The sequence below is a fragment of the Theropithecus gelada genome, chromosome 14 (genome assembly GCF_003255815.1).
Source record: "Theropithecus gelada isolate Dixy chromosome 14, Tgel_1.0, whole genome shotgun sequence".
In the NCBI taxonomy this organism is placed as follows: domain Eukaryota; kingdom Metazoa; phylum Chordata; class Mammalia; order Primates; family Cercopithecidae; genus Theropithecus; species Theropithecus gelada.
In genome coordinates, this window is record NC_037682.1 from 89583113 (window position 1) to 89655201 (window position 72089).

The window sequence follows — 72089 nt, forward strand, 5'->3', positions numbered from 1 at the left end:
AATACTCTTCTTTATCTTATTTTATCTTTGTTGGTTTAAAGTTGGTTTTGTCTGAAATTAGGATTGCAGCCCCTGCTTTTTTCTGATTTCCATTTGCTTGGTAGATTTTCCTCCATCCCTTTATTTGTAGCCCATGAGTGTTATTTCCTGTGACATAGGTCTCTTGAAGACAGCATACTATTAGGTCTTGCTCTTTTAATTCAGCTTGTCACTCTGTGCCTGTTAAGTCAGGCATTTTACTCAGTTACATTATAGGTTAGTATTGATATGTGTAGATTTGACTCTGTCATTGTGTTGCTAGCTGGTTATTGTGCTGGCTTGTGTGGTTGCTTGTAGCATCAGTGGTATATGTATTTATGTGTGTTTTAGCATCAGCTGGTAGCGGTCTTTCCTTTTTATATTTAGTGCTCCTTTAAAAATCTCTTGTAAGGCAGGCCTGGTGGTAACAAACTCCCTCAACATTTGCTTATTTGAAAAGGATCTTATTTGTCCTTCACTTAATTTGGCTTGATATTAAATTCTTGGATGAAGATTTTTATTTTTTTAATGTTTAATGTAGACCCTCATTCTCTTCTTGCTTGTAGGATTTCACATCTAAGTATGCTGTTAGCCTGGTAGCTTTCCCTTTGTAGGTTACCTACCCTTTCTTTCTAGCTTCCCTTAACATTCTTTCTTTTATTTTGACCTTGAAAAATCTGATGATTATGTGTGTTGGGGATATTCTTCTTGTGTAGAATCTTGCAGGGGTTCTCTGTATTTCCTGAGTTTTACTCTTGGCCTCTCTAGCAAGGTCGGGGAAGTTTTCATAGATGACATCCTGAAATATGTTTTCCAATTTGTTTGCTTTCTCCCCTTCTCTTTCACAGATGCAAATGGTTTGTAAAGTTGGTCTCTTTACATAATCACAAGTTTCTTGAAGGATTTGTTCATTCCTCTTTATTTATTTATTTATTTTTAATTTTTGTCTGACTCTTATTTCAGAGATGCAGTCTTCATGTTCTGAGATACCTTTCTTAGCTTGGTCTATTCTGCTGTTAATACTTGTGAATGTATTGTGAAATTTTTGTATTGTGTTTTTTAGCTCTGTCAGATCCATTAGGTTCCTTTTTATACTGGCTATTTCATCTTTTACCTTCTGTATTATTTTACTGTGATTCTTAGTTTTCTTGAATTAGGTTTTGCCGATCTCCTGGATCTCAATGATCTTCATTCCTGTTCATATTCGAAATTCTTTTTCTGTCATTTCAGCCAGGTCAGCCTGGTTAAGAACTCTTTTTGGAGAACTACAGCAATAGTTTTGAGAACTCAAATTCTAGCCATTTGAGTTACTGCAGTTCTTGCATTGGCTGTTTCTTATCTCTGCATGTGAGTGTTAATTTAACTGCAGTACAGATTAAGTACAATCAATAGACTTCTTTTCTGGATATTTTCACAGGGCCAAGGCTTTGTTCAGTGCCTTTATTTGGAGCTGATTTCTTGACTTGAATTTCACAGGAGAGTATTTTAGTGAAGTATTTTTGGTGTGGGAGCTTTAGGGTGTGATCCAGTAGGTGGCACTCAGGTGTACTGGTGAGTTGGTAAACTCTTGCTCAGTTGCATGGCTCCCCTATATTTTCTCATAGTTTCAGTCATGTTTTCTCTCAATGCAATGGAAGTGTGGGCTCCTCTCTTCCTTGAGTGCTGGCTATAGATCACGGCTTGGTGCTTCTTGGCTGCCCACTCCCCAACTTGGTGGAGAAAGGGACCTTAGTAGTCATTGTGGCCAAAGATCTTTTGCTTGTCTCCTGGAGTTTCCACCTCAGAGAGGTAAACGTCCATAATCACTCAGTCCAATCAGTCCTAAATGGGAAGTCTGTGCTGTGGGCCCAAGCCAGGAATTCCCTGTCTGGTGATGAGTTGTGGTTTGCGGGGACAGTGAGTGGGACCTATGGGAGAGTGACTGGCCTCTTCTCCTTGGGTCAACCGCAGCTTGTAAAGCGCGTGGATAAGGCACTTCCAGTCTTCGCTGCTTCATTAATTCAAAGATAACAAGGGCAGTTCCACTACAGAAGCAATGACACAGAGGCTTTCAGTTGCACCTGGCTTCTCTGTCCAGAGCTGATACTAGCTCAATAGCCCTAGAAAGGGATGGCTTGAGGCCTAGGCCTAGAGGATCTGCCCAGTTAGGAGACATGAGAATGGTCACCCATGGAACAGTCTGGCAACTTTTCTGTAGAGCTACTGTGGTATGCTGGCGGTCCACTTCATTTTCTAGTCACTGTGGATTTTCTAGTATCTGGAGGAATCAACAGCGAAGCCTGCAAAACAGCAAAGATGGTGGTCTTCCACTTCCCAACAGTAAAGGCTGCAAAACAGCAAAGATGGTGGTCTTCCACTTCCCAGCAGTGAAGGCTGCAAAACAGCAAAGATGGAACTCCACTCCAGGGAGGTATGGACATGTTGCCAGGCCAAATGCCACTATAGGTGGTTGCTGGGGATCCTGGTTGGGAGGTCCCACGCAGTGAGGGGGAAAAATATTGGGGACCCATTTAAAAGAGCAGTCTTGCCATAGCAGCTGTGCTGTGCTGGGGGTCTACCTCAGCCCTGGCAGCCCACCTCTCCAATTGGAAGCTCTGTCCTAGGGAGGTGTAAGGCTGCTATGGGTGGCTGGCTGGAGTTCCAAGCCAGTTTTATCCTATGAGGTGTCGTGGAAGCAGGGCCTGCAGGCTGTTGCTGCTCACCCCCCTGGATTCAGCCCTTTTTCTAGGGATTTGTACAGGAATCTAACCTCCTGCTTTGCCAGAGTTGTAGCCGCTTTTGCAGGGAAGCCCTGAAAGTCCAGGTATCTAAGTTTCCCAGGTCTCTGCATATGCCTGAATGGTTACTCTGCTGAGATCCCATGTAGCTCTGTGTGTCAGACTGAAGGCCCTGGTGGAGTGAGTTCATGAGGGGATCTCCTGCACAAATTAGTGTTTCAGGGAAATAAAACCCCAAATAGAAGATGGCTCATTTTCAGGCATGTCATTATTGTTCGAGGATTTAGGTCAGAAGTCAACAAATTACAGTTGAAGAGCCAATTCTAACTCTGACATATTAATGTTAAAATGAAGTTTTATTGAAACATGACCATGCTTATCCATTTCCATATTATCTGTGATTACTTTATCATTACAATTATGAGAAGCCATATGACTGGCAAGCCAGTTTACCTGGCCCTTTACTAAAAACACTTGTTGATACCTTTTATAGCAGAAAACATGTTCCTATTTTTATTATTTATACTTTAATGAATATATACATAATATTAGGTGGGAAACAAACTTTTGAATTTAAAATATCATGTAATTTTTATACATCTTATGCTTATTGCTAATTCTATCTCACTATTGTCCTCAAATCTCTCAGGGTATGCATTTTTACCTCTCTATTCTTTCATCAGTGTACCTATATATAATAATTGGATACATCTTAGGATATGTTGATGCTTCACGCAATGCTGATGAACGATTCATTTCTTAAGGAGGAAGTCAAAGTTAATACATCTCATTGTAAAATGTATGTCACTCTAATATACTCAATTTTGGTCACTTAGCCAAGGTAAACTTGGTGTTGCTTTATATTATTTACAGGGTTCAAATTCAGTAAGAAATCTCATGTGATCCATGAGTAAGCATCAATGAAATGATCTTACTATTATTTTTATCTTTTCTATAGAAATTAGCTTGATAATAGAAACATTCTAGGTATATACACAGATAAAACAAAGTGCTGCAGGAATAACTCAGAAGCACACTTTTCTTACATTTCACTCTTTGGTACTGCTCTAGGATTTAGATATGACTGTGATCAGAACAATTATGTGTCAAGGTTGTGTACTTTTACTATCTTACAAAACATTCTGTAGACTTTATACACACATGTACTCTTTATAATAAAAAGCCAAACCAGAATTAATGCCAATATCAAATTGCAACTAGCAACCATAAGAGAAAAGTTAAAGTGTAACTTTAACAGTTATAATGACAAAAATCAAAAAAGAAAATTTGCAATATAACTTTTGCAATCTAGATACTTTCTTTCTTCGTATAAGAACCTCTAGAACTTTGCAATGAAGTTTCAAAAAAAAAAAGGCTTATTTTTTATTCATCCAGGACAAGGCATTCGAGAACAAAAACTAATTAGAAATGCTACACCGACACAATTTCTTCTCTATTCCTATTCATTTAGTGTTAACTGGAAATGAATAATTTCAATGCTAATAAACTATAATGATTTATTACTATCAACTCTATCTTAATGTTGCTTTCAAAATTACTGATGATAAAATTTGCCCAAAATGACCTGTAATAGGAACCAATTATAATTGCCAGTTCATTATAGTATGCATAACAGAGCATACCACATTTTTCACTGAAACACAAAAGACAGAAAAATCTATTGTCTTTACTATTATTCATGAAAATGCCCACTATGTAAATGATATCAGTCTACGGCCAAAATATATTGACTGTGCCCAATCTTATCTGATCTCAGAAACTAAGCAGGATTGGGCCTGGTAGTTTTGAATGAGACCACTTGTGAAGACTGGGTGCTGTAGGCTTTCTTTCTTTTCTTTTTTTTTTTTTTTAAATAATAAAAGTAGCAATAGATGCCATTGTATAGTATAGATTTAATGTGTCTTTACAGACAACTCAGATCTTTTCTTTCCTGTATAAATGGCATGACCTCTTATCTATCCATTGTTCCTTTTTAATATATTAGGACCAAATCAGTATTGGTTCATTTTCATGCTGCTATGAAGAAATATTTGAGACTGGGCAATCTATAAAGGAAAGAAATTTAATTGATTCACGGTTCTGAAAGGCTGGGGAGGCTTCAGGAAACTTACAATCATGGCGGAAGTGGAAGCAAACACATTCTTTTTCACACAGCAGCAGGAGAGAAAAGTGCAGTGTGAAGGCAGTGAAAGCCCCTCATAAAATCATCATATCTTATGAGAAGTTACTACCACAAGAACAGCATGGGGAACTGCCCCCATGATCTAATCACCTCCCACGAGGTCCCTAATCACCTCCTACGAGGTCCCTCCCTCAACACATAGGGATTGCAATTTGGATTACAATTCAAGATGAGATTTGGATGGGGACATAGAACCAGACCATATCAAAATCCAAATGATTGGTGAAGTGGAAGTATGACTATCAATTAATAGTTGTATAGGCCAGGCATGGTGGCTCACGCCTGTACTCCCAGCACTTTGGGAGGCTGAGGTGGGCAGATCACCTGAGGTTAGGAGTTTGAGACCAGTCTTACCAATATGGAGAAACCCTCTCTCTACTAAAAATACAAAAACAAAAAAATTAGCTGGGCGCAATGGTGCATGCCTGTAATCCCAGCGAGTCAGGAGGGTGAGGTAGGAGAATTGCTTGAACTCGGGAGGCGAAGGTTGCAGTGAGCTGAGACAGCGCCATTTCACCACAGCCTGGGCAAAAAGAGTGAAACTCCATCTCAAAAAAAAATAATAATAAATCAATCAATAAATAAAATTGTATAAATGTTTCCTCCAGATGGTTATTCTGAGATTAATATGAGGTTATCATGCAGCTGTAATTTGTAACTAAGTGAAAAGGAGTAAGCTATATCCACATTTAAAAATTATCTAATTAAAAATTCCCTTCACATTTAATTACAAGAAGGAAAAAGAATGGAAGACTCATTATTATTGCTAAAACTTATTTGATTAGTTATTTGTTTACCAAAAACATAAGACACGTTCCACACATAATTTCTACTTCCATTTATGAAATCCATCTAATCAACCCTACTTGTGACTGAATGCATGCATTCTCTAAACAGTTTTTTATATTCTAGTTTTTATTAAAAATTTACTTTATTGAAGTATGATTGCCATACAAATAACTGTATACCCATCACCTCTAAAACCTCCCTCCTGTGCTGTTTATTTTTATTACTAAGTGTGTGATAAGAACACTTAATATATGCCAGGGGTGGTAGCTCATGCCTGTAATGGCAGCAGTTTAGGAGCCTGAGGTGGGAGGATGGATTGATGCTGGAGTTTGAGACCAGTTTGGACAACAAAGTGAGGATTCATCTCCATAAAAGTATTAAAACATTAGCTGGGTGTGTTGGTGTTCCCAGCTACCTGGAAGGCTGAGGTGGGAGGATCACTTAAGCCTGGGAGGTCAAGGTTGCAGTGAGTCATGATTTTGCCACTACTACATTCCAGCTTGCGTGACAGAGCCAAACCCTGTCTCTAGAGAACGAGAGAGAGAGAGAGAGAGAGAGAAACAATGTAAGATGTATCCCCTTAGCAAATGTTTAAATACACAGTATAGTTCACTATAGACATTATGCTCTACAGGAGATTGCTAGAATTCATTCATCTTGTATAATTGACAATTTGTAACTGTTAACTAATACCTCCCCCTTTCTTCTTCCTCCTGAGCCCTGGCAACTGCCATTTTATTCTCTGCTTCTAAGAGTTTGACTATTTTAGACTTATTATATGTTATATATTGATATGGTTCGGCTGTGTCTCCACCCAAAGTTTCATCTTGAATTGTAATCTCCATAATCCCCACGTGTCAAAGGAGAGACCAGGTGGAGGTAATTGAATCATGGAGGAGGTTTCCTCCATGCTGTTCTGGTAATAGTGATTAAGTTCTCATAAGCTCTGATGGATTTATAAGTGTTTGATCATTGCTCCTGCATCATTCTCTTTCCTGCCACCTTGTTAAGAAAGTGCCTTGTTTCCCCTTTGCTTTTCACTATGATTGTAAGTTTCCTGAGGCCTCCCTAGCCATGTGAAATTGTGAGTCAATTAAACCTCTTACCTTTGCAAATTACCCAGTCTAGGGCAGTTCTTTATAGCAGTATGAAATTGGACTAATAGAATCATGTAATATTTTTTCCTTCTATATCTCACTTCTTTTACTTAGCATAATAGCTTCAAGTTTCCTCTATGGTATCACAAATGATGGAGTTTCATAATTTTTAAGGCTAAATATTATATATATATAAAATATGTATATTTATATATGTACCAAATTTTTAAATTCATGGACAGAAACTTAGTTTGTTACAATATCTTGGCTACTATGAATAATGCTTCAGTGGACATAGGAATGCAAGTTTATCTTCAAGATTCTGACTTCAATTCCTTTGAATAAATATCCGAAGATATTTAGCAGTATTTTTAGCATTTCTAAAGCACTTGGTAGTTCTATTATTAATTTTGAGAGAAATGTTTATTTTTTTATAATGGCTGTACAATTTACATTCTCAGTAACAGTATACTAGGGTTATCTTTTCTATACATCCTTTCTGACACATCTTTTATCTTTGAAAACAGCCATCCTAATAGGTAGTAAGGAGATATCTTACTATGATTTCGATTTGCATTTAACTTATGATTAGTGATGTTGGGTACCTTTTTATATAGTTTTTGGCCATTTATGTGACTTCTTGTGAGAAATGTCTATTAAGCTTTTTTGTCCACTCATGAGTACTAACAATTTTTTACTAGACTTCTCACTATTTTCTATCTATGAGAAGATCATGTTATGTGTAAGTAGTAATTGATCAAAGAGATCTTTGCATAATCTTGGCACCCCTGTCAAAGATCAGTTGTCATGAGTTTATTTCTGTGCTCTCTATTCTGTTCCATTGGCCTGTATGTCTGTTTTATCCAGCACCATATGGTTTTGACTACTATAGCTTTGTAATATGTTTTGAAATCAAGTAATGTGATGCCTCCATCTTTGTTCTGCTTGCTTAAAATTGCTTTGCTTATCAGGGGTCTTTAGTAGTATCATATCAATTTAATTTTTTTCAATTTTTGTAGAAAATTCCATTGGGATTTTGATAGGGGTTGCATTAAATCTTTAGATTGCTTTTGGTAGTCTGGACATTTGAACAATATTAATTATTTTGATCCATGAACATGAGAAGTCTTTACATTTATTTTGTTTGATTTAATTTTTTCATCAGTGTTTTATAGTTTTCAGTATACAGTATTTTTAAGCCTTTATTTACGTTTATTCCTAAGTGTGTTATTCTTTTTGATGCTATTGCAAATGAGATTGTTTTATTAATTCCTGTCTCAATAACTCATTGTTAATGTATAGAAATGCAACTAATTTTGTGTGTTGATTTTGTATCCTGCAATTCTTATCTAATCCTTTTATTAGTTCTAACAGTGTTTCGAAGCGAAAGTGTGTTTACAGTTTTCTACATATAAGATTGTGCCAATCCTAGCACTTTAGGAGGCCAAGGAGGGCCAATTGCCTGAGCCCAGGAGTTCAAGACCAGCCTGGGCAACACAGTGAAACCTCGTTGCTACTAAAATACTATATATATATATGTGTGTGTGTGTGTGTGTGTGTGTGTGTGTGTGTGTAAGCCAGGCATGGTGGCATGCGCCTATTGTCCCAGCAACTCGGGAGGCTGGGGGAGGAGAGTCACTTGAACCAGGGAGGCAGAGGTTGCAGTGATCCGAGATCACACCACTGCACTCCAGTCTGGGTGACAGAGCAAGACTCCATCTCCAAAAATAAAAGAAAAGAAATTTTAAAAATATTGTGTCATTTGCAAACAGATAATTTTACTTATTCCTTTTTGACTGGGCTATCTTCCGGTTTTTCATCTTGCCCAATTGCTCTGACTAGGACTGAAAGAGCCAGGTTGAATAGTAGTAGCGAGAGTAAGCATCCTTCTCTTGCTCTGAATCTTACAGAAAAAGCTTTCAAGTTTTCACTAATTTATTCAGAGTTTTTTTATATCATGAAAGAATGTTGGATTTTGACAAAGGATTTTTCTACATGTATTAAGAAAATCATATTTGTATCCTTAATGATCTTAATGTATAGTATTACTTTGACTAATTTTTGTATGTTGTACCAGACTTTTTCAAAATTTAATGCATATGATTTATTTTAAGAAATCAAGGGTTTTTTGCCCAAATATAAGCTTAACAAGTGCAAATCTAAGAGCCCTTGAAATAAGGAAATTCGCATAAAGGCAGACAGTAAGACAGATAGAAATAAAAGAAGAAATATATTAGCATTAGAGATATATTACCAGATAATTGTCCTTTTGCTTTTTTTTTTTAATAAAGTGACATTTTATAATTGTATACATTTATGAGGTATACAGGGATGTTATGATTAAGGAATACAATGTAGAATAAAATCAAGCTATTTAACATATCTACCACCTCAAATTCTCAATGTTTGTGTGGTGGGAACATTTGCAATTTGCTCTCTTAGCAATTTTGAAATTTATAATACTCTATTATTAACTATATTTATAATACTGTGCAATAGAACTAAAAAAAAAAAAAGAAAAACATATTTTTCCTTTCTAACTGAGATTTTTCACCCTTTATACATAATCTCCCAATTTTCCTCATCCTGCAGACTCCATAACCACCATTCTAACTTCTGCTTCTATGGATTCAATTATTTAGATTCCACATATAATAGAGAATAGGCAGTATTTTAATAAATAATGTTTTATCAAATGTGCATAAACATTTAAGAAGCATAGGAACAAAATATTTTTAAAAATAAATTTATATTAATTAATATTTTTAATAATTCCAATCTTTTAAATTTAAAGTAAAATTATGAATATAGTCTCAAGAAAAATCTAAAAATGTTTAATGACATCGTTGCAATACACAACTTCAAGAACTAAATCTTGCCTATATTCTGAAATTATTTGTGCTATTGTAGTTGATACTAGTGTATAGTACAATGTAGATAATATCATGTAAGAAAAATATGTTAGGTATATAAGAGTAATTTTTAAAATCCTTTCATTATTTCTACTCCATCTAGAACTGGCATACAAAATAAAAGAAAAACATATTTCATTTTTAATCTATGTGGATATCCTATTGATATAGCAATATCGTTTGTAAAGATCATTGCTTTTCCTGCTACAAGATCATGTTTAATGATCATGTAAGTGTGTTTGATTCTAAACTATTTTTTTCTATTAAACTATTTCTCTATTCTTCCACCAAAGAAACACTGAAAGTTCCTGCTTTAATAAAGCATATGTTACAGTGGGCAAAATAAATAAAATAAACTGAATATTTTAAGAGAATAGTAAGTATTATAAAGAAAATAATACAGGTCAAATGATAGAGAGCTGTAGGAATAGCTGTAGGAATTGGGTAGTCAGAAGGAGCTTTATTGAAAAGCCTGCATGAGAAAGTTGAATACAATAAGAGGCAGTCCATAAAAACTGTGATGTGAGGAAGTGAATAGCAAAATACCATGGTTGATGCAGGAATAAGACTGATTGGGTGGAGGCCAAAATCTGTAGAGCATTATTAGCTGGGTTAAATATGTTGGGTTCTATTTTTCATTTCAGGGGAAGATTTGGGAAAAATTTAAGTTTGGGTTGTGTAAAATTGTCTAAAACTTTTAAAGATTACTCTGCCACATAGAAAATTAACTGTAGTAGATCAATTGTAAAAACAGGGCAAGAAGTTTGGTGGTTATTCAGGTAGCCCAAATAATAATCACTTATGTAAATACTTAGATATTAGTACCAGAGGTGGTTAAATTCTGAAAACACTGAGAAATTAGAGATAAGGGGAGTCACTGAGAAAATGGTGGTATAAACAAATAAATGAAGGAAGACTTCTAGAATATAACCTATAGAATGTAAATGAATACTGATGCTATTAGCTGAAAATGAGAAGACAGGAAAAAGTGTATGATTAGCAGGATTGGTATGGATCTTGAGTTCAAGCCTCAATAATTCTTTGTTGGATTGTTTCTATTTATATGTCTTCTCTCCTAGTGTATAACACAGTCTTACAAGTTTGCCAATGTATAGTTTATATACATGTGGGTAAAATGTACAACTTGACAAGTTTTGAGATATATTAAGTGTACATCTTCGTCTATATATTTATATTTTCATGAAAACAGCACCAAAACTAGTATAAAAAATATACCCATTAGCTGCTCATTCTCATATCCACTTGTAATCTCTCACTCTTTTCCAGCCCTCCCTCATGTCCAAGAAACCAAGCGCTGCTCTGCTTTCTGTCAGAATAAGGTTTGTTCTCTTGGTTGACTGAATTTTTTCATTCAGAATAATTATTTTAGCATACATCCATATTGTATATAATCAACAAAAACAAATCAAATATATTTCTAATAGATAAAAGGCATTTCTTTGCAGGCATATATCACAACTTATTTATCTATTTACCTATTGATGGGAATTTGAGCTGCCTCCAACCAGTGGCTCCTACAAAGAAGGGTAGTATGGACACTTATGTACACATATTTGTAAAGACATACACTTTTATTTCTTGTGAGTAAATACTGAGAAATATAGGAGACTGACCCATATAGAAGTGTGTTTAATTTTTAAAAGGAATTTTCAAAGCGTGTTTTATTTTGTTTAGTTCTACCAGCAGTATATGAGACTGAATTACAGTACATTCTTACCAACATTTGGAATGGTCAGGATTTATAACTTTAGCCATCCTGATGTGTTTATAATGATATTAGTGATTTTAATTTTCATTTTCCAAGTGAGTTATAATATTTATTTTCCTGTGCTTGCTTGCCATTTTTTCCAGCTTCATTGAAATATAATTGACAAATAAAAATTGTATATATTTAAGATATATATGGGATGCTTATACATAACACACGCACACATTACCATGATAAAGCTATTAAACATATCCATCATCTCCCATAGTTACTTTTTCTGTGGTAAGAACACAAGATTAACTCCTTTAGAAAATGTCAAATGTATTACACAGTATTATTAACGATAGTCACCATGATGTACATTAAATCTCTCCAAACTTATTCATTCTGCAAAACTGAAAGGTTTTACCCTTTGATCAGCATCTTCCCAATTACTCCCATGCTCCAGTCCTTGAAAATCATTATTCTATAAGACTTCTAGAAAATAACCTACAGAATGTAAATGAATACTGGTCCCAGCCCTCCCTCTCTGCTTTTATAAATTTAACTTCTTTAGAATCTACACATAATCATACAGTTTTTGGCTTTATCCGTCTCATTTCATTTAGAATAATGCTCTCTACGTTATTTCAAATAGAAAGATTTCCTTCTTTTTTAAGTCTGAATAATACTCCATTTGTGTGTGTGTGCATCTGTGTACCACATTTTCTTCATCTGCTTATTCATGGATAGACATTTTGGTGTTTCCAAATCCTGACTATTGTGAATAATGCTGCAATGAACGTAATAGTGCAGATACCTCTTTGAGATTCTGATTTCAACTGTTTTGACTATATATCCAGAAGTGGGATTGCTTGATCATATAGGCAATCTAGTTTTAATTTTTTAGGAGCCTCCATATGTTATCCATAGTGGCTATACTAATATATATTCCAACCTGCAGTATACTAGGGTTTCCTTTTCTCCACATCCTCACCAAAATTTATCTTTTGTATTTATGATAATAGCTATTCTAACAGGTGTGAAGTGGTATCTCTATGGTTTTGATTTAGACTTCCCTGATGATTAGCAATGTTGGGCACCTTTTTATATACCTAATGGTCATTATATTGGCCGTTTTTTAAATGGCCTACTCTGGTCGTTTAAAATGTCTACTCTGGTCCTTTGTCTATTTTTAAATAAATGTCTACTCTGGTCCTTTGTCTATTTTTAAAATAATGTTATATGTGGAGGTTTTTTTCTGTACTGAGTTGTCTTTATTTTGGGTATTCTGGGTAATTAATATTTGGGGTATTATCCTATGTTTTAGTCAATGTTCTCTAGAAAGACAGAATTAATGGAAAAAAATATATATATATATATCTGAGGAGTTAATTAGGTATTAACTCATATGAGCACAAGGTCTCACAATAGGCTATCTGCCAGCCGAGGAGCAAGGAGAGCCAGTCCGGGTTCCAAGACTGAAGAACTTGGAGTCTGATGTTCAAGGGCAGAAAGCATCCAGTACAGGAGAAAGATGTAGGCTGGGAGGCTAGGCCAGTCTCTCTTTTCACATTTTTCTGCCTGTTTATATTCTAGCTACACTGGCAACTGATTAGATTGAGCCCACCCAGATTAAGGATGAGTCTGCCTTTCACAGTCACTGACACAAATGTTAATCTCTTTTGACAACACCCTCGCAGACACGCCCAGGATCAATACTTTGCATTTTTCCATCCAATCAAGCTGACACTCAGTATTAACCATCATAAATCTATCCTTTGTCAACTTGAATCCATACACATCTCCTGAGATCATACATAATCTTCAAATAAAGACAATAATAAGGTCGTAAACACACCTAACATAACTATCCTTTCTACAACCAGAAATGCACCGATCCCCAACACAATTACTATTACATAAAGTTAACAATACTTAAATGCTGATGTGAAGTCAATAAATCTTATATCACATGATATAGGAGAAAGGAAATAAAATGAAGATATTTTCTTAGTACAAGTGTATACATGCAAAAACATGTTTTTAACAAAAGAAGGCTGAAATAGTCATGATAGTTACAGTCCTCATTTCTGCAGCAGGTCATGTGGTCGTAGCTGTTATTGATAACTGACTGCCTTCTTCTACTACCCATTGTTTATTACCTTTGTCTTCAGCAAGCACCTTGGTAGGTCATGGTTTGTTTCCTTCTGGAGTGACCCAAACCTTCATTCCTGAAGCGTCTGGGCCATTTGTAGTCCTGCCTGGATTGGGCTGTTATAGTTTCATATTGACCTTAATAACAGGGCGTGGTAATAATAAGAGACGCCCTAACGGGTCTCCTCTATTCCATGCAAACTTTCCCTTATCCCTATTGTGGAGTAGTGGACTGATTTCATCTTGATAGTCAGGTCAATCCCTCCAGTCAACACCATAACTCCCTTCTTGGCTGTTGACTTAAAGGTAGGAGAAGCCCAAAGTGTCCAGGTGGCAATCTTTACTTCCAGTTTAATTGAATCATTGTTGTGTCTCTTGGTGGCAGCAATCTTCCCTCTGGAACTAAGACCTCTAGGCCAGCAGAACGTAATGCCACAGGAACAGAAAGCAAAATTTTGCTAGTGGATCACTAGGGGTGATGGTGAGTGGTGCCACTTCCTCTTCCACCCCTTGATTCCTGGACCCATGAATCCTGGCTATGGGAGAAAGAGTACCATATATTGGATGCTGATTCAGAGCATACACAGCCTTCTGGAGAACTTCGCCCCAACCCTGCAAAGTATTATCACTTAGTTGGCATTGTAATTGTAACTTCAAAAGGCCATACCACCGTTCTGTCAATGCAGCTGCTTCAGGATGATGGGAAACATGGTAAGACCAGTGATTTCCACGAGCATGAGCCCACTGCTGCACTTCTTTAGCTGTAAAGTGAGTGCCTTGGTCAGAGGCAATGCAGTGTGAAATACCATGACAATGGATAAGGCATTCCATGAGTCCACCGGTGGCAGTCTTGACAGAAGCATTGCATGCAGGATAGGAAAACCCATATCGAGAGTAATCGTCTATTCCAGTGAGGACAAACCTCTGCCCTTTCCGTGATGGAAGAGGTCCAATATAATCAACCCGTCACCAGGTAGTTGGTTGATCACCCCAAGGAATGATGCCATATTGAGGGCTCAGTGTTTGTCTCTGCTGCTGGGATTCAGCAGTGGCCATAGCTAGGTCAGCCTTGGTAAGTGGAAGTCCATGTTGCTGAGCCCATGCATAACTTCAATCCCTGCTACCATGGCCACTTTGTTCATGAGCATATTGACAATGACAGGGATGTCTGGGGAAAGAGGCTGAGTGGTGTCCACAGAATGGGTCATTCTATCCACTTGATTATTAAAATCCTCCTCTGCTGAGGTCACCTATTGGTGAGTCAAGTAGTGAGTGATATGTGATACAAATATCTTCAGCTTTTGACCATTCAGAGAGGTCCATCAACGTACCTCTTCCCCAAATTTCTTTATCACCAATTTTCTAATCATTCTTCTTTCAAGTCCCTGACCATTCAGCCAAACCACTGGCTACAGCCCATGAATCAGTATATAATCTCACATCTGGCCACTTTTCCTTCCATGGAAAATGCACAACCAGGTGCACTGCTTGAAGTTCTGCCCACTACGAAGATTTTCCTTCACTGCTGCCCTTTAGGGATGTCCTAGAAAGGGGTTGTAGTTCTGCTTTCAGTGGAACCTGCATATTGTCCAGAGTCATCTGTGAACCAGGCCCTAGTCTTCTCTTCCTCTGTCAATTGATCATGGGGAACTCCCCATGAGGCCATTAGTGCAGGCTGTAGAAGAGAAGGCAGGGTAGCAGGAATGAAGACCATGGGCATTTGAGACACTTCCTCATGTAATTTACTTGTGCATTCGGACCCGTTTGAGCCCGATCACATATATACTACTTCCATTTTATGTTGGTATGCTGATGTGCATGATCCACTTTATGGCTGGATGGGTCAGAAAGCATCCAGTTCATGATAGGCAGTTCAGGTCACACGGTGACTTGATGACCCATAGTTAACATTTAGTTTCCACCAAAGCCCAGTAACAGGCCAAGAGCTGTCTCTCAAAAAGAGAGTAGTTATCTGCAGAAGATGGCCAGGCCTTGCCCCCAAATCCTAGAGGCCTCCGCTGTGATTCACCTATGGGGGCCTGCCAAAGGCTCCAAACAGCAACCCTATCTGCCACTGACACAATGCATCACTGGATCTGCTGGGTCATATGGCCCAAGTGGCAGAGCAGTTTGCACAGCAGCCTGAACCTGATGCAGAGCCTTCTCTTGTTCTGGATTCTACTCAAACCTGGCAGCCTTTCAGGTCACTGGATAAATGGGGTGCAGTAACACACCCAAATGAGGAATGTGTTACCTCTAAAATCCAAACAGGTCCACTAGGTGTTGTGCCTCTTTCTTGGTTGTAAGAGGGGCCAAATGCAGCAACTTATCCTTCACATTAGAAGGAATATCTCAACAGGTCACACACCACTGGACCCCTAGAAATTTTATTGAGGTAGAAGGTCCCTGAATTTTAGTCAGATTTATTTCCCATCCTCTGGCACACAAATGTCTCACCAATAAGTCCAGTGTGTTCGCTACTTCTTGCTCACTGGATTTAATCAGCATAATGTAATAAATGTAATGGACCAGTGTCGTATCTTGTGGAAGCAAAAACCATCAAGGTTTTTTCAAATAAGATTATGACACAAAGCTGGAGAGTTGATAGTTAGGAGAGTAGAGGTATATTGGATATTGGATGAGTTAGGACAGTAGAGGTATATTGCTGGCCTTTCCAGCTGAAAGCAAATTGCTTCTGGTGGACCTTATGGACAGGAATGGAGAAAAAGGCACTTGCCAAGTCAATGGGTCCATATCAGGTACCAGGAGATGTGTTAATTGGCTCAAGCAATGAAACCACATCTGGTACAGCAGCTGCAACTGGAGTCACCACTTGGTTAATCTTGTGATAATCCACTGTCATTCTCTATGATCCATCTGCTTTCTGCACAGGCCAAATGAAAGAGTTGAATGAGGATGTGGTGGGGATCACAACTTCTGTGTCTTGCATGACCTGGATGGTGGCGCTAATCTCCACAATCCCTCCAGGGATGTGACATTGTTTTTGATTAACTATTTTTCTAGGTAGAAGCAGCTTTAATGGTTTCCATTTGTACTTTCCCACCGTAAGGGCCCTCACTCTACCAGTCAGGGAGTCAATGTGAAGCTTCTGCCAGCAGCTAAGTGTGTCTGCCAATTAGGCATTCTGGCACTGGGGAAATGACCACAGGATGAGCCCAGGGACCCACTGGATCCACTGTAAGTTGAACCTGAGCTGAAACTCCATTAATTACCTGACCCTCGTACACCCCTACCTTAACTGAAAGACCATAGTGACTTTTTGGGTTCTCTGGAATCAATGTCAGCTCAGAGCCAGTGTCCAGTGGTCCTCAAAATGTCTGACCATTTCCCTTTCCCCACGCACAGTTGTCCTGGTTAAAGCCTGGAGGTCTCCTTGGGAAAGGATGGGAGAAAGATTAACAGCATAAATTCTTGGTAATGTAGTGAGGGCTTTCCTCAAGGGGATCTGGCCTCCCCTTCATGCATGAGGTTCTGGGTCTGTAAACTGGCTCAAGTTTGGAAATTGATTGAGGGGCCGTGGTTCTCTGTTTTTAGAATTCACATTAGTCTTTTCTATATTCGACCTAGAAGTTTTCTGTTTATATAAATTAAGTAGGAATGCAGTAGTAGGCTTCCTATCAATTTCACTTGGAACACTGTGATTAATTAGCCAGTGTCAGAGCTCTACATGAGTCAGACTATTCTGATTGCTGCTTTGCCTCTGCTGTCCATTATGGTAGCTTCATCCACCTTGCCTTTGGTGGTTGAGTGGTGCCTCTTGGCCCTTGCCACCTTTGTGTTCAATTATACCCATTATATTTATTTTTATTTTATTTTGAGATGGAGTCTCACTCTGCTGCCCAAGTTGGAGTGCAGTGAGGTGATCTCGGCTCACTGAAAGCTCCGCCTCCTGGGTTCACACCATTCTCCTGACTCAGCCTCCTGAGTAGTTGGGAACACAAGCACCCGCCACCACGCCTGGCTAATTTTTGCATTTTTAGTAGAGACAGGGTTTCACCGTGTTAGCCAGGATGGTCTCAATCTCCTGACCCTGTGATCTGCCCGCCTCAGCCTCCCAAAGTGCTGGGATTACAGGTGTGTAATAACCACCACACGCCCGGTGTATACCCATTATATTTCAATTTTGTAGTTGAGTGACTATAGTTTCCTCTGTTAGATCTGACATACAGAGAAGAGCAATTACAGGACTCTTCAAAGATGCAGGTGCTGCCCTCAGAAAACTATCTTGCAAAGTTTTAGTGAAGAGTATATCTTCTGGACTCTCCCAGCTAATATGAGTAGGTCCAAAGTGCCTAATCCATTCCACCATTCCAATATCCCTAAGCCTTTGGATCCCTTCCTCTATGTTGAACCAAGGGAGATTAGGCATTTCTAGCTCACTCACAGTGGGACATCTTTAATCTATGTTTCAGTTAACCAAGCAAGTAAACTATTAGAACCTTTTTAATGCTCCGAGCAGCAATATTGAATTCAAAGTCCCTACTTACTGGGCTCCAATCAATAAATTCAGTCTTATCCAACTCTATGTTCCTTCCACCATTATCCCATACCTTTAATATCTATTCCCATGACTGTTCTCCAGATTTCTGTTTATATAAATCAGAAAACTCAAACAGTTATTTTCAAGTGTATCACACCTCTAGTCTAAATTACACTGAATTGGTTTTGCTATTAAATAACATGGTCTTGAGGAAACATCATTTCCTCTCTGGAATATAATCTTGTTTGTAAAATAAGTAAATAGAGTGAGGTTCCTTTTAAATCTGTTCTTCAATGATTTATATGTTATTTGCATACAGTTTCTTGATAAGCGGTGATATGGTGCATGTGATGCTGTGAGATAATACATACACTCTGTATCCTTTCTTTTTCCCTTGTTATTAAGGGGGATCAGAGTTTTATTCTTTTTTATCATAATTTTTTGAGATGAAGGATAAGGGTAAGATCTTGATTTTATTTGTCTAGGAATAAAGCATACAAACTGTGGATTCAGCCAATAAATGTGTCCCAATAAACTTCTGAACTAGGATATCATAGGATGAGATCCCCACATTTCAATTTCAGGCTTCTTAGGAGAAAGAAGTTACAGCTTAAGAATTGAAGAAAAGATTTTTAACAACAGAGTCACTCATGGGAAGTTATATAAATGAATTCAGATTTTGTTCATTCCTGGTTTAGTACATTTCTGTCATCTCAATCAAAATCAAGATAAAATGTTAACATCTGAGAATTGTATTTAAAGTCAGTATATCATATATGCATAAAATAATTGAAATAAAAATAAACGTAAAGAGATTGAATGATGTAGTTAAATAAAGTTTGTGCTATAACATTATTGAGACAGCCAAAGTATTTTTTGGAGCCATATTTAATACTTAGGAGAATGCTGGTGAAGAATAAAGTAGAGCTTGTCTTGATTACCAGAATTTTTTAGAAAAACATAAACTTATATGGAAAATTCCTAGAAGTCTATATTCAAAAACAAACAAACAAACAAACAAAAACCACTCTGACAACACAATCTGTTTTTTATATACAGCACAGGAGCTGATCAGAAATGGAAGATACACACACGGGAACATTTACCCTTAGAAGAAAATAATCATATACTAGTTGGGGAACAACATCTGCTCAGCTAGCTGCTGCTGATCAGTTGTGTCACCCAGGAGAGAAGAAAAACCTCAGGGAAAACAAGCATCAGGGACGTGATGCAAGTCAAATTAGAAAAGCAGTTCCTTTAGAATAACAAGGATTTGCAGCTTCCGAGTCTAAATAGTCTAGGGAAATGAAGGTGTTTTCCCTAAGGTGAAAACCCAAAATCTGGCTATATTTTACTGAGGACTAAGCCTCAAATATCTTATTGAAACTCTGCATTATGAACCAATGATGGCTAGGACCCAGATTTTTTTGGATATTCTTAGGAAAATGTTATGTTTCCTTCAACAGTCCTATTCCTCAAAATTAAAATTCACTATGCCAATTTGCATGCCTGAAGTTAACAGTTAATTCTAAAATTAAATCTATATCAGTAATTCTTTTATTTTCCTTTGGGGTTATTAGAATTAAACATGCCAAAATCATGCCATTGCTTTAATACGTTTGCTCCAAGGGATAAATGCACCTCTTTTTGCTTTCCAAAGACTCTAATTTAGTTGCCAATAAATAAGTAAATACATCCATAAAATTATTTAAAATTTTTATTATGACCAGTGTACACATACATATAAAACTGAATGAGTGATTTGAGTAACAACATAAAAATCACAATCTATTACTAACTGCATACTTTTCATAACGACAAAATTGTACTAAATTTCATATTCATTTGCATACTCTTCAAAAATGATTTTGCCACATGGCACAATATTTTCATTTTTCAGAATTTCATGCTTCACAGTTTTATATTTTTTTCAGTTTAGATGCAACTGACATCTTGATGAATTCAGCTATACAGCATAAGTCACTATTTTTTGGATAACTGAATGTTAAGCAACTATTTTGTTAATAAAATAATTTCAATGTGATCATACAGAAACAACCTTTATATTACCAATTTAAGAGGCTTATTTTGTTTAAATAACTAAATGCGTCTGTGTTAACTTGTTTACTTTCTTATTTCTTATTATTTCACTCCCTACATTTCTGATTACGTTCTTTGAAACCTATACCCAAAGTTTCAGGACTGAATATACATCTTTTAATTACATACATTATATATTTTACATATATATGTGTGTAGAAGAAACATGCTTAATTTTAGAACACTCTGAAATATATTGAATCCCATATCTAATTTATTGCTTCTTTTTAGTGGAAAAGTGTCTTTTAATCATTTAGGAGAAGCAACATTCTTAGAGTCAATCGCAAACACACACAAAAATAATCTTTTTTCCTTCAGAAAATTGAAGTGCATTCAAGTGATGGTTGTTATACTTTTTTATTTGCTAAAGGATGAGAAATTTCATAAAATTCCATGTGTGCTTATTAACTATTGTCTTTTAGCTTCAAACCCATCTTTCTATAAGTGATTTGTCCTGCTGGGGCTGGGACTAGGACATCACATTTTCCCTTGCCGGTTGGTCCTTGTTATATCCTGTCTGTGGTGGGTGGAGTGTGGGGGCGGTGTTAGGAAAGGATAGCGTTGGGCTTGAGGAAGGAAAACAGCTCTCTTTCTTTTTGTTTGCTGTCTGTTCCTGAAAGCTTTACAGAGGCAATAATTGGACACAAAGGCAGTGGGTATCCGTTTTAGTAACAACAATTTGCTTCAATTTCCAGTTATTTTCTTTTTTTTTAGATTCCCTAAACCAGCCTCATTGTGTCCCCTTAAGATACCACACCAGCCAAGCTGTAACCACTCCTCAGAAATCCATACTCAATTTCCAGTGGGTTTCTCCTCCAGCCTACTAAGGTATTTGTCCAGCCAGTGCGGACCCATTCTTCAGAGACTGGGTCTCAGCTCTGCCCCGAGATTTTTTGTTTCCTCAGTTCCAGGGATAGCAATTGCTTTATGAGATTACCATCTCTGTAATACCTCAGTGCTCTAGTTTTGCTTCTAATACATGTGTAGACAATTTCTTATGTATTAAAATACCTGATGTGATTTTTATTTTCTGGAGTAACCTTAACTGAAACACCATGACTAAAGTGCCCTAAGAATGACCTTCATGAATTAAGATATTTTTTCTTTCACAGTAAACATGGCTTCCGGTAAGTTTGCCTTTATTATACTGTAGCCATCAATAAAAACACTCCTGTGGTTGTTCCTGTTCAAATCCAAGTTTCTTTGTCCCTTTACATTATGAAACATATTAGATGAAAAACAATGAAGTTTTGTTTGTGGTTTTGGGACTGTATTATAGAAAGGATGATCTTCCCCCTTAATTCTTAAAACAGCACAATGCATAAAGATTATGAAATATTATAATCTTTATCTAAACACTGACTTAAGCTGACAAGGTTTCATTTTTGAATTCAGTATTTTAAACTAGATTTTAAAGTTTAGTTTCTTCAAGCCAAATAAAACAAAACACTAATTCTTATTCTCTCCACTCCTATGTATCTTGTGCATAAATCCGTGGAGTATTTTAGACAGAGAATGTGCTGCTTTACATTCTTCCCACTCAATACATGTTAAACTAAAAGGTCCAGAAAGGATATCATTGAGTGAAAAGAAAATATTGAAAAGGCCAGTAACATCAGAATTTTCTAATACTAGAATACAGTAAAGGGAGAAAAGAACATAAATAAATTCAAAAGATAAATTTAAAGGGGTGATACAAAACTTAAGTGCTATTGTCTAAAAAATATGAGTGCATGAGTAATACATCTCGGTGTATCCTAAGGATGTAGCAATATTGTCTGAAATAATAAAGAAGGGAATCCATGGAATCCATATATCTTTTGGAATGTACACAAACACAAACACATACGAATATACATCTGTTTAACATTGTCTGAATAAGGTGAATAATGGTATAGCCCATGACCCAACTCTTCCATTCTTAGGGTTTGTTTTATCTCACAAAATTTCATGCCCTAATATCCATGTAAAACAGGCGTGGAGCAGCATTTAGGATAGCCTCAAAATGAAAACAACCCACATATTCATCAGCAGTGAAAGCGATAAATTGTGACATATTAGTATAATTAAATACTATTCAAGAAGCCACAAAAGAGAATGTATAGTATGGTTTTATTTATGTACATTATCAAAACCTGATAAAACCAAACTACATTGTTTTACTCAAAAAAATGGAGTACCCATAATCTTTTCCAAGTCAGAGAATTATAATTGTTCTTTACCATGTTTATTTATGGGTGTTTTGTTTTGCTTTGTTTGGAGATGGAGTCTCACTCTGTCACCAAGGCTGGAGTGCAATGGCACAATCTCGGCTCACTGCAACCTCTGCCTCCCAGGTTCAAGTGATTCTCCCACCTCAGCTTCCCAAGTAGCTTGGACTACAGGTGTGTGCCACCACACATGGCTGATTTTTGTACTTTTTAATAGAGACATGGTTTCACTATGTTGGCCAGGTTGGTCTTGAACTCCTGACCTCAAGTGTTCTGCTGGCCTTGGCCTCCTAAAGTGCTGGAATTACAGGAATGAGCCACCATGCCTGACGTATGTATGTGTTATATACTATTTCATGTATACGTTATTTTTCAAAATACCAATTTATATAAAACTAATTTTATTTTGCAAACTTAATTGCAATATTCTAGAACATTTTTAATTTCAAGTTACTTTTTAAAGACTTCTTTTCATTTTGGTTTTCATTTTTATTTTTCAACTTCATTGAGGTAGAATTTATATGCAACGAAATGCACACATTTTAACTTTACAGTTTCATGAGTGATGGCAACTACATACAACATTGTAAACTTGTAATTACTACCTCCACCTAGAAGTAGATAGTTCCATCACACTAAATAGTGCTCTTCTGCCTTTTTGCAATGATGCCTACACACATGCATGCACACAGTCCCAGGTAACCGCTGATCTAGGTTCTGTTAGCAGAGGTTAATAAAAATGGAGTCCTGCAGGACTACAGTAAACATACTTTTATTCCTGGCTTCTTTTGTTCAGCATGTTTTTGAGATCCATCTATGCTTTTAAGTGTATCAGTAGTTTATATTGCTGAGTAATTGACTACTTTGTATAGGGCAAATGGATAAAACGTTTCTGATATATAGATTTTTGGGTTACTTTCAGCGTGAATTGCTAATATTTGTGCAAAATTTCTTATTTCTCTTGGATATTACTTAGGAGTGGAATTGCTGGGTCACATAGAAAGTATATTTTTTCGAAAAGGCATCACGCTATTTTCCAAAGTGATTTTATCATTTTACACTCTCATGAAAATGCCTGCAAGTTCTAACAATGATACATACTGGGCAATACTTAGTATTTTTTTTATATTATGGAGATGTAGGAGTGTAAGGATTCTTTGTATCTACTGCACAAAGGCCCTTTGTCATACATATGTGCAAATATTTTATCCCAATTTATGACAACTTTTTAAATTGTTTGAAAAGAGTTTTTAGAGTATAAGTTTTTAATTTTCATTAAGTCCACTCTATCAATTTTTTATGTTGTGCCCTAATGATTTTTTGCTAAAACATGTCAGGAAGATTTTCTCTTTATTAACATTTTGTCAGATTATATATATATATTTATATTTATATTTTTTCCATAGTATGAAGTCTCAAAGGCCACTGTAACCCCAGAATTGCGAAGGTCAATAGGTCCAAATAAAATGTCCTGGAACATCAATTGGAATGGAGATCACTATTCCTTATGAATACTATCTCAGAATTAGGAAGCCATGAGAATAAGTCATTTAAGGTTTTCAGTTTATAATTATTCATGTTATAATAATTACCATGTGTCAGGTAGTATTCTATGTGCTTTACAAATATTCCTTATAAAATCCTGAAAATCATTCTATAAGATAGTGATTTATTAATTTTACAAAGGGACAAAGTAAAGCCCACAAATCTTTCATAAAATCATTGACTCATACATAGTGCCAGAATCCTGGAAGGCCGATTCCAGAGCATATTCTCTGAACCACTATACATGTTTTACCTTACTGCTGGTTGAGTATTTTCCACAGTTTCTTTGTCAAGTCTATCTCTTCTTATTTAACTCAACATAGTTTAACATCCTACACCTTGGTGAGTCCTGAGTATGAATCCTATAAAATTAGGGCCCTGTTTATGGAAGACAATTTTTTTTTCTGATTGATTTTTGTTTGTTGACTTTTTCCATTTTCCATTTAAGTAGGAATTCATTGTCATGCAACTTACCCAGGAAAATCAAATAAAAATTAATGATATTCATCTAAACACAAAGGCTAAAATTTAGCAATAAGTCACAAAATAAAAGGAGAAAGAAAAAATCAATACAACATAACAAAAAAATGAACCACAATAACACAATATGTTCTGACAGTTTCTAATTGGTTTTTGTATAGGTAAAGAAAAGAAGGGGAATGTAATTAGTTCCATAAGGTTTTATATTTATGTGGAAGTATAAGAATTTTTTGTTTTATTCAATGTTCAAATGAAATGACAGATGCTCCATTGGACTGTTTTGAATTCACCGAATACAAATTATGTACAATGAAGTTTTTTCAGGAGTTGAGATTCTTCAAAAAGCAGATATATTAGACTAAAATATAGATTATTACTACTAATGTAAAACTGTCTTCAAACTTTGAACTGATGTTGCTTGAAAATGCAGGATTACATTTCTCTCTTTTCCATAACAGTTGTCACAGACTCTACAGGCCATTTAATTAATCATAATCAAAATGATATGATTTTCCTTGGTAATATATGAAATATCAGGTCATTTTAGAATTTTAGAATCCTTAGAAATTAAACGATTTGGTTACTTTCTTATAAGTTGTCTATTAAACACATTAATTTTCCAATTCCAAATCACTACACAATAGCATGACACGTGGGCAGATGAACTCAGGCAGTTTGAATAATAGTCACTCCGTTTAAACTTTACCATGTGTTGAGGTGGCTGAAACCTTATGGATAGATTGGCTTAGTCTATCTTTCAAAGAATGAACTTGATGTGAGGCAGATTCCCATGAAAAAGCCATTTGGCTTTACCTGGCCTCCACCCCACACCCACTGTCAACCTCTACTACTTCCCCAGCACGATATCTTGAAAGGTAACCTTTATCTAAGGGATTACATCCCTTAGAATATTATCTAAATTATAGAGAGATTTCTAGGATTTGATTAATAAATGATTAATTTTAATAAGATAGAGTTGCTGCTACCTAACTAAATTATTCGCTGGATTCTTCAACAAGAGTTCACACACTCAAACTATTTTTTCTTAACCAAATTTACAGAGTCTATGGTTATTTCATTGTCAGACACACACACACACACACACACACACACACACACACACATACATAGTGCCAGAATCCTGGAAGGCAGATTCCAGAGCATATTCTCTGAACCACTATACATGTTTTAACTTACTTAAACCACTTACATGTTGTAACACACACAGACACAATGCAACATATTTTTTTTTCACAATTTTTCAAGATTCCTGTAAGTGTCAGTGATTAAAGCTGCTGAAATAAAATATATGACTAGAAAGCACCTTTTTTTAAAAGTATTCTTCAAAATGTATTGGGTCTCCTTCTTAGTGAGACAACTGGTCATTCAGGGAGCATAGAATTTTACCTCAAGTATCCCTTCATTGTACTTAAAGCACTGTATAAAATTTAGATTTGTGTGTCATTATACTTTATTAATATATCAAATGAGAAAGAAATTATTAAAATCAGTTGATTATGGATACATATATAAAGGAAATTTGATATTTCAATTCATTTTGGAGGAAGACTTAAAACATGCACATTACCCTCCTGATAGGTCTAGAAATCTTAGATTTAAACTCAACTTTTTCTTGTTATATAGCTCACTACATGAAAACTAACATTGCTTATCATTTGAGCAGGTTTCCTATGTTCAATTCTCAAACACAAATTTTTATTATCTTCTAGTAGTCAGTAGTGACACACAGCCAGCTTAGTTTGGGGGAAAAAGGAACTGCATTGGCTGAAAGAATCCAGAGTGATTGAAAGCCAACTGTAGGAAGTACGGTTATTCAACACAGCTTCAGGAATAATTGAAAGCAGGTGCATACATCCAATAGAGTAGAAAGATCTGTTTTCTATCTCTCCTTTTCTCTCCAAATTGACTTTATCATTTTGTTCTTTTTATATGGACTGAGTTTCTCTACTAGGGAAAAAAGGTGGTTTCCTAAAGTTCAGAGCTTCTTCTCATGTTTATACATATATGAGAAACACTTTCTCCACTAAAAGGGGATAACCACTGGTATCAGTTTGCCAGTGCTGCAAGTCCTGGCAAAGAAACTCAGGCATAACATGAATTAGGTGCCCTGCCTGAAATTTCATTTGGGTTGAAGGAATAAATAATAACAGCAAAAATATATTTGATTCTCACAAAAAATTATTACTTATGAAGTATCAGACTCTAAATTTTACAGATATTTAATTGATTTAGAAATATTAAATAACTTCATCCAATCACAAACATCACCCTCAGTGGATTCGGGGTAACTCAAACAATAGTATTTGTGAAGGTATTTGAAGGGCAAGGAATGCGATGTCTATTGTCTCAGGAGAAGGGAAAGATTTTAGATAGATATTAATATAAATGTTCCTTAAGGTCTTTCCTAGAGCTCTGGAATATCTTGGAATTTTTACACACCTGGACAATGTATTAGGTGGGGCAAGAGAGGAGGCAAAAGGGGAAAACTCATTTTACACTTTAAAAAAAGAGGACACAAATTGAATTATTCAAATTGACCAACTATGCCATTTGCTTTATCATAGTAATTAAATACATATTTATCTATAATATAACACAGACCATAAAGAGATCACATTATTCAGTCTATGGATTAAAAAACTGAAATTTTCCTCCCAGGTGGAAAAAACAATCAAGGAAACTTAGAAGGCAATTTTCAGCCTGCACATGCGTGCACACACGCAAAATGAATTAAAAATGTACTCAGTTATATTAGCAAAGGCATGGGCATGTGGGAGAAGGAAGGGGTCATTAAAAATTGTAAGTTCTTGCTGTTCTCAGTTGCTTAATTAAGAAATTCAGGTAGTCAGACGAGTTATATAAAGAAGCTTAACTCTTCCGTCATATGAGAATGTGCTCTGAGACAAAAGCCAGTGCAACGTGACTGTTAGGGAAATGGCTGTCTCACAAGTTCAACACAGAAAAAGCATGGTAGACACAGTTCAAATTCTATTTTGTGCTTGGATTTCAAGAGAGTACAGTAGAGGAAGACTTCTTTAAGCCAAATACCATTTAATGACATTGAACAAAGGCAAAGAAAGGTAAAGGCACGGGTTTAACAGAAATATTTTATTACTAATTACTAAACATTAAAAAACTGATTGTAAGGACAAAACAATTTTGTATTTTCATCTTCAGTGTTCATGACTTTCAACTTGTTTTAAAAAATTTGTCTTTAGTGTAATGTAAAAAAAAGGCAAATTATTTATGAGGTTGAAATTTGGTAGATACCAGTAGTCATATTTTTCTCAATAATACAAGTTTTTTTATAATTTTATTATTTATTAGTAAAATTTAAAATAAGTTGTCACCTTTGTCCATTTTGTGCTGCTATTGCAAAATACTTGAGACAGGGCAACATTTTTACTTTTATTTATTTTTATTTTTTGAGACTGAGTTTCACTCCTGTTGCCCAGGCTGGAGTGGTGTGGTGTGATCTCAGCTGGGTAATGTTTAAAAAGCACAAAATTTATTGATCAGAGCTCTGGAGGCTAGGGAGTGCAAGATCAAGGTGATGGCATCTCGTTTAGTGACAGCCTTCGTGCTGCATTCTAACATGGCAAAATGTGGAAGGGCAAGTTAGCCAAATGCTCGCCAAGGCTTCTTTCACAAGATCCTTAATCCCATGGGTAAGAGACTGTCCCTCCTGGCCTAGGGACTCTTAAAGGCACCACCTTTTAATACCATCAGATTGGCAGTACCTGGAGTTTTGAGGGGATAAATTCAGACCTTAGCATCTGCCTTCAGTATGCATTTTGTAACAACATTTTTTTCAATGCTCTTTTGCATTTCATTATTATTATTACAGGGAAGGTCTGAAAATAACTGAAAGCAGAAGAGAGATTTTAATCTGTTCATAGATCAGTAACAGGCTAGACCAAGATTCCTATGTAATGAGCCATGTGTTCATGTCAGTTTCTTCTGTCTCCTTAAATAACGGAGAATCATTGAATTTAAAATGCACCATCTTACTGACATTTCTGTCTTTTGTCTGCATCTATCAGAAAATGTGTAATTGCACCTTGTGAGTTTGTGTGAAGGTTACAGTGGACCTCTGTATGAAGAGAGAAGAACTTTAACACTAAAGTGTCCTGTACTGTACACTGTATTCTCTGTCTCTCTGTCTGTCTCTCTCTCTCTCTCTCTCTCTCTATATATATATATATATATATATAAAACTGTCAAAGTCAACTGCATTTCATCTTAACACAAGCATAGAGGTTTCAAATAAGGAATACATAATACGACTTCAAAGGAATTGCAGTCAGCCTAGCAGAATGTCAGATATATATGCATATAAGAAGCAGAAGATACAATTTTAAGAGCTCGAGAAGAATAAAATTAATTCTATTCCAAATTGTTGTCTACTGCTTCTTTGGCATTTCCTTTCTTGGTATTTGAGATTTTATATAAGAGTGTATTTTATGGTTATCAATACAAATGTCACTGTCTAATAATATCTTAGGAAAAAATGACACGTTTCATGTATATGGAACTTTATGTTTCACAAGACCTTTTTTCACGTATTACTTATGTAAATTACCAAGCTAACTTTTAAATACACTCTATTAAATTTATTTATAGGAAAAGGAATGAAATCTTATAATATTTAGCCACAGTATTAAGTACTGTATTTTATAAGTTGCAGTGTCCCAAACAAATTTTTTTTAGTCCTCACAGTAAGAAGCCATGTGCTACGATCTAAGGTGCAATACTCATTAATATTAATATTGAATGCATAAATAAAGGAATAAGTGAAAGAATCTGGGACAAGAAACCATTTCTTTTGACTTTAAAGGCAATGTTAACATTCACAAGTTATTTTATTATATAATACTTTACTTTATCAGGCCACTTTTGGTATGATCACTGGACAAGATCATAGTTAACAGCTGATATTTGAATAATCACATTACTAATTTGAAGCTCCAGTCTTCTATACAGTTTATTTGAGGGACAAGTAGGGCTGAAAAGAGAGTTATTTTGCTTATATAGCCTCCACATTGATTTCAGTTTCCTGTGACTTTTTATTTCACAAATAATCCGGAAAAGAAGTAATTTAAGAAACAGATTTATTTATTTTTTATGGGGGGTGGAGGTATAATAGGTTTATTAGTTTTAAGGAGTGGCAAGCAAGAAAACTAATTTCTAGTTCTGCATATGATACTATAACTTTTGTGGGTGCATAGTAGGTATAGATATTTACGGGCCATATTAAGCATGCAATGCATAATAATCACATCATGGAAAATGGGGTAAACCATCCTCTCAAGCATTTATCTTTTGTGTTACAAATAATTTAATTACACTCCTTAAGTTATTTTAAAATGTATAGTTAAATTATTATTGAATATAGTTACCCAGTTGTGCTATCAGATATTAGGCCTTATGTATTCATTTTAATTTTTTTTTCGTACCCATTAACCATTCACATCCCCCCCAACCCACCACCCACTACCTTTCCCAGCCTTTGGTAACCATCCTTCTACTCTTTATGTCCATGAGTTCAATTGTTTTGATTTGTAGATCCCACAAATAACTGATATGAAATGTTTTTCTTTCTGTGCCTGGTTTACTTGGCTTAACATAATGAATGACCTCCGGTTCAATCCATGCTATTGCAAATGAGTGAATCTCATTTATTTAGTGACTGGATAACACTGTATTGTGTGCAAGTACCACATTTTCTTTATCCATTCATCTGTTGATGGGCACTTCAGTTGCTTCCAAATCTTGGCTATTGTGAACAGAGCTGCAACAAACATGGCAGTGCAGATATCTCTTAAATATACTGATTTCCTTTCTTTTGAGTATATACCCAGCAGTGAGATTGCTGGACCATATGGGAGCTCTATTTTTAGTTTCTTGAGAAACCTCCAAACTGTTATCCATAGTGATTGTACTAACTCACATTCCCAAGAAAAGTGTATGAGGTTTCCTTTGCTTCACATCCTTGCCAGCATTTGTTATTGCCTGTCATTTGGATAAAAGCCATTTTAACTGGGGTAAGATGATAACTCCCGGTATTTTGATCTGCATTTCTGTGATGATCAGTGATGTTGAGCACCCTTTCATATGCCTGTTTGCCATTTTATGTCTTATTTTGAGAAATGTGTATTCAGATTTTTTGCTCTTTTTTTTTTATTGGATTATGAGATTTTTTTTTTTCCTGTAGAGTTCTTTGAGCTCCTTACACATTCTGGTTATTAATCTCTTGTCTGATGGGTAGTTTGCAAATATTTTCTCCCATTCTATGGGTTCTCTCTTCACTTTGTTGATGGTATATTTTGCTGTGCAGAAGTTTGTTAACTTGATGAGATCCCATTTGTCCATTATTGCTTTGGTTGCCTGTGCTTGTGAGGTGTTATTCAATAAATTTTTGCCAAGACCAATGTCCTGGAAAATGTTTCCAGTGTCTTCTTGTAGTAGTTTCATAGTTTGATGTCTTAGATTAATGTCTTTAATCCATTTTAATTTGTATTTTATATCTGGTGAGAGATAGGGGTCTAGTTTAATTCTGCTGTACATGGATATACAGTTTTCCTATGACCATTTATTGAAGAGAATGTCTACCCAGTGTCTTTTCTTGGCACCTTTGTTGAAAATGAGTTCATCACAGCTGTGTGGACTTGTTTTGGAGTTCTCTGTTCTATTTCATTGATCTATGTGTCTATTTTTATGCCAGTACCTTGCTGTTTTGTGATTATAGCTCTGTAGTATAATTTGAAGTCAGGTAAAGTGATTCTTCCAGCTTTATTCTTTTTGCTCAGGACAGCTTTGGCTATTGTTGGTCTTTTGTGATTCCATATAAATTTTAGGGTTTTTTCTATTTATGTGAAAAATGTCATCTGTTTTTTAATAGGGATTGCATTGAATCTGTATATTGCTTTGGGTAGTATAGACATTTAGCAATATTGATTTTTCCAACCCATGAACGTGGAATATTTTTTCCATTTTTACGGTGTCCTCTTCAATTACTTTCATCAATTTTTTTTTAGTTTTAATTATAGAGATTTTTTTTTCACTTCTTTGGTTAATTTGTAGGTATTTAATTCATTTGTGGCTATGATAAATGGACTTACATTTAAATTTCTGTTTCAGATTTTTCACTCTTAGTATATAAATGCTCCTTTTTTCCTCTATATATTTTGTACCCTGCAAAATATACTCAATTGGTTTATCAGTTCTGATAGTTTTTTGATGGAGTCTCTAGGTTTTTCCAAATATAAGATCATACAGTCTGGAACAAAAATGATAATTGTACTTTTTTCTTTCCAGTTTTAACAGGTTATAACATGTATGTCTTATAATCTATTATTTTATGCTGAGAACAACAACACTGTTTGCATAAACAAACAAGTAACAAGGAAAGTAATGAAGACTATGCCTTAAATTTATTCCCTTGCTTTTTAACTTTTTGTTCTTAATTTCTCTTGTCTAATTGCTCTAGCTAAGACTTCCAGTACTACACTGAATAACAGTGGTGAAAGCAGGCATTCTTGTCATGTTCCAGATCTTAGAGGAAAGGCATTCATGGTTTCCTCATTCAGTATGATACTGGTTGCAGGTCTGTTACATATGGCTTTCATTATTTTGAAGTATGTTCCTTCTACTCCCAGTTTTCAGGGCTTTTATCAAGAAGGGATGTTGAATTTTATCAAACGGTTTCTCAGCATCAATATAAATGATCATGTGATTTTTATCCTTCATTCTTTTGATATGATGGATCACATTGATTAATCGCATATTTTGCACCATCCTAACATCCCTGGGATAAATCCCACTTGGTCATAATGAATGATCTTTTTAATGTATTGTTGTATTTGATTTGTAAGTATTTTGTTGAAGACTTTTGCATCTATGTTCATCAGAGATATTAGCCTATAGTTTTCTTTTTTTAATGTGTCTTTCTCTGGTTTTGGTATCAGGGTAAAACTGGCCTCATAGAATGAGTGTGGAAATACTCCCCTCTCCCTCTATTTTTCAGAATAGTTTCAGAATAGTAGGATTGAGTAGGAAGAAATAAACCAAACATTTAGTTCTTCTTTAAATGTTTGATAGAATTGAGCTGTGAAGCCATCAGGTCCTGGGCTTTTCTTTACTTTGAGACTTTTCATTAAGGCTTTGATCTCATCACTTGTTATTGGTCTGTTCAGGTTTTTGATTTTTTTCATGGTTTAATCTTGGTAGGTTGTATGAATTTGTCCATTTCTCCTAAATTTTCTAATTTATTAACATACAGTTGCTCATAGTAGTCACTAATGATCCTTTGGTTTTCTGTGCTATCAGTTGTAACGTCTCGTTTTTCATCTCTGTATTTATTTGGATTTTTTCTTTTTTTTTCTGATACAGTCTGGCTAAAGGTTTGTCAATTTTGTTTCACTTTTCAAAAAGCCAACTTTTTGTTTCAATGATCTTTTGTTTTCCTCATTTCAATTTCATTTTTATCTGCTCTGATATTTATTATTTCTTTTCTTCTGCTAATGTTGGGTTTGGTTTGCTCTTTCCTTTCAAATTTTTAAGATTCATTGTTAGGTTGTTTATTGAAATTTTTCTTCTTTTCAGATGTAGGTACTTATAACTGCTTATAGCTGTAAACATCCCTCTTAGTATTGCTTTTTCTGTGTACCATAGGTTTTAGTATGTTGCTTTCAATATCATTTGTTTCAAGAAATTTCTTCTTAATTTATTCATTCACCCACTGTTCATTCAGGAGCATATTGTTTAATTTTCATATATTTGTGTAGTTTTCAAAATTTCTCTTGTTATCTAGTTCTAGTTTTATTCCATTGTGGCCAGAGAAGATAAATGATATTATTTCAATTTTTAAAAAATTGTTTAAGACTTGTGTTGTGGCCTAACATATGGTATATCCTAGAGAACGATCCATGTGCTGAGAAAAAGAATGTGTATTATGCAGCTGTTGGATGAAATGTTCTGTAAATATGTATAAGATTTATTTGATCTACAGTGCAGATTACGTCAGGTGTTCCTTTGTTGATTTTCTGTTTGAAATATCTGTCCAATGCTGAAAGTAGGGTGTTGAAATCTCCAGCTATTATTGTATTGGAGTCAAGCTCACTCTTTAAAATAGTATTTGCTTTATATATTTAGGTGCTTCAGTATTTGGTGCATATATCTTTATAATTCTAATTTTCTCTTGCTAAATTTACTCCTTTATTATTATATAATAATATTCTTTGTCTCTTTTTTTTTTTTTTTTTTTTTTTGAGATGCAGTCTTGCTCTGTTGCCCGGACTGGAGTACAGGAGTGTGATCTTGGCTCACTGCAACCTCCACCTGCCAGGTTCAAACGATTCTCCTGCCTCTGCCTCCTGAGTAGCTGGGATTACAGGCGCCTGCCACCGTGTCTGGCTAATTTTTGTATTTTTAGTAGAGATGGGGTATCACCATGTTGGTCAGGCTGTTCTTGAACTCCTGACCTCTTAATCTGCCTGCCTCAGCCTCCCAAAGTGTTGGGATTACAGGCATGAGCCACCGTGCCTGGCCTCTTTGTCTCTTTTACGGTTTTTGTTTTAAAAATTATTTTGTCTAATATAAATATAACTACTCCTGCTCATTTTTGGTTTTCATTGGCATGGAATATCTTTTTCCATCCTTTATTTTCAGTCTATGTGTGTCTTTATAGGTGAAGTGTGTTTCTTGTAGTCAACAGACAAACGGGTCTTGTTTTGTTTTGTTTTGTTTTAGTTTATTCAGCCACTCTATCACTTTCAATTGGAAAGTTTATTCCATTGACATTCAAGGTTGTTTTGTGTTCTTCCTTCTTTCTTTCCTTTCTGTCTTCCTTTAGTGAAGGTGAGTTTCTCTGTCGAAATTATTTAGTTTCTCAGTTTTTATTTTTTGTGTTTCTATTATATGTTTCTTGATGAGAAGTTACTATGAGGCTTGCAAATACTTTCTTATAACCTAATAACACTGTTTGCATAAACAAACAAACAACCAGGAAGGAAACTAATAAACACCTTATACCTTAAATTCATTCACCCACTTTTTAACTCTTTGTTTTTACTATTTATATCTTATGTAGTATGTCTTGAAAACATGTTGTAATTATTATTTTTGATTGGATCATTTATCCTTTCTACTTACAATAAGTATAGTTTATACGTCACTGTTACAGTGTTATAATATTCTGTGTTTTCCTGTGTACTTACTAATACCAGTGAGTTTTGTACCTTCTAATGATTTCTTGTTGCTCATTAACATCTTTTTCTTTCTGATTGAAGTACTCCCTTTAGCATTTTTTTGAAGGACAGGTCTGGTGTTGATGGAATCAGCTCTCATCTGGTAAACTTTAATTCTTTTTCATATCTGAAGAATAATTTTACTACATACACTATTCTAGGGTAAACTTTTTTTTCCTTCAGCACATAAATATGTCACGTTACTCTCTCCTGGTCTGTAAAATATCCTGAAAAGTTTGCTACCAGAAGTAATGAAGCTCCATTTTATGTTATTTATTTCTTTTCTCTTACTGCTTTTATGAAACTTTTTAAAAATCTTTAACCACTGGAAGTTTGATTATTAAATGCCTTAAGGTAGTCTTCTTTAGGTTAAATCTGCTTGGTGTTCTATAACCTTCTTGTACTTGAATATGCATATCTTTCTCTATGTTTGGAGTTCTCTGTTATTATCCCTTTGAATAAACTTACTAATCCTCTCCTTTTCTCAGTCTTCTCTTTGAGGCCAATATCTCTTACTTTCCCCCTTGAGCCTTTTTTCTGGATCTTGTAGGCATGCTTCGTTGGTTTTTATTCTTTTTTCTTTTGTCTCCTCTAACAGGCTATTTTCAAATAGCCTGTCAAGCTCACTAATTTTTTCTTCTGCTTGATCAATTCTGCTATTAGAGGATTCTGATGCATTCTTTAGTATGTCAGCTGCATTTTTCAACTTCAACATTTGTTATTGATTTTGCTAAATTTACTTTAACTTTTTATTTAATTTAACTGATAGGATTCTGAATTCCTTCTCTGTATTCTCTTGAATTTCTTTGAGTTTCCTCAAAACAGCTATTTTGATTTCTCTGTCTAACAGGTCCCATATCTCTGGTACCTGGTACCTTATTTTGTTCATTTGGTGAGGTCATGTTTTTGTAGATCATCTTCATACTTGTAGATGTTTGTGTGTGTCTAGGCACTGAAGTGCTAGGCATTTATTGTAGTCTCTGCAGTCTGGACTGTTTGTACTCATCCTTCTTGGGAAGGCTTTCTAGACATTTGAAAAGACTTGGGAATTGTGACCTAAGCATTATTTGCTTTTGAGAGGACCTGGAGCTTGGAGTGGTGTAACACCAGCACTCCTGTAGCCACCAACCCCAGGACTGTGCTGGGTCAGATCTGAAGCTAACCCACCGCTGGGTCTTTCCCAAAGCCTGTTGTAACCACTCCTTGTCTACCACTCATGTTAACTTAAAGCCTTAGGCTCTACAGTCAGCAGATGCAAAGCCAACCAGACCTATGTCCTTTCCTTCTCAGTAGGGTGTTTCTCCAGGTCACACGCAGGTCTAGAGGTACCATCTAAGAGCCAGGGAGTAGAGTCAAAAACCTTAGAAGTCTGCCTGTTTTTCTATTGGATTGTGGCTGAGCTGGCATTCAAACCACAAGACGCACCCCTTCCCACTCCTGCCTCCTTCTAGTCAGAGGATCCTCATCCCATGACCACTGCCACCTCAGGCCTACAGGGAGGACTGCAGGCTACTGCTGATGTTCCCTTAAGGCCAAGGGTTCCTCACTCAGCTTGTGGTGAATACTTCATGGCTTGGGACTCACCCTTCAGGGAAATGGGCTCCCCTCTGGCCGAGAGCAGGTTCAGAAATGCCATCCAAGAGCCAAACCCTGGAATCAAATGCCCCAAAAGCCCACTTTGTTCTCCACACCCCTGTAGCTGAGCTGGTACCTAAGGCATAAGACAAAATCCCCTCTACTTGTCCCTCACTGTTCTCAGGCAGAAAGAGTCTTGCCCAGTAGACACCACAGCTGATAATGTGCTGAGTCTCGCCTGAAGCCAGCAAGTCACAGATTCTCACTTAAGACCCTCAACATATACCTGGGTTTTGCTGCTTGCTATTTAGGCCCTAAGGACTCTTCAGTTTGCAGGCAATAAATCCTGCCAGGACTGGTTCCTTCCCTTCAAGGCAGCTAATTTCTTGATGGTCAGGGAGTGTCTAGAAATGTTCAGGAACTAGCGGGGTGGAAAGGGGGTCTCATGACTCTGACCGGTTCCTTATACTGCTTGGCTGTGCTAGTATCCAAGATGCAAGACAAGCATCTCATCTTCCTCAAGCAGAAGAAAGGGGTCTCTTTTAGAGCTGTGAGCTATGCAGCCTGGTGTTAATGGAGTGGTGATGCCAGTCTTCCCTTTGCCATCCTGGCTGTCTCAGTAGGTCACATGCCCTCCCAGTCCACTGTCTCTGGGCCTAGTTCAGCCCTAAGACTTGCCAAAGAGCTGCAGTCCTTATGGCCTAGACTGACTTTCAAGTTTATTTGGGGCCCCAGAGTACTTTAGCTCACAGTGGCAAGGTTGGCAGGAATTCAAATTTCAATCCCTATGATTGGCAATCTCCCTATGCCTAGGGCTGGTTTAAATTCTCCCTCCATGGGCAGGAATCAGCTAAATTTGATCTCATTTTGCTTTCTGCTATAACGAGGGTAGCACTGAGTTCAATGACTCACAATTCTGGCTCTCCCTCTTCCCATGGCACAGAAACACTCTCCATATTAGGCGGCTGCTGCTACTGAGGGATGAGACAGGGGTGGTATCTGCAATTCGTGGCTGTGTTTTAAAACTCCTTCAGTGCCTTGTTCAATGATAGGAAGTTAAAACTAAGTATTGTGAGTGATCACCTAATTCTTTTTTTAAACGTGCTTTTTTTGTGTAGATAATTCTTAAATTGTAGTTGTTGTTGTAGGAGGGTGATGATTGGTGATGCCTTCTATTCTGCCATATTGCTCCACCTCTTCCAGGAGACAGATTTAAAATTAAACTTTGGGACAGCATTCTAAATGTATTTATGGCTCATAATATGATAAGGTCTCACAACAAAACCAAAATCTGTAATGATGCTGAATGAGTAAATAAGGTTTCCCTTTTTGTGAATTTGTATGAGTTTGAGTTTAGATGGCAATGAATAAATACATTAATCAATGTAATATAATTTAATATATATGGTCACAGCATATATATCTATATATGCTGTTACTACATATTAAATCATTTCAGGCTTTAAATCCATAGTTTTATCTTTGTAAATACAATTTAGGCATGGTATCTGATATTTTTAATGAAATAATTCACTTTTTAATTAGTGAAGGCTTGAGATAGACAAATTACAAGAGGGCAAGAAAAAAAAATTGTTGTGGTCTTTCTGAGAATCAATACTCTGGGCTCCCAGACCATCTAGTCAATGTATATGCTTGGTAATCTTGGGCTCTGCATTTATTTAATATATATTTAATAATACTAATGTTATTAAAAAAAAGCCTACTATAGCATTCACAACAAAACGTTGTTTGTGCTTATTCAAATATATTTGAGTCACAGAATATGTTAAGTCTCACTGCTGGAGTTGGATATTTGTCCCTTCCAAAACTTATGTTGAAATTTGATCCCCAATGTTGCAATGTTGGGATGTTGGGGCTGGTAGGTCTTTGAATCATGAGGTGGTATCCTTCATGAATAGATTATTGCCCTCTCTTCAAAGTGAGTGTGCTTGCTATGAGTTACCACAAGAGTTAGTTGTTAAAAAGAGCCCAGCCCCTCCCTATTTCTTGCTTTCTCTCTCCCTGCGTGATAGCTTGCCCATGAAGGCTCCCTTTTTACTTTCTGTTGTGAGTTGAAGCAGCCTGAGGCCCTCAGCAGATGCACATGCCCAGTCTTGAACTTTCCAGCCCCAAAAATGGTGAGCCAAATGAGCCTCTGTTCTTTATAAACTACTCAGTCTCAGGTATTCTGTTATAGCAACAGTAAACAAACTAAGACACTTATGAATAAATACATAGATACTTCCAAGTATCCGTGGTAATGGGAAGAGATGCAGATAACCAAGTAATATCTGTTTCGATTTTAAATTGATTACATGAAAATTTTATATTGTGTCTTTTATATTTTCCTGATATTTTTATTAGAATGCTATTTATTAAATAGATTACAAAACTGAATCATGTTCAAATTGTGACACAGAGAAATGAACTCTAAATTAGTAAAAGAAAGCAAATCTGGAGCAAAAAAAAATTGCTACAGAAAAATCCACAAAATTGAGAAGCTTATGGGTGTTATTATTAATGTACCACTACTAATATTATTAATAATTATCTGATACTGATTATTTAGTGAATGCTAAACACATTGTATGAATTATTTTATTTTTTAAAACATTATTTTTACAGCAACGCTACAAGATATGTATTATTATTCTTCTCCTTTTTCTCATAAGGAAAGCTTAGAAATGCTTTAGGCTACAGATAAAGTGGTTGTCAAAACCAGGATATAAATCCCAACTATAGCATCCGTATTCAACCATGACATTTTTCTACCATACAGTCATTTATTCCCCGTATTTAAATAGAAATTATATCTTCGTAAAATGTAATGTTTTGGGTACATCTGCGGTTCAAGGTAATAAGTAATCAAGGTAACACAAATACATGTATTCTACTTTGAAGAACTGTATATATAAGCCCACATGGAGCTAGAATGTAATATGCAGAGTTAAAAATCATTATATGAACAGACTTGTTGTGGGTATTCACATTTTAAGTAATTTTAATTTAGAGTTTTACTAATCAGTTGTGATAAAATCTACAGTGCCTACCTTCTCCCACCCTCTCTTTTCTCTAGCGGAGCCTTAGCGATTGTCTTTTAGCCAGGGAGGGTGATGAGGTACAGCGTGGGATTTACTGAATCTATAACACTGTAACAGAAGGGGTGCCCAGCAGAGCAGAGTGTAGGTGGAACTTAATTAGAAGCTAGAGGGAGACTGAAGGCCTATGACAAGAACAAATCAATGTTTTTGATCATGAGACCTTGCAGAGGCCAGGCTGCTATTGTAACAGGAAACTGGCACAAGCAATTGTCTTCAGAGGCCTTGACAAGCTGTGATACGCTCTTTGGGTCCGGTTTATAAGAGATCTTTTGACGCTGTATTGTAGCACGGCCATCCCCTTCCTTCTCCGCTTTAAAATGGGAGAGAAAAAAAACGATTCTTCAACTGTGGCTTTCCTTAGAAACATCCTCTACATTCTATAGACATGTGGACATTAAATAAAAATCGTTTAGAGACTGAAACATAGTAAAATAGAGTCACTAAAGGCAGTAGGAGTTTGAATTCTGTGTGATATTTTTCATGTTTGAATCACTTGGAGGGTTTTATATTGGATAAACTGTAAAGCTATATATAGCTTTTAACACAAAAGTCCAATTAAATATATTATCTATGAATATAAACTTTCCTGTATAATTGAACTTATTGTTTAACCACATAAATTGTTGAATGGAACTAATTACTAGAAATCAGAAAAGCAGGAATTGTTAAAAGAGTAGCTATCTGTAAATATCTTTAAGATTGTTGATGTCCTTTCACTTTAGATTTTTCCATGTCATAAAATAATTACAAAATAAATCCTACTTTGTCTTCAGACTCCTGTCTAGGCATATATTATTAATCAGTAATTATCATTGCAATGGCATTATTGTTGTTCTTTTATTTCAAGTGTCTTCTTACTAGTTTGGCCTGAGAAACATTAGCTACAAAACTTAAGCTTACTTTTAGGCTATGTCCTTTAATTATTTTACTATGGTGTAATTTCCTACCCCTCAGGACCAGTCACTGAGCAAAGAAAAAGTTATGTCACACAAATTAAGCACATATTCTGCTCTCAGTGGGGTGTAAAATCATAAGTGATTATGAAATAATTACTAGTTTCCTCAGATATTGGGCATTCTTATTTGGTTAGTATTTCCAAATATGCTGTTTTTCTGATGGAAAAATTTGTATTTATGTTCAAGCCTCTTGTATTTTTTAATTATTTTTTTGCTAGTGAAACAACCACAAAGCTAAATAAAAATATATAGGAATTAGGAAATTAAATTATAAGAAATAGTTTATACATTAAATGTGACACTAAATAATATAGAAAACCTGATGCAGTATTTTGAAAAGTACATCTTATTTTATTTTATTTTATTTTATTTATTTATTTTATTTTTTTTTTTTGAGACAGAGTCTGGCTCTGTCGCCCGGGCTGGAGTGCAGTGGCCGGATCTCAGCTCACTCCCTAGCTCTGCCTCCCGGGTTCATGCCATTCTCCTGCCTCAGCCTCCCGAGTAGCTGGGACTACAGGTGCCCGCCACCACGCCTCGCTAATTTTTTGTATTTTTAGTAGAGATGGGATTTCACCGTGTTAGCCAGGATGGTCTTGATCTCCTGACCTCATGATCTGCCCACCCTGGCCTCCCAAAGTGCTGGGATTACAGGCATGAGCCACCGCGCCCAGCCTGAAAAGTACATCTTTCTGTGCCCAATAACAAAGAGCAGATATGTGCTAATGACCTTTAAAAATACATCATTATCCTGATTAGTCTGTGACCTCTTTACCATACTCATTCATAAGAAATTATCTTTTTCATTGTGCTAATCTCAAATACTACTACTACTAATTTAAAAATTATCCTTGATTGTAATTTGCTCTTCAAAATTCCTTCCTTGTCTCTGCACATATATTTTAAAACCTCTCATTCTTTATCCAGTCATAATTTCAATTGTTGCAAGAGTTTATCTAAAAACAAACAAAAGAATAATAAAAACATAATAAAGAACACCTACATTAATTACTATAACAATAACATGACAATAGCCCCTTTCAATGGGCCAGGCTTGGTTCTATGTGCATTATATGGTTTATCTCCAAGATAAATACACTGTTGTTATGCCTCTTGGGAAAAGAAGAAAATAAGGCTATAAAAAGCCTAAATAATTTCTCAAGGTCTCAAAAATGAAAAGGGACAGCATCATAATTTGTACCCATGTTGTACCCATGACCGCATTCCAAAGAAAATTTTATTAAGCAAATAGCAGAAATGTCCCCTACTGCTCATGTCATATTCACCAAGTTCTAGCTATGTGCTTATTCCTGTTCTTAACTAAAACAAGTCAATTTTTCACATTCAGCAGGTTACCACATTATTTCTCCCCTTCCTCCCTAATCACAATGCCTCAGTTTTCTTCGAGTGTCTCTCTTATCTCCATATTCAGAGTAGAAATTCTGATAAGTTCAATCCAATTAACGTATGGCATTTTCCAGACAAGTTTTTGGTTTAGGTCTCCTGAACTAAATTGGGTCAATTGTGCCGAAGGGAAAAATTTTGTCGTTGTTGTCCTGTAGTGTTGCATATTTAAGAGAATGCTGTTTAGCTGTCTCTCCAGAAGAACATTATACAAGGAAATATGTCCTTCACTAGTCATTTTTTTTTTTTTACCAAAATAGGAACCAGGTATAGGAAGAAGCCAACACAGAAAATTGCAGAACAAAGAAAAACAAAGAACTTGGACCTGATAACAATCCTGACCCTTTAATCATAACAAACCTACAGCCTACCCTAACACTTTTTATTGCCATTAATTTTTATAAACCACTTTAAGGGTTTTCTGTCACCTGCACCTAAAAGAATCCTGATATCAAGATTTAACAACATGTTAGGTTAATGTAAAGATGCTTTCTAATTCCTGGTATGTTTTAACCACCACTCGTTAACTTGCACTGGCCTCTACATCCCGATGTTTTTTTTTTCTTTCCCTTTCCCATTTGAACATGCTACCTTATTGCACTCCCACATTTCTCTATGTCTGTTATCATCACTCTGCCTGGTGTCTGTTGTGCTTCTTGCTGTGATTCTCACTATTCATCTGTATCCAAACTCTTGCTCCTCAGGGATTCTTTGAACTTTACTGATCCTTAAGCTTGATTCAGCTATCCTCAATCAGGCTATTGCTACTCACAACTCAACAGGACACCTCTCATAAACCTTCCCGGTAGCCATCAAACATTTCAATCATTTTTAAGTTAAATAAAAAAAAAAAAAAACAAGCAGATCATTTTTAGATGATAGAATGGTAAGCTAACTCAGTTGCTATTCTTTGATCATTTTAGCTATACTAAGAACATTTTATGTTTATGAACCTAAAGTAGAAATTTGGCCAGCTGGAAGTAGAAGTACAGACAGTGCCTACTTATAAGTATTTAAAATTGCATTATGGATTTTAAAAATATATGTGTGATAAACATTGCTAATAATGACGATTTAATTTTGATTTACTTGTTTTATCCTACAGAGCAGAAGCTCTATAGCTAAAGTATGTTAACTACAGTAGCTATTCTTGATATCCTTGATACCTCAATTCTTAAAAATTATCTCTTTAGCCGCTTGTTCTATTCATGTCTATTTTTCTTTCTAAATAGTGTGCGTTATCTTTTCATAAGATCAATAGACTCCTATAATTTTTTTCTTATTTTGAATTCTTAATTTATCCTTTCATTGTGGAATATTTCTTTATGGCTTTATTATAATTAATAATTAAATTTAAAAAAGATCCCCTTTTGAGTCTCACATTAAAAATACACTACAGTTAAAAACATAATAAAATAAACATTAAAATGGAATAAAATATTTAAAAGCTCAGCAAACTAGTATCAATAAAGCAATGTGAAGACACTTTTTTCATCCAGTCTGCCAAGAAGGAAACCAACCTGTAATCACATTTGGTGGTTCCTTATTTCAAAGGAAGATGCTTCTGTTTAACTGCTTCCTGCTTTTGTAAGCTTTTATTTTTTCAATTATTATTGGTTATTCTGTCATTTTGAGGATTAAATTTAAAAAAATTTCTGGACCTCAAAATATCTGAATGGAGAGCCTGCTCCTCATACAAAATTACATTAGTAAATGTACTTAACAATCTCTTAATAGGTAAATTGGATGACTCTATGTCTGGCTTTATTTGACTAGATCCAATTTAACTGATGCCTTCAGCATAATTAATCAGAAAATGCACTTTAGTGAATACCATCATTTCATGTCCTGAGGATAGTGCTAAAGAGACTGGTTTTGGTATCTTGGGTCTTGCTTGTCATTCACATGACCACCTCGTTTTATTTTATTCTTCTTTCTGAGATTAAAAAAAATGCTAGAATAAATGCTCTGTAAATGGATATCCATTGTTTGAGTTGACAAATGAAAAAATGTTTGATGTGTTTTCCTCTTTACCAAAAGAAAAAACAATCAGAAAATTATTAAATGTCAAGAAAGAAAATAAAGATCCCTAGAGAAGAAAAGGAGCATATTTGCATTGTCTTTAAAAATATAGATACAATATTTTTGCGGTGGAAAACTGCAATTAATGACACACCTCAGAATTATAAAAACATCTGTTTATAACTTTGTCCCATGGCATTTATCTGTATAATTTGAGATGAAAATTAAAATTAAAAAAAAAGTTTACCAACAAGCTAATTCAAACATCCCCAAATTAGATTATTTCTTATTCTTTCTCCAATAAAATATAACCTCTTACTTTGCTCTCCAGACATACCAATGGCCACCCCTGTCTCTGGACATATCATAACATGTCACAAATTACAATTCTATTATTTGTATATTCCCCCAAAAATATTTTGCTTGAAGATATGTCTCTATTTTTATTTCAAGTTGATTATTTCATACTGTCATTCCTAAATCTTCATTTTTTATTCAATCCTGAGTGTCAGATAATCAATATTTTTTCTGCACTCTGTGATAGTCTGGAAACACACAAAAAAACCCTGCACTTATTCACTATTATTTACTCAATAAGCTAATTAATTAATTACTAATTAAATACCCATGTAATTACCATGTGATATACATATCAATTACCAGGTGATATATGTATCACTTATTTATTAATGATATTATTAATAATTGCTTAACTAATTATTGGTATCTCATATTGATAGTACTATTGTTATCATTATTATATATATTATATTATACTATTATCATTATTATTCTGCTTCTATCACTATCATTCAGTAAGACTGAGACCAGCAACTAATATGGCAAACTCAGAAGACCTGCTACTAACAGGACAAATCTGAGATACATTAGGGAAGCCTGGATTTGGAAAACATCTCTCAAATTTCAAAAAAAAGACTGACAAATGAGTAGAAAGCTAAGACATTTTTCACAGAAGCATATACATCCTGTAATTAAGTTAGGTTTGTGTAATCTCTGAGGAATAAGAGTGTTATGAAGGCATGCTGTAATAGTGACATATGGTAGCATGGCATACCCAGAACTCAAGAATTACTCAAGGCCACTCATTCTTCAAGGTCATAAATGGCATATCTAAACCACGAGTCCCACTTATTCCTCTTGAATCAAAGATGAAACTCTTAAAATTATTGCTTATAGCAATCACCTGCATCTCAGCATATAAATGTTCAGCATATGGTAATTATTTATGAAACTAAAAAGTGTGCTTTTTCTGAGTTTTCCATCTACTTCGGTAAAAATATGTTTTTTAAAAAAATTATTTTATTTGATCTTTGAAATTTTAGCCAAAAAATTTTAAAGAAAACTGCAGATATAGTCAAAGGAATCAGGATTAAAAGTGTGGGGATTTTTTTGTTTGTTTGTTTGTTTGTTTTTTATACTTCAAGTTCTGGGATACATGTGCAGAATGTGCAGATTTGTTACACAGGTATACATGTGCCATGGTGGTTTGCTGCACCCATCAACCTATCCTCTACATTAGGTATTTCTCCTAATGCTATCCCTCCTCTTGCCCCCCAACCCCCCGATAGGCCCTGGTGTGTGATGTTGCCCTCCATATGTCCATGTGTTCTCATTGTTCAAGTTCTACTTATGAGTGAGAACATGTGGTGTTTTGTTTTCTGTTCCTGTGTTAGTTTGTTGAGAATGATGGTTTCCAGCTTCATCCATGTCCCTGCAAAGGACATAAACTCCTCCTTTTTTATGACTTCATAGTATTTCATGGTGGGTATGTGCCACATTTTCTTTATCCAGTATATCATTGATGGGTATTTGCGTTGGTTCCAAGTCTTTGTTATTGTGAACAGTGCCGCAATAAACATATGTGTGCATATGTCTTTATAGTAGAATGATTTAAAATCCTTTGGGTACATACGCAGTAATGGGATTGCTGGGTCAAATGGTATTTCTAGCTCTAGATCCTTGAGGAATCACCACACTGTCTTCTACAATGGTTGAACTACCACAAACAGTGTAAAAGTGTTCCTGTTTCCCCGTATCCTCTCCAGCATCTGTTCTTTTCTGACTTTCAGAAAACTCCATCATCTCAGCCCCAGATCTCCTTAAGCTGATAAGCAACTTCAGCAAAGTCTCAGGATACAAAAGCAATATGCAAAAATCACAAGCATTCCTATACACCAAAAACAGACAAACAGAGAGCCAAATCATGAGCGAACTCCCATTCACATTTGCTACAAAAAGAATAAAATACCTAGGAATACAACTTACAAGGAATGTGAAGGACCTCTTCAAGGAGAACTACAAACCACTGCTCAAGGAAATAAGAGCAATCACAAACGCGTGGTAAAACATTCCATGCTGAAAGATAGGAAGAATCAATGTCATGAAAATGGCCATACTGTGCAAAATAATTTATAGATTCAGTGCTATCCCCAACAAGCTACCATTGACTTTCTTCAAAGAATTGGAAAAAACTACCTTAAATTTCATATGGAACCATAAAAGAGCCTGTATAGCCAAGAAATCCTAAGCAAAAAGAAAAAAGCTGGAGTCATAGTGCTACTGGACTTCAAACTATACTACAAGGCTACAGTAACCAAAACAGCATGGCACAGGCACCAAAACTGATAATATAGACCAATGGAACAGAACAGAGGCCTCAGAAATAACACCAGACATCTACAACCATCTGATCTTTGACAAACTTGACAAAAACAAGCAATGGGGAAAGGATTCCCTATTTAACAAATGGTGTTGGGAAACATGCCTAGACATATGCAGAAAACTGAAACTGGACCCCTTCCTTACATCTTATACAAAAATTAACTCAGATGGATTAAAGACTTAAACATAAGAACTAAAACCATAGAAACCCTAGAAGAAAATCCAAGCAATACCAATCAGGACATAGGCATGGACAATGACTTTATGACTAAAACACCAAAAGCAATGGCAACAAAAGCCAAACTTGACAAATGGGATCTAAGTAAACTAAAGAGCTTCTGCACAGCAAAAGAAACTATCATCAGAGTGAACAGGCAACCTATAGAATGTGAGAAAATTTTTGCAATCTACTTATCTGACAAAGGGCTAATATCCAGAATCTGCAAGGAACATAAACATATTAACAAGAACAAAACAAACAATCCCATCAAAAAGTAGGCTAAGGATATGAACAGACACTCCTCAAAAGAAGACATTTATACGGCCAACAAACATATGAAAAAAAGCTCATCATCACTGGTCATTAGAGAAATGTGCTTGTTTTTTAAAGCATCCATGAGACAGTTTCTTGTTTTTATCTTTTTAATTATTATAATAAAATAATATATATTTTTAAATTTTGTTGTACTTATATCACTTTTTCTATATACATTAACTAGTTTAATTTTCAAAACCACTTTCCAAGGTATTATAAAAACCAGACTTAGACTAAACGAGATCTTTTGTGATACGGTTTGGATCTGAGTTCCACCCAAATCTCATGTGGAAATGCAATCCCCAATGCTGGAGATGGGGGCCTGGTGGGAGGTGGTTGGATCATGGGGCAGAGTACTTATGAATGGTTTAGCACCAACCCCCCTTGGTACTGTATAGTGAGTGACTTCTCAGGAGATTTGGTTGTTTAAAACTGTGTGGCACCTCCTCTCTTCCTCCTGCACTGGCTATGTGTGGTGTTCACTCCCCATTTGCCTTCTACCGTGATTGTAAGCTTCCTGAGGCCTCCTCAGAAATTGAGCAGAAGCTAGCCTGCAGAACTGTAAGCCAATAAAACCCATTTTCTTTATAAATTATCCAATTTCAGGTAAGTTTTTATAGCAGTGCAAGAACAGTCTAATATGTTTAGTACTATTTGGATCTATAAGATATCAACTTTGTATGAACATGATCGCTCATGATGAGGCTACACATCTGTCCCACTCTCTCCAAAGCAAAATACTTTTATTTAGGATACATACACAAGAGGTGAAATCCATGAAAGAAAGAGGGAAAGAAAGAACAAAATAATATAACATTTAGGAAAATAATTTATTAAGCAGGAGTGAAGGAAGCAAATATAGCAATGAAGGAAAAGTTTATGAAATGTTTCTTGTATATGATAGTATTTTTACCACTAATACATCTGCTTTTTGTTTTGTTTCCTTTTAAATTTGTGTCACCTGCAAGAACATAGATTAATGTTTGTTTCGTAGTATTTAAATTAATTTCAGATTTCTAATTATTTCATTTTTACTAGTTTTTTGCTTTAGATTTGCTCTTTCTTTACTTGCCTCTTTGTATCTCATTGTTGTCCCCCCTTTTTTCTTATTTTTTTATGTAAATAATATACTATATTTCTCTATTTTCAGAAAAATTAAATATTTAATTTCAACATGCATATATAACTTATCAAAGTCTATAGTAAGTCAATGCACATAGTATCCTCTAATCAATGCAAGGTATAGTAAGATAATACATATACCATCCTCTAACCAAAGACTATATGTTTGATACAACACACAACCCTTTTGACATTGATGTCATTGTTGTCATGTATTTAACCCTAACTTATCCCCTGTCGTTCAACATTAATGAATACTAGGTAGCTTCTTTACTTGCCTGCTAATCATCTCACTATGTCTACTCAAGAAAATGATTCCAACCATACCTGCCCCCAATGTCTTTTGAAACATCAGGGTTTTTTTCCCTGTTGGGTCTTTCACAGCAAATATAAAATTCTGTTGTTTCTCATTTCTTCATTCAGCTACTATCCCATTTCTTTTATTCATTTTCAAGAATAAGTTCTCTATTATTTTCCTATAGTATTTCCAGATACTTTTTCCTCATACTCTTATGCATCTACTCCAATAGACTTTTCCTTACAATTCTTTAAAATCTCTAATGCCAAGGTCACCAGTAATGTTCATAAAATATCTAAAAGAAAATTCTTAAGTTTCATCTTAAATCATCAGCAGAATTTGATTTGTTTCCCTGTATTTGACTTTCTTGGCATAGGCTTCTTGGTGACCACACTTGTCTGGTTTTCTGTCAACCTCACTCCCTATTCCTTGTCAGAATCCTCTTCATATTCATGACCAATGTTTGCCTATCTCAGGCTTCAATCTATGTTCCACTTATATTCTCTATGTATTCTTACTTGCATGGAAATTTCGCCCAATTCCATGGTTTCAAATATCAACCAGTGGACAGTATCTCATGATTTACTTTTATAGCCTAGCTCTCTCCTCTGATATTCATACCTATATATCTAACAGGTTATTTATAGTCATTAGAAACTTATCTTGTCTGAAATTGAACTTCTAATCTAGCCTCTAAGTTTTTTCTTCCCAGTCTTCCCTATCTTAATTAATGGCAACACTACACTTTCTTTATCAGGTAACATTTTGAGAGTAATTTTGACTTCATTCTTTCTTTCAACTTGTAAATTTAATATGTCAGCATATTCCATTGTGTTTATCTTTAAAACACATGGAATTTGGCCAGTTTTGTCAATCATGCTGAAACTAACCTGGTTTGAACTCCTCCCATTGCTGTTTGCCCAGATAATGGCAGTAGCCCCCTTACTTGCCTAATGATGTTGACTCTTGCCCTGATTCACTCTATTTGTTAAGAAAAAGAGGCCATATTAAAATATATGTCAAATCAGGTGACTTATCAGGTCAAATCTTTAAATGGCTTTACATATGACTCAAAAGAAAAATCACATTTCATATGTCTTAAAAATAAGTGACTGTATATTTATCACCCAAATTGAGATATATTTGAAAATAAAAAAGGATTCTATCAAAATTACACTGGCCAACAGGTTAGTATACTAACTGGGATTCTCATGGACAAAGCTGGATATATATAGTTACCCTACTTGAAAGGTCTTTCTGGCTTCCTGTTACCCCTTTAACTTAGTCTTCCTGTATTCACCCTTTTCACCCTTTTATTCACCCTTTCAGCCATACTGATCTTCATGCATTTTCTTCAAAATGCCAGGGGTATGTGCAAATTTGTACTGGCTGTATTATTTGCCTGGAAAGTGTGTCTCTGAGATATACACATGGGTCACTCCTTTACAGATCATTTCTTAAGTGTCATCTTTATGCTAGCTCTCTCTTACTACGGTATTTAACATGCCAACTTCATAACACTATCCTTCTTGCTACTTTATGTTTTCTCCATAGCATTTATCACCTTTAGATACATCAAATGTTTATTATATTTATTATTTGCCTCCCTCCATTAGAATATAAGCTTCACGTAAAGAGGTATTTTTGTATTGTGAATGTTTCTCCCTTCCCTTCCCTTCCCTTCCCCTTCATTTCCCTTCCCTTCCTCCCCGCTTCCCTTGCTCTCCCTTCCCTTCCCCTCCCCTCCCTTCCCCTCCCCTCCCCTTCCCTTTCCTTTCTGACAGAGTCTCCCTCTGTCACCCAGTCTGGAGTGCAGTGGTGCAATCTCCACTCATTGCAACCTCCGCTTCCCAGGCTCAAGCAATTCTTGTGCCTCAGCCTCCGGAGTAGCTGGGATTAAAGGCATGCACCACTGTGTCCAGCTAATTTTTCTATTTTTAGTAGAGATGGGGTTTCGTCATGTTGGCCTGGCTGGTCTCAAACTCCTGGCCTAAAGTGATCTGAGCCTCTTTGGCCCCCCAAAGTGTTGGGATTATAGGTGTGAGCCACTGCACCTGGCAGAGAATGTTATTTTCTAACCCATTTGGGATTTAGATTTATGGAGAGGCTTTTATCGAGCTTTTTGTTGGTTTACCTGGATTATGTTTCATGTCTCCCAAGTCACAGAGGTGTAAAAACTCTTATGTACAAATTTATGAAGTTTGAAAACTACCCTCAATGCCTGATTAGCTAAGTATGAATTGCTTCGGTACCAACTCAAGAAAACATTTAAGAAGTTACGTATCTCATCAGCTTACTTCAAATTTTTTCTAAGTGGGATGATTGAGGAAAGGGGAAATGTCAATGCAAGTGTTTATTCCAACATGTTGCCAGGAAATAAAATTTCCTAGATAAGATTTTTAAAATTGATCAAATCTAATAAATAATTGCCTTGTGCTTCAATTCAATCTTAGATTTAAAATGCTGCCAGATCTGAAAAGTTTTAGTATTTGTTAAAACTAATATCAATACTCATGTTACCTTTTTATACATAACTCAGGAAGTTAGGACACCAGTTACTTCCATAACATTCTTTCTCATTGTTGATTAGAATCCCCATTCTGTCTCACCTTTCTTTGGGTTCTGTACTCAGAAAACCACTAAAAAGAAGTAGCATCAAAAAAAAAAGTGAGACAAGTAGCTTCATCAACTGTTGCTGATGTCTTCTAAGAAAACTATACTTTTTATGTAGGGTTCCCCAAAGCTGAAAAACTCTTTTTATACCAGAACAATGTCATACTATGTCATAATTTGTTACTGTAGTGGCAGTGTCCAAAGTCTCTTAAGAAGAATTTCTTCTGCCGTTTCCTCTTTCTCCTCTCTCTCCAGGAAGGATCACAGTAATGCATTGACCAGATAAAAGAAGAGAAGTCATGCCATTATTTTTCTACTCATCCTTTTTGCTATTTAAAAACTTCCCATGCACATAAACTTGTGAAAAAAAAGGCTAAGAATATTTGCCATTTAAAATTGGGAACCAATTTTGACTTTGGCTAAAGAAACAGTGATATTTGCTAATGGTAAATTAGCTTTATTATTTCTTACCTTTCAGCAAATACCTTCTAAGGAAATAATTACCTTATTGTGAACAAAATATTTTCTATATATTTATATAATTTTGATTGTTTATCTTCATAGACATATTTTCTTAAATACTACTCATTTTTTAATAAATGAAGAAAGAATAATTATTCTAGTCTATGACATGTTTTGAAAATATCTCATACAAGATGTTATGACATTTCTTTGTTACTTAACTAAAAATTCTTTAAAAATCAGCTGCCTCTAATCTCAAGTTTAACAAAGATGACAAATTTTTCTTTTGCAAACTTCTAAAATACTTATCTATCAGAGGAGTACAATTTAGCATTTTCTAACACAATATGCAGTTAAATATATCCCCCACAGACATTTCTGTTCCTTGTTGTATGATTTAATCAAAAGAAATATATGTTGACTCTTCTGATATTCAAATATTATCTAAATATTCACACACATTCATATGTTAATTTACAATAGATTTACAGTATCTTCTTGGATGTTCTAAGAATTTTGTGAGCACCAATTTTTTTTTCAATGCAGTATTATCCGGTAGAAGGATAGGAACTTTAGATTCAAAATGACTGGGCTGTTATTACTACTTCTTAATTCACACACTACATAATTGTTGAAAATTAAACTTCTCTCCCCTTGCCTTCGTTTGGGCCTCTAAAAATACGAATTACACTTATAATTGTAAAGATTTGAACCCAATCAATCTTGTGAAAGAAAAGGGGAAATTGGGTTCATGTGAAGCAAGTTTTCTAAGACACCTGATAAACCTTGAGAACAGTCATGTAGCTGAGACTCCAAATGAACTGAAATCAAGTCCTGGATCACAGTGAAGAGACCAGCAAGTCACTCAACCTTTATGTTGTGTATCATTTGCTGTGCATTATTCTTCAACTCTAGAGTGTCATTTTTAGCTTATAAGTGTACATGGGCAGAAAAATGCCCCTTAAACACTCAGTTGTAAATTTTATTAATTTACAAATATGTTTAAACTTACGCTAAACTTTCCTTCCTCAACTTCAAATGCTCAATTCCTAGACAATTATTGACTGATTGTGTTCAAGTGATCACCCCTGGACCAAACTTCTTGGTGCCAGAGCATCAACTTCAAATTTTATCAACGGTTGGCATCTGCTGCAATCAAATGAACAAGGTAGAATCAGGTGAGAAAAGATATTTAAATAGAAAAGGATGTCTGACTTTACAATAGTTGCTTAATACTGTCAAGAAGCTACTGTAAAAGTTGAAAATAGTAGGTATGGTGTCTGGCTAGTAGTTGTTATTACACTTACATATATAAACATTGTTATTCCAGTTAGGTAGCTTCTTGTATCACCCTTCTGAAGTGGCATAGTACTTTCTTTAGCAGCTTTATAGACTTCAGCAAACCAAATATTGGCCCAAGAGACTTAAGAATAACTTAGAAATTAGATATCATTCAATAGAGTAAGAAAAGGATTAGAGCACCATGGTAGGTACCATGTGGTGATTGAGAAGACCACACTTGGGAGCACACTTGAAAAAGTTACTGTGATTTATCTAACAATTAATTGTTTAGATGTATGTTTTAAGGGAGGCTTGAAGTCCTGTAATATTAAGCAGGCACAGAAAAAGAGAAATACTGCCTTATAAATGATACTGTTGTAAATGCATTCAGATTGGCCGAAGTAGTTCTGAGTTAGTTTAGCTAAGAAACACCTATAAACATAGATAACAACTGCTGTGATATATAGATCAACATCAGCTCTTATCTTTTTGTGCACTCAGCTAAACCACATTTCAAAAGTCTTGCTTCAAGCTGGAAACTGTGGCTATGTTCTAGACAAGGGTAAAAGTGATTTAGGAAATGCCCAATCCTGGCTATATAATGTATTATATGCTATTATCTGCTTGGTATGTCTAGGTTTTTGCGGGTCTAGAAGTCAGCAGGGTCACATAGTACAAGAAATCTCTCCCTTGGTTCCTGCTTATTGCAGCCACTTGGGGTACTTACTAAGGAACAACCTAGCATGTGTAAAAACTAAACCTTTATTATGCTAAACCACTGAAACTTGATTTGCCTGTTTCTACATCTAATGTTTATCATGGCTATGGGAAGAGGTTTATAACACAAAGTAGAATAAAACTTCCAGAAATTAGAACCAAAAAACAAAGAGACAGAAAATGTGTGCACACATAAATCAAAATTAGAGAGCTAAAAATCTAAAAAAGAGATCTAAAAATCCAATCAATAGGTGTTCTCAGAAGAGGAAAGACAATAAAATAACACAATGTTTATTTTATATTTTATTTTGTTTCATATATTCTCTCTTAACTCTTTATGCTTTTCATTGAAAATTGTTAAAATTGAGGAAAGTACAAAGAAAAAACATTCAGTACCCTATCTCCGCAAAACAGCTACTGATAATATTTGGCATATTTTCTTTCACTTACTGTTTGAGGCCTAACTGTAGTGATTATATTATGCACATAATATTCATCTTTTTTTCTTAACATTATAACATATAAAATTATCTTTATGATAAATAACAATTACAAAATGTATCATCATCTCAGTAATGCCAATAATATATTTAACAATTTTACTTAAGGCTGTACATTTATTTTTTATACACCACATGTAATGCTGCATTAAATGTCTTTATACATTAACATGTTTTGGGAAAATTAATGACAAAATTATCAGAAATGGAATTATCTCATTTTTGAAACTATAATTCTTACTTCCCAAAAAACGTACATCTAATCACTAATATTAACACCTTTCCATAAGCATGCTTTGATGGTGGCAATTAGCAGAGTACAAAGCCCCTCATCAGTGGATATGACTTCCACATATGTTAGGATTTCAATTGTGTCCCCCTAAATGACGTTAAAGCCCCAATCACCAATAATTTGAAATGTGATATTATTTAGAAATAGGGTGGTTGAAGACTTAAATAGTTAAAATAACGTCATACCGGAGTAGGGCAGGCATTGAATCCCCTATGACTGGTGTCCTTATAAGAAAACAGGAAGAGGGACACATTACTAGATTTAAGTTCTACAGCTACAAGCCAAGGAATGCCAAGAATTGCAGGCGATCCATCAGAAACTGTAACAAAACAAAAAAATTCTCCCAAACCACCATCAGGGAGAGCATGGCCTTGATGACATCTTGATATTGGATATCTAGTCTCTAGAACTATATGACACTACATTTGTATTGTTTTAAGACACTGGATTTGTGGTCGTTTGTTATGACAGCTCTGGGAAACTGGTAAGACTTACTCATTCTTGCATGTACACCGTCTCACACTCCTTCTCCCCCATCCTCCAATACAATCCCTATCCAACTTTCCTCTACTTTATTGTTAGTACTCTTCTACCCATTCTTCCCTGTTTATAGTATTGACTCAAGCAAATTCTCATTCTTTGGGCTGACGCATTCTTTCATGCCTTATTCATTTCTAGGAGAGCAAGTATCTTCTTCCATTTTCTGATTCTTTAAAAAAACCTTGATATCCTTTTTTTATTGATTTCTTCATTGAACTTTTTTTATATTTAATTACTTTTTATTGTTAAATATCTTTTCTCATTCTCCAAAAGTCTTTTCTAACTTTAAACATTCATTGAATCAATATTCAAAAAACCTCCTCACATTTATATTTTATTTTAGCATCCTTCTAACAAAAAAATTTACAATAATGTTAGAAAAAATATGGGAAGTTCTAGTATATTTATTATGAAAATATCATTTTTATATATTAAGGGAAAATATCTTACAGCTACTAGGGATCAGTACTGAGCTTATTCAATGAGTTATAGTTTGGATTAAGTTGTTATTTACATTTGAAGACTTCATTTTTTTCAACTGAGATGTTTAAAAATGAATTTTAATAATAAACTGCCAAATTATTCATTTTAGTTTATTTATAGCAATGTTTAGAGGACTTAGAAAGTTGATTAAAATAACTTGCTGTTGTATTTGTCATCCAAACCTATAAATTTTGTAGTACTTTAAAAATTTATTTGCTCAAATAAACTAAGCTTTTCGTCTGTACTCATTCAGGGTGGCGTAAAGAGGAAAGGGAAGGCAGCTGCTCCATAAATTTTATCAAGTCTCAAGGCCCCAAATATACAGTCTAAGTCAAAGTAGTTGTTTTCTAGGCAAATGCATCATCTAGATAAACCTCTTAGTCTCTTTTCTAGCACCATTACCCATTGCTACACTCCTTGGATATGGAAATTCTAAAGTCCCCACTGATGTTATTCAGCTTTTCTCAAAGGTGATAAAGGCTCTGACTGAAATTTGCTCAGGCTCCTCCGAGCTCTTTTTCACCAGACCTCAACCCTGGGCTTTGTGTTCTTCCTTGTAGAATCCAGTTTTAGCAGTAATCCTACTAAATTGATGTAATGAGAATTCCCATGTCCCGTATCTAATCAAATCCCTCATCCCTCACCCTTATCTGATCACTCGGTCCCTCCTTTAGCAAGAATCCTGTCAAGTCAATTTAGCCAGAATCCCCTTACCGCTGATGTTTCCTCTTAGTAATTTTCCATCCACTGACCCTCATCCTACTCCTTGGCTATAAATTCCCATTTATCTACACTGCGTTTGGAATTGAGCCCAGTTCTATACTGAGGTGTCTTTTTTCCTACTGGAATAGTTGTGTTTTTTTGTTTGCTTTTTTGTTTGTTTGTTAACAAATTTTATCTTCACTATTCTAACTTCTGTCCAGCTCTGGTTTTCTTTAACAAAAGTAAGGCATTATTTAGAAATATCTAAAAAGGGGAGTGATATACTTTCTGTAAACACACTATTTTTTCTTGTAAATAACTAACTTAGGCCTTGCTGAGAGACAATTTTCCATGCACTTCATGTTTCTAAACAGTCCAGGTCCTCTTAATTAAAGTCATTTACCACCAGCTTAAGAATATTTATATAGAGAGAGAGACATTGCAAGATAGTAATGCTGAGGAATGTCTTACTACCTGCTGAGGTCCAAGAGGTGAAAATATAGAGTTCTCCTTCCCTAAGTAAATTCCAGAATAATGATAAGTCTCTCTCTTTCTCTGGCGGGGGAGAATGTAGCCATTAGGCTTCTTAATTTCAAGATGGCTTTCCTGTAATGCACTCCAGTACATGTGCAAGTACCATCTGTCCTGTACCATGTTCTGTTTTTCAGATTAGAGCTTGGGGTACTGAAGCAAGCTGTTGCTTTGGCTTCTGGTTTTGCAATGAGTAATAAACTGTCTTTGTTTCTGAACCAGAGGAAGACATTTTATGTGTACATACACATGTATATTTATACATATTAATATATGTATTATATGTATCTACATAAACATTTATATACTATGTGTGTAGATATACTACAGACATACACAAGCACACACACACAGTGGGAAGCAAATTTGTTAGCACCTAAGTAGATTAAAATTCAAACTCTTCTGACTTAACTTTCTGAATTAACAGGTCTCTGTTACCCTGTCCATAGTACTGATACAGGTTTAAAATTGCTTTCGGCAAATTTGTAATATGGACTGTATATTAGATCATCATATTTTATAAAACCAAATTTTCTGATTTTGAAAATGTACTCTGGTTATGGAAGAGACTGTTCTAGTTCTTAGAAATGCACTCTGAAGCATGAAGGAGTAAAAGGGCATGATGTCTGGAACTTACCTCAAGTGATTGAGACAAAATAATTCAAAAGAAAAAGATACTAATAAAATAAATGTAGCAAATGTTCACAATTGGTGAAACTGAGTGAAGATATAAGGGAGCTCCTCAAAAGACCATCAGAAAAGCTCTGTTAATGCAGATCACCTATAGCTCCTGCATTAACAGAGAATGCCACTTTGACCAAGTCTTAGTAGTACCTCAAAATGAATAAATTAAGAGGATAAATAAGGCAGGTTTTGCCAGATGTGAAACTGTTTAGAATGGAAAGGAACTGAAAATAAATTGCGTTTGGATTGGCGAGCACAGCAAGAGTCTCAATGAGTAAACTATTGGTTTTAAGTAATCTGCTATGTGTGTTCACAGTCTTATCTCCCTTGAGTAGCTATTTCCTGGAGAAGCAGCTAACATATTTTGCTCGATCCCAGTATTAACACTGGGGCAGAGAAGTATGTTGGTTTCAGTCACCATCTTGCAAATTTTTAATACATTTGAATCATAGCAAAATAAAAGTTTTAAAAAATGCATATGATCCTCAGCTATCTATGTAGTCATTAGGGGTAGAATATTTAAAAACTGGAAAGTCTGTCTAAGCATAGATATGGAAAAACAAAATGGATGAACAGTTAAAGGCTTCTATGAGTTTAGTCGCCACAAGTTGATAGTCAATCAATATGAGACTAGCATAATGCGTCAACTACATTTTTCTCATTAGTTAATTCAGATCACAATTAAAGCAGTCTACAATCCCTGTGCCTTCATGAACAATTTCTTTTGTTTTATGCAGAAGTCAGAAATCAGGCATGAGTGCACAATAAACATACATTGCAGGAATACATGCAATGTCATACTCAGAAATAACACCTCATATCTACAACTATCTGATCTTTGACAAACCTGACAAAAACAAGAAACGAGGAAAGGATTCCCTCTTTAATAAATGCTGCTGGGAAATCTGGCTAGCCACATGTAGAAAGCTGAAACTGGATCCCTTCCTTACACCTTATACAAAAATTAATTAAAGATGCATTAAAGACTTAAATGTTAGACCTAAAACCATAAAAACCCTAGAAGAAAACCTAGGCAATACCATTCAGGACATAGGCATGGGCAAGGACTTCATGATTAAAACACCAAAAGCAATGGCAACAAAAACCAAAATTGACAAATGGGATCTAAGTAAACTAAAGAGCTTCTGCACAGCAAAAGAAACTACCATCAGAGTGAACAGGCAACCTACAGAATGGGAGAAAATTTTTGCAATCTACCCATCTGACAAAGGGCTAATATCCAGAATCTACAAAGAACTCAAACAAATTTACAAGAAAAAAACAAACAACCCCATCAAAAAGTGGGCAAAGGATATGAACAGATACTTTTCAAAAGAAGACATTTATGTAGCCAACAGATACAAAAAATGCTCATCGTCACTAGCCATCAGAGAAATGCAAATCAAAACCACAATGAGAAACCATCTCACACAAGTTAGAATGGCAATCAATAAAAAGTTAGGAAACAACAGATGCTGGAGAGGATGTGAAGAAATAGGAACACTTTTACACTGTTGGTGGGACTGTAAACTGGTTCAACCATTGTGGAAGACAGTGTGGTGATTCCTCAAGGATCTAGAACTAGAAATACCATTTGACCCAGCGATCCCATTACTGGGTATATACCCAAAGGATGATAAATCATGCTACTATAAAGACACATGCACATGTATGTTTATTGCGGCACTATTCACAATAGCAAAGATTGGAGCCAACCCATATGTCCATCAATGATAGAGTGGATTAAGGAAATGTGGCACATAAACACCACGGAATGCTATGTAGCCATAAAAAAGGATGAGTTCTTGTCCTTTGCAGGGACATGGATGAAGCTGAAAACCATCATTCTGAGCAAACTATCACAAGGAGAGAAAATCAAACAGCGCATGTTCTCACTCATAGGTTGGAATTTAACAATGATAACACTTGGACACAGAGTGGGGAACATCACACACCAGGGCCTGTTGTGGGGTGCAGAGCTGGGGGAGAGATAGCATTAGGAGAAATACCTAAAGTAAATGATGAGTTAATGGATGCAGCAAACCAACATAGCACATGTATACCTATGTAACAAACCTGCACGTTGTGCACATGTACCCTAGAACTTAAGAGTATAAGAAACAAATAAAAAAATACATAAATAAATAAACTTTAAAAATAAAAAAAGAAATTTCACCTAGCTGCTAGAAAAAATATATATATATATATGTATAAAAATAACCATTGGAGAGGGCACATTAAAGCTGGTTTCCAACAAGTGGTTGTTATTCAGTTTTTTGATCCAAATGTTTGTACTCAGTGTTGTGCAACATAATTGTATGAGAAACTTGTCAAGAATATCAGCCACCATAAATACTCACATTGTAAGGTTTCTTCTTTCTCCTTCCACATTACTTTTAAGTTTATGAATTTGCTGGGTGAAGATGCTCAATGACATTAAAATGTATCATAAGACTCAAGACAATCAATGTTATCATCTTAAGTTTTAAAATATCTTGGCATTTCCCTGCCATGATTGTACAAATGTATAAGTTTTATACCAAGGTCACAATGATCCCAAATATGAAAGTCCAACATTCTATTTTCTAGCATCCCCAATATGCTAACTACTTTACAACTTATGTTTGTATACCAATATGTGTTTATATGTAAATATTTATATAATGCCACACACATATCACCAGCTATTGCATATACTATAAAATATAATTTCTAGAAATGCATACTCAAGATATTAATGTCATCAAAATTAACAAGCAAAACAAATTATTCCTAACCCATTATATACGATGTTTCTCTCTCTCTTTCTCTCTCTATATATACACACCCATATGTAGCCATATGCTTCGTTAAGAGGCAAATTTCTCAGACCTATTTTTTTATGTCACCTTCTGCTCTTTCACATGTCTACTTCCTCAGAAGTTGAAGTACCAATTCTCAGCTACTTAAATATTTTCTAACTTTAGAGGGAAAACAAGCAAAAGTGTTGTGTAAAAGATGCACAATCAAGCTTTTTTTGAAATCGATGGGCATGGATTGTGGAGTCTCATTTGCATTTTTAAAAACCACATTTACACATTTTCCTGTGGTATGAATCTGTGGATCTGTGGTGACATGTTGGTATTACACTTCTTAAAGCATGATTACAGAAATAGATATATAAATAATTGAGAAAATGGAACTGGCATAAACCACAATAATATAATGTATTCATAAGTAATATATCTGCACTTAAATATTTCTGGTGATGTTGAAGTTTTTAATGCTAAATTCATAAAATAACTGTCACATTAGATTGTCTCGATCACCACCAATCTACCAGGTTTAGCCCTAATAATTTATTCAGCTAGGTTTATTTTTAATAGTTTGTCAAGACAAAGAGTGTTGATTTTTTAAACCATATGGTCCTTTTAAAAAACAGGCAGTAGTAAATTATATTTTAGCAAATCCACTTCTGACTAATGAGGCAAATTTCAGGTGCTACATCTACTGTGTGAATTTAGACATATCATTTAACTTTGTGATGGTTCTTTTTATATGTCTTTAAATAAGGCTGCGTGTTAGTAGCATAATTAAATTATAGTTATGAGGAAGGCTGGAGCACTTAGAATCCTTTTTCTGCTATGTATTACCTATATGACTTTAGCAAGCACAAGTATCCTTGTGCCTTAGTATTTTCATCTGAGAAAAAAATCCCTACCTCATAGGTGTCTTATGAGTATTAAATGAGTTAATTAATGTAAACATTGAAAATAGTGCCTCTTCTATAATAAATATTCAATAAACACTGATAGTTAATTAACCAGCATATATGTATTGCAGACATGAATGCTACACAGTATTTCTTAGATAACAGAAACAGCCATTTTCATATATTGTTTACAGGAATCGAATTTTAAAATATGTTACCTTTAAATTAGCTAGTACACTTCTAGGAAGTTATCTCATAGAACTTATTCACACAAATTTGCAAAGATAAATGCCTAAAGTTGCATTACTGATAATATGAAAATATGGGAAAATAACTAAATTTTCACATTAAAAATATCAAAATCTTGTCAATCCTATGGTTAGTTAACTTGGAGTTGATGCAAAGATGACAAAAAGTCTACAAATGTTGTGAATAAGGGAAATACCGAAAAGCATGATCCCATTTAAGAAATATGTATGCATAAAAAAAGGTAATTTCAGAACACTATTTTATAATAACAACAACAAAACCCTTCAATATATCAACTAACCCATATAGAAAAATGTCTAGCATAGCAGCATACGCTATTCCAAAGAGTCAAAACTAGGTATTTTTGGTCAGAGACATGCATGAAATTATGGTTGTCTATTTTATATATGCCTCTATTATTGAACTTTTAATATTAAACATTTTATAATAACAATAAAATTTGATATAAATCTACTGAAGAACCATGATAAGCAATGTACAAATAACAGTTTGGGAGTTTAACCAAATCACTATGTTACTCTAATGTCAAAAATTAATGTGTTCATTTTTACTTCTTACTTTTAGCTAATCAATCATGGTGAATTCAGCCTATCCACTGCTTCCAAAATACTTTCACTATACCCACATTTATAGCTTTGTTTATGCTACTATCCCTGCCTGTGCTTTTCTTCTCTATTCAAATTTTGTCTTATCTTTTTACCACACACTCTTTGTGAAGTCTCATTTGCCTGTTTAATTAACAATCCTTTAAATCCCTTTGAAATTTCTCGCTCTGCCTTTCAGTTTGACTGCCATATCTCTTAAATTGCAATACTCTATTGCTGTATCTGTTTGTATATTTATATATTTAATATGTAATGTAATATATATATTCTTCGTGCTTAGGTACCTCTTTGAGGGGGTGCCTATTATTAATAACTGTATTTCTTTATCTCCTCCCAAGATCATCCATAATTGTGTCTGCATAACGCATAGTTGGAATTGCTTACCTAGTTGATTGATTGACAAACTAATTATAATATGAATAGAATAATGGTCATTTTAGCCAATATTTACATAATGAAGAAAATCATTCCCAACTCAAAGTGACAAAAAAGTGCAGATTCAAAATTTCCTATTGCCTGAAGAAAAAAATAATGAGGTCTCAGTCTACAGGGAAAAAAATCTTAAAAAGTCATTTTTGCAGAGTGCTTCTAGCAAAAATAGACTTTATCTATGCTCCTGAGAAGTACCTAATATCCAGGAAATTAGGAGACTTAAGAAGTCCCAGAACATTCTTCAAGGTTTGGCTTTGCCTGGAGCAACTCGGTGGAAGTTACACCAACTGCTGCTGTTGTCTAGTAGGCAAGGTCATATTTTATTATTTTTTAAAAGTGTTTTGATTTTTTAAGCAAAACATTTTTCCTTTGAGAAAAGAGCAGTAAGGAAACAAACTGTGTATATTCGTTTACTATATGAGCCAGCCACTGTACTCACACCAAGAATGCAGAAAGCAATACATAAACCCTGTAAATATCGTGGTTAAGAACTAAGCTGTAGACCACACACATCCCCACAAAAAAATTAAATATGAAATTAAAATCTAATATGAGGCATCAGAAATAATAGGTGAACTGGATCTACAGGATTACAAGGTATTTAAAGCATAGCATCTTGGTACTGAAATAACTGATACAAGAAGAAAATATTTAATGTCAATAGAAATCACCCTCTAAATCAATTAAATAAATGTATTTCTGGTCATGAAAATTCCTTGTGTCTAGTCATAGATTCTTTATTCATTTACATTTAATGAAAAGAAACTTAAAAAAATGACTGTATTGACATTCATATTAGAAATGAGAAAACTGAGGCCCAGAAAGGTTAGTGGACAAAAACAGTTAGTAGTAGAATCTGTTTCAAGATCTCCCTATTCTTTCTTGTCTTCAAGCATCTTTCATGGCTAAATGTTGTTGAATTCATCCAAAATATTACCAGAAGACCTGTCAATAAAGTAAAGCTAAATTTTTTAGGTCTTACTGCAGTAAGGAAGCACACTATTTTGACAGTGTCTCAAAAAGGGAGAAAGAAGGGTTTTTCCATTTGGTTAGTGGGTTAAAGCACGTCTTTCTAGGTGTTGAACTTATTAGGATTGGGCAAAGTTTGTGATATAATAGCTTAGGATTGGTGACACAACGAAGTAACTATTTTAAAATGAGTCTTGTTAAGCAAGTTATACTTGACAAGTGAGCTCTGTGTCTGCTTCCAACAATTCTGGTAATTTTCTGAAAAAAATATGTGATAAAGATATTTATTGGTTTACAGTCTTTACCTTTCTCATGCAAAGTTTTCCTGAAACACACAACTAAGTCATACTGAAGCCAGTAATCTACATTTTTATGTAAATTATGTTAACAAATGATCTCAATTCTCTGTTCTAATTTATGATCATTCTTCAGCCCAAGGTGGAATTAGACTGGCAATGTAATCTAATCATTCCAATCCACACCATGTTTTGAAGGGTCACCTGCACACATCAGATTTCCAGTCACAGTTGTTTCAAATACTACGTATGTCAGATTTTCCTGCTCATTTTTGTTCAATAATTCTATATTGGAACATATAATCAGACAATAGGTGGTTAATAGCATTTCAAAGCTATTTCAAACATTGAAGCACAGACCAATATAAGAAAAATAATTATAAAAAAAATTAAACTGAGACAACAGATCCCATTCCTAATCCAAAAAAGCTGACAAAAGACCATATGGATGTAATAGCCAAATTACTAATTTTCATAAATTATGTTGTTTTCTAGATATGATTGGTACTATTTAAAACTCACATATAAGCAGTGACATAACATTTTTCCTCTTAAATATATGATGGTATTCCTTTTGGTATATACCCAGTAGGAGGATTTCTGGGACAAGTGGTATTTCTGGTTCTAGATCCTTGAGGAAAGAGTTGAACTAATTTACATTCCCACCAACAGTGTAAAAGCGTTCCTATTTCTCCACAGCCTTGCCAGCATCTGTTATTTTTTGACTTTTTAATAATCCCCATTCTGAATGGCATGAGATGGTATCTCATTGTGGTTTTGATTTGCATTTCTCTAATGATCAGGGAGGTGATGTTCAGCTTTTTTTCATATGTTTGTTGGCCACATAAATGTCTTCTTTTGAGAAGTGTCTGTTCATGTCCTTTGCACACTTTTTAATGGGGTTGTTTTTTTCTTGTAAATTTGTTTAAGTTCCTTGTAAATTCTGCATATTAGACCTTTGTCAGATGCGTAGATTGAAAAAATTTTCTCCCATTCTGTAGGTTGCCTATTCACTCTGACGAGTTTCTTTTGCTGTGCAGAAGCTTTTTAGTTTAATTAGATCCCATTTGTTCATTTTGCTTTTGTTGCAACTGCTTTTGGCAATTTCATCATAAAATCTTTGCCCATGCCATGTCCTGAATAGTATCATCTAGATTTTCTTCTAGGGTTTTTATTATTTTAGATACATATATTTATTGCAGCACTATTCATAATAGCAAAGACATGGAGCCAACCCAAATGCCCATCAATGTTAGACTGGATAAAGAAAATGTGGTACATATATACCATGGAATACTATGCAGCCATAAAAATGAATGAGATCTTGTTCTTTACAAGGACATGGATGAAGCTGGAAGCCATCATCCTCAGCAAACTAACAAAGGAACAGAAAAGCAAACACCACATGTTCTCACTCATAAGTGAAAGCTAAACAATGAGAACACAGGGACACAGGGAGGGGAGCAACATACATCCAGGCTTGTTGCAGAGAGGGGAAGAGGAGGGAGAGCATCAGGACAAATGACTGATGCATGTGGGGCTTAATACCTAGGTGATGTGTAGATAAGTGAAGCAAACCACCATGGCACACATTTACCTATGTAACAAACCTGCACATTCTGCACATGTATGCTGGAACTTAAAGTAAAATTTTAAGAAACAAAAACAAAAAACATTTGTGATTGTGAGAGATGAATATTATGTCTGGGGGCCGCTCTGTTTTGAAATACTACTGTCTTGGTCTCACAGACTACTCCATGGGTGAAAACTCCTACAAGCTTACTGACACTGTCTACCTATCAATTCTGCCAATCCTCACACCATAACCTGCTGGATTTTCACAACTCTTTATGCTTCTTGCAAAGCATAATATGAAGAAGCTTGAGAAAAGAAGTAGGCCAACCAGATTTTATCTTAAGATTTTACTGTTTCATGTTTCAAATGAACAACCATATCATCTCCTTCTGGAATCAACATAATTATAACTTTGTTTGACATGGGGAAACTGTAGGCCAAATGAAATAAAGTTTATGATTAGGAAGGTCCAGAAGAGGGGATGTTGAAAGCTAATGTTAAATCACATTTCTATACGTATTTTGGTTCACAAGTAAGATGATTGGTTATTACGTCTTAGTTAGGTTATATGTAAGCGTGACCACTTCAGAAAAGCAGGAAATCCATTGTCTGCAGTAGCAAAGGAGACCAGGAAATATCTTAATTGCCTAGTAGCTTATATCTCACAAGTGAAGAATATACTCCCTTGAGATAAATTTTCTTAACTCATGCATTTAGTTCTGGCTAAATTGTAACTATTTTTGGATATATTATGTTGTTTCTGAGTTAAAACATGAAGTATATAGACAAAATCATAGTTAAGGATCATCTCATCTTTATAACATGCCCAAAGTCATCCAGCTATTTATTGGATAAAGATAGATTTACAGGGAAATTTACAATCTTTATGCTCATGAGTCTAGACATGTAGAGAGAGAGGTGCCTCCATAAACCTTTCAAGAATAACTATTCTGATATATTATTGATTTCTTTTTTGTTTTTGTTGTTGTTTTGAGAGGGGTCTCGCTGTGTCACCCAGGCTGGCGTACAGTGGCAACTTCCACCTCCCAAGCTCAAGACATCCTCCCACCTCAGCCTCCCAAGTAGCTGGGACTTTGGGCATGGGCCACAATGCCTGGCTCAATGTGTATTTTTTGTAGAGGTGGGATTTTGCCATATTGCTTAGGCTGATCTCCAACACCTAGGCTCAAGCAATCTTTTTGCCTTGGCCTCCCAAAATACTAGGATTACAGCATAGTGGCATGAAAACAGTTATTAGCAATCCCAATTTAATGGACCACTAAAAAAAGGGTAACACAGATCTATAATTACACAACACATAGTTTTGGGGTGGTACTGAAGATAAAATAACGTCAGATTGAATACCTTAGGAAAATGGAGGGCAATTATATTATTTTTGGCTCTAAAGTCTTGAACAATTCAATATTCTTATCAATTGGGTTCAGTAACATGAAGAATGTGAGTTCAGCATAGTTGACTATGCATTTTAGCCCTTTCTTTGCTGACAGTTCTAAAAATTATCCTCCACACAGGTGGAAAGTATGGTTTTATATGCGGCTTCTTTCATTCATATCAAATCTTAGTGAAAATTTGCCCAGAGTCTGGCATCCCATGGAGATCTTGAATTTGGTCATGAATTGAACACAAAGATATAATGTAGTCATTGCCAAACTAACTAGGACCTGATTATGAATAATGAAATCCCAGAAATCTTTTTAAAAAGATCATTTAGGAGAATATATAATTTGATAACTCTATTTACATAGCACATTCCTACTCATTAAGAACTGCATGAGGTGTCATAAAGGAAAAAATACTATTAGAGTCCAAGAGTGACATTTATGAGCTAAGACTGGAGAATAGTTTATGGATTACTAGAAATACCTCCTGGCGGTATAACTGACACTGAGGGAGAGGTTGAGATTTTCAGGGGTTTTAATGAAAATTATGTTCTTAGTATCAATACAAATCTACAAGATTTTCATTACTGTTCAGAGAAAATTCTCCTAACAGATGTAATAGTTTAAAATTCTGATTCCATTATTAAATGTTGCCCGGGTAAAAAAAAAATAAATAAGTGAATAGTATTATCAATCTTTTAAAATTTAGCCATTCTAGTCCTTGGAATAATATTTAATTGTGATCTTTGTTTACTAATGGTACTGAGCAAAAGTATATGCCCTTATTACTAGTGGTAATTACTAATGGTATTCAGCAAAAGTATAGGCACTTATTATCAATTTATATGTTTCTTTCAGTAAAGTGTCTATATCTTAGAAGAGTTGGCACAAATAGAAAGCAAATAATATAGCAGAAATGAGCAAAAATTAAATATATAAATAGAAACACAAGTCCACCATAGAAGGAATACATGCCTTAATTAAGAAACAACTATGAAATATAAAAGCTATCGAAAAATCTCACTTATCAGTATAGATTTAACATTTCTTAACAAAATGTTAGCGTTCCAAATTCAGCAATATAAAACTGTCAATCCTCAATTTGATTTTATAAAAAGAATACTGATTAACTTAATTTTTTAAATCAATTTTAGCCAAAAGTAAATTAATGTTTACACATTAAAGATGAATATGATTATCTTAATATATACAGACCGAATATGTGATAAAAATCACCAGTCTTTAAGGGTGAAAGCCCATAGAAAACTTAGAATATACTAGAACTCCCTTAATTTAATTTTTAAACAGTGCCCACCAAAGAAACTTCATACATTTCCACACTGAATAATAAAATTTTGTAAGCCAATTTAGAAGGATAATGGACCAGGTAAGCTTTATTGGTTCACTTCTGATATATACTATAGTGAAATGCCTAACCCATAAAGTAAAGAGCAAAAAAGGAATGAAAAGTATAAGGCTTGGGAAAGAGGACAAAAGTTATTATTTACTGATAATACATAGGATATATAAAAATTTAAACAGGTTTACAGAGAAATTGTTTTGATTATAATCCAGACACATTCTTGAATAAAATTTTATATACAAACCCAATTTTATGTTTACATATAGCAATAACATAAAAAAGAACAAAATACTGTAAAGGCATTACATACCTAGGAATAATTCTAACACCACCACAAATGCAAGACCTCTAATTCAGCACAGTAAACCATAAAATAATATTGATATAATTTGAGACTCCGTCTCAAAAAAAAAGAAGATAGATTCTCTCTCTATATATAGAGAGAGAGTGTGTTTCTATCTATATATAAACATATAGAGTGTATTTATCTGTCTATATATATATATATAGTTTAAAGACTCTATTTTAAAAATAATGGTTCTCAAATATATCAATAAATTTGAGCCACTTGTAATAGGAATCATGTAACATTGTAGAGATGGTGAAACTCTGAAATTTATATGGAATTTACAGGAATAATAGCTAGAATCACTTTTAAAAAATAACACAAGGGATGGCCGCCTCTCCACTACATATCAACGTTTGTTATTATTATCATAATTTAGAATGGTATCAGCGCAATTAGTACAACAGAGGCCAGATATAAGCTCAGATGTTTCATAGGTGGCTCAACAAAGCAAAGGGGAAAAAATGCTTCAACAAATAATTATAGGAAAACTATGTGTGTATATGAGGAGAGTATGAAACAGATTCTAAACTAAAACTGTACATAGTCATTAGATATGGGTAGATTTGAGAGCTAAATGTGAAAGTGAACACAATAAAAGATCACAAGTAATTTTTTAAAATCTTCCTGACTTTGTTATAAGAAGAATTTGCTTGCTAAGTCCAAGATCAAGGAGCTGATGGATTTGGTGTCTGGTGAGAGTTTACAGGTGGTCATTTTCTTGATGTGTCCTCATGTAATGAAGAACAGAATAGAGACAGTGAAGGCAACCTCTCTGTCTATTCTTACAAGAACACTAATCCCATTCATGAGGGATCCACCTTGGTGACCTAATTACATATTAAAGTTGCCAGCTCCTAACATCATTTCATTGTCAGTTAGGATTTCAACATATGAATTGAGGGAGACAATTGTTTACTCCATAACACTTTAAGATTCTGTCCACATAAAGTTCAAACTGGGAAATAAACACCTTTTTGTTTATGCATGTACCCACAGAGAGTATCATTCTAAAGAAAACATGGAATGATAATCAAAAGCCAGTATAATTTTTACCTGTAAGCAAAGTTGGAGGAATTGTAATTGGTAAGTAGCATTCAAAGAAGTAGTTAATTGATAGCAATATTTGCTTTAGAATAAAATAAACTATACGCTGTAGTGTCTGTTTGATATATTCTACAGTTTTAATACAGACTCTGCTCTTTATTCTTAAAAATACATCCAAAATTCATTTTTTCCATTATCAAAGCTGTTTCCTAACTCTACTTTGTATATATGTGCTTTAAATATATCATAAAACTAATTTTAGACTTAAGTATTGTCATTTCTGTTTTAACATGAGCATTAAGGCCAAGATAATTAAATATACTATTACACATTAATTGAACAAGTTTATCATGAAAGAGATTCAAACACAGTACATATTTATTTCTTCAAGACTTGTGTAATTTATCCAATCCTTATTTTTCTCATACATATACTCCATACAGTATGTTTTCTTTGATAATTGAAAGGAATTCTAAGAGCTAAGATTAAATGATTCAATCCTGGAAAATAAGGCATAAGCATAGAATAATGCCTTAAGAGAATAAAGCAAAATGAAGTCTCAGTAAAACATACAGCAAAACACATAATAGAAGATTCAAATGGTAGTGTAAAAAGTGTGAAAGTGTCACTTCATTCAAAATAAACACAAATTAGCTAAAGGCGCAAAAACTTATTACAGGAACAAAGTGTGAAAAAATAAATTATTATAACAAAAGAGAACTCTTTTGACTATTTCACTTGAAATTTTGTCTTTGTCTCTTAACATTGTTAATAATTCATGCCCTCTATTTATACTAATGTCCTTTCACTAAAACAAATAATATAATATATAGTTAACTGAACACATAAAATCCCATCAGGCAAGATTTCTTAGATTGAAAACCCTTAGCCTAAATGTTTTCAGCTTGCCAATCAGTGACAGGCTTACATAATAAGGGCTGAAGTAAGTAACAACCTTAAAACTGGACAACCATGCAAAAACCAACCAAGAAATTTCACCAGGTTTTACTCAGGAATTTTGAGGCTTGAATTCATTCCTTTGTCTTTTGCCCAGTTCTCACAGGCATCACCCATGACTCAAGAATCTTTGTATCAATGACTTTGTCATTTTCAGCCCCATATCATCACTACTCTTCCTGTCTATTTCTCATTCTTTCCACATATCACCTCTCACGTTATTTTTCCTGCTGGGTCCTACTGATTGTGTATTCTTTCAAATCTGCATTAAAAAATTAATTGTAGGCTGGGTGTGGTGGCTCATGCCTGTAATCCCAGCACTTTGGGAGGCCAAGGTGGGTGGATCACCTGAGGTCAGGAGTTCAAGACCAGCCTGGCCAAGATGGTGAAACCCTATCTCTACTTAAAAAAAAAAAAAAAAAAATTAGCCGGGCATGGTGGCAGGCACCTGTAATCCCAGCTACTTGGGAGGCTGAGGCAGAGAATTGCTTGAACTCGGGAGGTGGAGGTTGCAGTGAGCTGAGATCACGCCACTGCACTCCAGCCTAGATGACAGAGTGAGACTCTGTCTCAACAACAACAACAAAATAATTGTAGTAAAATACACATAACATATAAGGAACTATTTTAACCATTTCTAACAGTACAGCCCAGGGGTGTTAAGTATATTTATATTGTTCTGCAACAAGTTTCCAGAAATATTTTATCTGGCAAAACCGGTTAGTCACCAAGGAATGTGTAGAACAGTGATGCAGAAGGAAATAAGTAGGATAATTTTCTATATTAGGACAATTGAGTCATTTAGAGGCCCAAAATGAAATATAACTTTGTATGCCTCTAGTGGTAAAAGGTGGTAACTATAACAATACAACAGTGTGAATTAACAGGCACTCGTGGGAGTAAACATTGGTATAACTGCTTTGAAAAAAATATTGGCATCATGTTGATGTTGACAATTAATATATACTTTCACAGAAAGCCCATTCTTAGTATGTATACAATCAACAAATCTCTTGCCTATGGACAGCTGAATACAGGTACATATATACTCACAACAGCGCTGTTTGAACTAGTAAAAATTTGAAAACAAATCATATACATTGAAAGTGTAACGGATAGATAGTGGCATAGTCACATATTAGAATATTCCACAAAAGAAATGAAATAAAGCTACTAACAACAATGTCAATGATAAATCTTAGCACTGAGTGAATCCTAGCACTGTATAAATAAATACATAAGTCTTAGTAAAATATAAACGTCATGTAAATTTTAAAAAGTTAAAGGAAAACCAAAACAACAGAGAAAAATTTTTCTTAGAATTAAACACATGATAAAATAAAATTAAAGAGTAAGAGTATGATATAAGATTAATGATATTACTATATACTTTTAAAATATGATATTATTAAAATGTAATAAGGTATAAAATAAAAGATGAGAAAAAACGTATCATACAAACAATAACCATAAATGACCTGCAATAGTGCACAGCTGAAAATAGCCACACAAATAGACTTGAAAGTGAATAAATGTTGAAGAAATAAAGAAAACTGCAAGCCAAAGATGCAGATATAGCAATTATAAACATGTATGCACCAAATAGCAGAGCCTCAAAATATTTGAAATAAAAAGTGACAGAATTAAAGGGAAAATTAGGTGCTTCTCTATTAATAGTCAGAAATTTCAATACCCCACTGTCAATACTAGATAGAAAAAAATGTTTAATTAAAAAGGAAATATAAGATTCGTACAACACTGTAAATTAACTAGATCTAGTCTATAGAACACTCCACAACCAAAAGCAGAACATTCTCTTCGAGTGTATAGAAAACCTTCTTAAAGATGAGCCATATACCAGTCCAAAACACAAGTCTTACTAAATTTAAAACAGATGAAAAAATACAGAATATATCCTTTGATCATAATAAAA